Source organism: Setaria viridis, chromosome 2, assembly GCF_005286985.2.
Source record: "Setaria viridis chromosome 2, Setaria_viridis_v4.0, whole genome shotgun sequence".
In the NCBI taxonomy this organism is placed as follows: domain Eukaryota; kingdom Viridiplantae; phylum Streptophyta; class Magnoliopsida; order Poales; family Poaceae; genus Setaria; species Setaria viridis.
In genome coordinates, this window is record NC_048264.2 from 38,901,663 (window position 1) to 38,965,292 (window position 63,630).

The 63,630-nt window shown below is 44.0% G+C and overlaps 5 protein-coding genes across 6 annotated transcripts; 4 read left to right on the plus strand and 1 right to left on the minus strand.

Moving 5' to 3' along the window:
- The first annotated feature begins 6,288 nt into the window (after positions 1-6,288).
- On the plus strand, positions 6,289-12,591 carry LOC117845680 (protein argonaute 18). Its single transcript, XM_072291979.1, has 20 exons — positions 6,289-7,642; positions 7,752-8,101; positions 8,193-8,323; positions 8,736-8,851; positions 8,933-9,039; positions 9,153-9,288; positions 9,376-9,492; positions 9,582-9,689; positions 9,785-9,856; positions 10,181-10,303; positions 10,389-10,545; positions 10,625-10,746; positions 10,831-10,965; positions 11,051-11,154; positions 11,377-11,440; positions 11,520-11,643; positions 11,721-11,794; positions 11,878-11,972; positions 12,050-12,081; positions 12,217-12,591. Exons 1-20 carry the CDS (start codon positions 6,968-6,970, stop codon positions 12,378-12,380), a joined length of 3,006 nt encoding a protein of 1,001 aa, XP_072148080.1. The 5' UTR covers positions 6,289-6,967; the 3' UTR covers positions 12,381-12,591.
- A 3,030-nt stretch (positions 12,592-15,621) lies between these two features.
- On the plus strand, positions 15,622-20,142 carry LOC117844379 (protein argonaute 18-like). The gene is made up of 9 exons (XM_034725096.1): positions 15,622-15,735; positions 18,473-18,576; positions 18,663-18,725; positions 18,823-18,886; positions 18,969-19,104; positions 19,351-19,424; positions 19,509-19,603; positions 19,685-19,716; positions 20,030-20,142. Exons 1-9 carry the CDS (start codon positions 15,622-15,624, stop codon positions 20,140-20,142), a joined length of 795 nt encoding a protein of 264 aa, XP_034580987.1.
- Positions 20,143-24,147: 4,005 nt separating this feature from the next.
- On the plus strand, positions 24,148-29,894 carry LOC117842830 (protein argonaute 18). Its single transcript, XM_034723354.2, has 22 exons — positions 24,148-24,713; positions 24,836-25,032; positions 25,109-25,279; positions 25,372-25,463; positions 25,785-25,894; positions 25,988-26,094; positions 26,228-26,363; positions 26,452-26,568; positions 26,648-26,755; positions 26,848-26,919; positions 27,179-27,301; positions 27,395-27,551; positions 27,629-27,750; positions 27,834-27,968; positions 28,058-28,158; positions 28,241-28,303; positions 28,412-28,475; positions 28,556-28,691; positions 28,787-28,860; positions 28,953-29,047; positions 29,136-29,167; positions 29,461-29,894. The coding sequence occupies exons 1-22, from the start codon at positions 24,237-24,239 to the stop codon at positions 29,634-29,636; spliced, it is 2,865 nt and encodes a 954-aa protein (XP_034579245.1). The 5' UTR covers positions 24,148-24,236; the 3' UTR covers positions 29,637-29,894.
- Positions 29,895-48,715: 18,821 nt separating this feature from the next.
- On the plus strand, positions 48,716-53,987 carry LOC117842111 (uncharacterized). 2 transcript variants are annotated; one of them, XM_034722464.2, is made up of 7 exons: positions 48,856-49,419; positions 50,538-51,309; positions 51,388-51,522; positions 52,122-52,196; positions 52,319-52,384; positions 53,185-53,223; positions 53,587-53,987. In XM_034722464.2, the coding sequence occupies exons 1-7, from the start codon at positions 49,016-49,018 to the stop codon at positions 53,755-53,757; spliced, it is 1,662 nt and encodes a 553-aa protein (XP_034578355.1). In that variant the 5' UTR covers positions 48,856-49,015; the 3' UTR covers positions 53,758-53,987. The 2 variants fall into 2 exon arrangements, with proteins under 2 accessions (XP_034578356.1, XP_034578355.1); XM_034722465.2 differs by lacking the exons at positions 53,185-53,223; positions 53,587-53,987 and adding an exon at positions 52,843-53,178 and having other exon boundaries at positions 48,716-49,419.
- A 3,485-nt stretch (positions 53,988-57,472) lies between these two features.
- On the minus strand, positions 57,473-60,532 carry LOC117845776 (pentatricopeptide repeat-containing protein At1g73710). Its single transcript, XM_034726861.2, has one exon. It carries the CDS (start codon positions 60,515-60,517, stop codon positions 57,782-57,784), a length of 2,736 nt encoding a protein of 911 aa, XP_034582752.1. The 5' UTR covers positions 60,518-60,532; the 3' UTR covers positions 57,473-57,781.
- Positions 60,533-63,630: the final 3,098 nt, after the last annotated feature.

Here is a 63,630-nt window from a genome sequence, read left to right on the forward strand (position 1 = left end):
TCGTGTAAGCCGGCCAATTCATATCGGTGGCTCCTCTTTGGGAACTTCAATATGATCTTCAATGCACAAGACAAAAACAATACCAATATTAATATGCGGGTGATGGGAGCCTTCAAGGCAATGATTGATGATATGGAATTAAAGGAGATTCACCTGAGAGGAAGAAAATTCACATGGACGAACAATGTGACCCATACTAGAATTGACAGGGTCTTTTGCTCTGGGGAATGGGAGTGCATGCTACCGAACTGCATGCTGTAGGAAACTTCATCCTTGGTTTCAGATCACTATCCCCTATTGATGACTGTAGAAAACAATTTCAAGACATACATAGGTTTTTGATTTGAATCATTTTGACCAAACATACAAGGCTTTAAAGAAGAAGTAAGTGAGACATGGAACAAACAGTTGTCATTGCATAACCCATTCCTGAGATTGCACACCAAGATGCAGCGCACGACGAAGTGGCTAAGGGTTTGGGCGAGATCAAGGATAGGGAATAACCGACTTTTATTAACTGCTGCGAAACAGCTTATATGGATCCTAGATGTTGTCCAGGAACGTAGAACCTTAAGCCCACAAGAGTTACTGCTAAAAAGAGACCTAAAGAATAGATACTTAGCAATGTCAGCAATTGAAAAACTGCAAGCGAGACAGCAACCAAGAATCACTTTCATAAAAGTAGGAGATGCAAATTCCAAATACTTCTTTCTCAATGTAAATGGCAGAAGACGAAAAAAATTTATTCAAAGCTTGGATACAACTCAAGGGGTAGTGCATCAACAAGAAGAGAAAGAGGGAGCCATCCTCGAACATTTCACTTCAGTTCTTGGGGGGACGACAGGAAGAAATGAAACATTCAACTGGGAAGCCATCAATCTGCCAAGACAAGACTTGCAATATTTAGAAGCAGACTTCACTGAGGAAGAAATTAAGGAGGTGATAATGGATCTGAAGCCAGAGAAGGCACCAGGGCCAGATGGATTTATTGGGAAATTCTTTAAATCATGCTGGGACATTATCAAAGGAGATCTCATACTAGCAGTTTAGTATTTCTACAACCTCCATGGGTATCATTTTAACCTATTAAACTTGGCTCATATTGTGCTTATATCCAAAACCCCAGAGGCAACAAAGATAACTGACTTCAGACCAAGCAGTATAGCCAAGATAATATCAAAGCTTCTAGCCAACTGCCTCTCAAACTCTCTAAATCTGCTGGTGTCAAGGAATCAGAGTGCCTTCATTAGGAAAAGGAGTATTCATGACAACTTTCTATACACTCAGAACTTGATCAGAGATTTACATAGAGCACATAGGCCGGCATTATTTCTCCAACTAGACATTGCAAAAGCATTTGATACAGTTCGGTGGGATTACTTGATGGAGGTGATGGAGCACATGGGGTTTGGCACAAGGTGGAGAGGGTGGATCACTATACTTCTACACACTGCAACTTCCTCAGTATTGGTAAATGGGTCCCGGACGGCAAAATTCAGACATAGGACGGGGCTGAGATAGGGGGATCTCTTGTCGCCCATGCTGTTTATCCTTGCTCTGGAGCCATTGCAAAGACTACTTACATTGGCTGAGGAAAACTCTTCCTTATCTCCTATAAGCAGCACAACAGTAAAAATGAGAGTCACTCTATATGCTGATGATGCAGCAGTGTTTGTCAACCCTGTCAAGGAAGAAATAGATACAATTAGAGAGATTTTTGACACTTTGGTAGAGTGTTAGGACTCAATATTAACCTTGCCAAAAGTGCTGCATATCCAATTCGATGTGAAGGAGTGGAAGTGGAGGAGGTGCTGCAAAGTATGTCATGTTAGCTAAAATTTTTTCCATGTAAATACCTGGGCCTCCCATTGAGTCTGAGAAGAATAACAAAAATTGAAGTGCAACCTCTCATTGATAGAATTGCAGCAAAGCTACCTGCATGGAAAGGCAAATTACTCGATAAGGCGGGAAGGTTGACACTTGTCAGATCAGTACTTACATCGATGCCCATATATTTTCTCTATGTTCTCCTTGCAAAAATGGACTCTCAAAAAGATAGACAAATTGAGAAGGGCTTTCTTGTGGAAGGGCTCTGATAATGCATATGGGGGACATTGTCTTGTGAAGTGGAGAAAAGCGATGCTGCCCAAAAACATGGGTGGACTTGGGATCCTAGACCTGGAGATTTTCAGCTGGGCATTTAGATTGCAATGGTTATGGTATGAATGGAATAAACCAGACCGGCCCTAGGTTGGAACTACACCGCCATGTGGCAATATAGACTGACAACTTTTCAGAGCAAGCATAGTTGTGACTATTGGAAATGGAGCATGTGCAAAGTTTTGGCATTGCAGTTGGCTCAATGGTAGAGCACCAATGGACATAGCACCTAAACTTTACAAGCTTGCTTGGAGGATGAAACGAACTGTGCAAGAAGATTTAACAATCCACAATTGGACAAGAGGGCTGTGGCGTATGAATTCTGTTGAAGAAATGGCTGAGTTTATTACATTGTGGGTTTTGGTGGAAAATTTCCAGCTAAATGGAAAAGAGGATAGCATCCGTTGGCGCTGGACCTCAAATGGTGCTTACACTTTAAAGTCTGTGAATCTTGCACAATTACAAGTAACGTACTCAACCTTTCAAGGCAGCAACATATGGAGAGCCCATGCCGAAGGAAAGCAAAATTTTTTTGCATGGCTGCTAGTTCAAAGCAAGATTCTCGTAGCCAACAAACTGATGGCGAGGAATTGTCCATGTTCAGAAGTTTGTGCACTATGTGATCAAGCTCCAGAAACAGCATCACATATGTGCCTACAATGCTGCTATGCAAGAGAAGTTTGGTTTCTGGTATGCAATTGGGTAGGTAATGATGCAACATTGCACGGAGGGGATGACGAGGATATTGAAGAATGGTGGAATAGAACTTTGGCACCACTGTCTGGTAAGAAATGAAGATCCATAACAGCAATCTTGATGTACACAACATGGCATATCTAGAAGGAAAGAAACTGAAGGGTGTCCGACTACAAAGCTCTTCGGCCAGATCAAGTTTTCGGGTTAATTCAAGACGACATCAAAACACGCCGACAAGCCTGTGGGACTCCTTTGTTAGGAGATGAGTTCCATGTATCTTAATATTTTATGTTTACCATTCTGTTGTAGTTTGTGAGAGAGGCCAACTTATTTATGTAATAGACAATATCTTGTAATCTGGAACCTCTATCTCTCTTAAATGCAAGGTAGTGCTCCTGCCAATGTTTTAAATAAAAAGAGAGTGATAGTACATGTTACACGACTCTCCAACAAGAAAGGAGTGGAGAGAATCTCTATTTGAATGTCCTATTTGAATTAGAAATGCAACAACAATTATCTTGAGGGTCATGCATACAATAAGAGTTAATTTCATTAGCGGTCCTTAAATTTATCTCGTGTTCTTATTTCGATCTCGGTACTCTCAAAATGCATCGTAACATTTTTAAACTTGTCACACGTTCTCATCCCAACCCATATGCTCTAACATCCATTTATTTATGAAAAAACTTTCATAATTTGTTTCCAACTTTTAGGATTTCAAACCAAGTTTGGATCCATGAAAAATTATAATATGTTATTATTTCCTAGACATGATAACCCAGAGTCAAAGTATTTTTTGTGATTTTATTTCAAAATTTTAGAACAAAGGTTTTCAAATCCCTTTTTAATCTCTAAAATAAAATCAGCTACTAAATAAATATGTTAAAGAAAAAAATCTAAAAATAAAAAATCACAAATTTTGGGCTAGTATTGAGTGCATTCGAACTTGGTTTGGAACCCTAAAGGTTTGAAACAAATAAATAAAGTTTTTCTAAATAAATGAATGCATATGTGTAAGTATAAGGATTGAGAGAAGAAGATGGAATTACTATGCATTTTGGGAGTATGGGACTGAGATGAGATGGAATAGGTTCAAGAACCATCAATATTCACTTTGGGAGTATTGGGACCGCAATGAGAATACGAGATAAGTTTAAGCACTGTTGGTGAAATTTACTCCTAAAATAATTTCCTTAAATCATTGCTGGTATCATAGTCTATCAAGTGGGTAAACCGTACACCAAAATTCAAAACAAGTGTTGGACAACTAAGTATATATCATGATACAACTCCCCCCTTAAAGCATAGGAGCCTAAGGGGCACCACGCTAGAACATAGTAATTAAGCTCCTATATATCCCTACAAACTCTCTTATATAGTTGATCTATAATACTACAGAATTACTAGCAATTTTGACGCTCCATCGCAACATTGAAAATTAACTGCTCATTATGAAAATCACCTATGGTAACATTAAAAACATGCGTAAAAATGACTCTATCATCAAATTCTAGGATAGAAAGTTCTAGCCGCAACATGACATTATGTTTCATACAATATCTAGCAAGTGGAAAAATACAGAAATAAAGTTTGCAATATCACTTTTGCAATATTTGAAATTATAATTGTAATATTTTTAAATTACAATTGCAACAGTCTAAAAGCACATTTAAAATTTAAACAAAATATGAAAAAAGTTTCATAAAACAAAATTTAAAATAGTGTGGGATCACCATCAACTTGTGAGGTCTACCATTAACTAGGTGATATAAGGATTAGCAAGAAACCAATTGAGATCTCGATGAGTAAGGATATATCAAAATACAACTCCGACCCTTGATGCACTGGAGATAGGCTAAGGAGTGCCAACCAAACCACATCTAAGCTACAACATTACATGCCAACCAAGATCTCTTCGAACTTACTAAAATAGCGGCATCGCTTTTATACATCCCACCCTGATAGTTGTACATATCATGTGGCTCCTATAATAAAGCGAAGCAGCTTTCCGACGTCCTACTGCAAATTAGAAATAACAATTATGTCAAGGATCTAAAAAAATAGTTTGTCAAATTACACTAATCTATTAATTATCTAGATCATCCATCAAGTAGTGAGGTGTAGTAAAATCACCCCAAACCGAAAACAGCTAGTGAGGCTTATGATTATTATACAGATTAGCAGGAAATAATTTATATCTCATATTGGCGAGCGAGATATCCCAAGATACAACTTAGTCCCTTAGAGCATCCAGGCAGTCAAGGAGTACGATTCTAGAACATATTAATTAAGCATATCCGCGTATACCAATCGCACACGGCTCTCTCAACGAGATCTGAGCATATCCTTCCTCTCGAAACGCGTATACGGATAGCACACGGTTCTCTCAACGAGATCCGAGCGGATCCTTCCTCTCGAGAACCGCGTATACCAATCGCGCACGGCTCTCAACACGAGATCCGAGCGGATCTTTCCTCTCAAACCGCGTATACCAATCGTGCACGGCTCTCCCAACAAGATCCGAGCGGATCTTTCTTCTCAAACCGCGTATACCAATTGCGCACGGCTCTCTCAACGAGATCCAAGCCTATCTCAAACCAATCCTGACCGTCCGTCCATCGGGAATCCAAAGCACGGTACTGAAACAGGGTGCCGAAACAGCCTGGTGGGCCCACCTGATGACGTCCGGATGGCTCCTTTCGGTGCCTCCTCCCCGCCTATATATATCGGGCCGGGCACTCCTCCCCCAGTCAAAGAGCCGCTAGAGCAGTTCGTAGTGAGTCGAGAACCACGCGACAGGGAGGAAGAAGACGAGCAGACGGCGAGAGCCAGGGAGAGACAACCGCCTGTCTTCCTCTCCTGTCCGCCACCGTGTTTCGCATCTCTCCTCGCCGGCCGCCGTCATCCCTGATACGCAAGGTTAAACACAACAACCCACTCCCACTCGCTATATCTTCCTGAATCGTTCTAGTCTAGCATTTTTTTTGAACTAGCAGGAGAGCTGCTGTATATTAAAATAGAGGAAAGTCCGACGGTCAGAAACAAATAACAGTCCTGTGCATATCGATAGGTTGTTGTTTGCGCATGCTGCCGTGTACTGGTGCTCGGATCTGCGATGCTTAATTTTTTATAAATAGATCTCTTTTGGATTTATTCTTCTCGCCGTCGTCCTCGTTATCAGTCGCTGCTGTTGAGTGTTTTTTTTTTTTTTTTTGCGAAAGCTGCTGTGAGTGTTTGGACGTACAGCAACACGGTTTGGGGATCTGTGTTCAGGGCACTTCTCTTCTCCTGCCTCGATTTGGTGACGGTTAGAAAGGGACTTTGCCGCTTCGTTTTATTGTGTTCAGTTTTTTCTCTCCTTTCTCGGGTCTTTCTCCTTGTCTCTCGCGGTGAATTTTCTAGCTTCTTGAAGCTTGTGTTTCTCTTGTTTGGTTGTGTTCTTGACAAGAAAACACGTAAGGGTGGACTGGACACACACGGTTTATCTGAATCTGTGGGGTTCTTGGATCCTCTGACCAGTGTTGGAAGCTCCTGATCTGGTATTTTAATGGATTTTTTCTACTTTAAAAAGGACTGTCTTGTGCGATGACAGCAAGGTTTTCTGGTCTACCATGGTCTTCGTTGGTTTCTATAACGCTTGTTGTGAAGGTTTTCTACGATGAATAATGCTCTTCGTTTTTGTCGGTTGGATTCATCGACTCTTTCTTTTTTCTTGCCACTGCACGGTTGGATGTTTTATCAGCGGTGTGAATCCATGTACACTATATAGTATATGTTAAAATTGTGCGTGCAACACTTTTGTTTGAATATGTGTAAAGTGTAATGAGTAGTGAGTAAGGAAACGAATGCAAGAGTGGAAAATGACCGTTTTATTGGAATGATATCAAAGTTTGTTCATGTGCAGAGTTTGTTTCATTGGATAATGTCAAAAATGGTAAAATGCGATTTCTTTCCCATTTCCACTTTCCATAACCATAGGAGTTTCCACACTACCAGCTGTTTCCTTTTCCGTTCCCTTCCTTTTTATCTAAGTGTGATGTTGTAGCTGACCACGCGCTTGTGTGCGTGCCGCACTTGTTCTTGTTCTTTCACAGGGTCGTGAGCAGGTTTCATGGCGAGCCATCACCGTGGAGGAGGACGGGCCGGAGGTGGCGGCCGGGATCAGGCGAACCCGAACGTCGCTCAGGGGGGCAGGGCCTACGGCGGAGGTGGCGGCCGAGGCGGGCAGTACTACGGCGATGACAGCGGTGGACGCGGTGGTGGCGGCCGTGGCTTCGACGGCCGTGGCGGCGGCTACCATGGAGGCCGTGATGGGGGACGAGGTGCTGGCGGCTACCAAGGTGGCCGTGATGGGGGCGGTGGCCGAGGCTACGGTGGCTACCAGGAAGGCCATGGCGGAGGCCGAGGTGCTGGCGGCTACCAGGGAGGCCGTGATGGGGGCCGTGGCGGCAGAGGCGTTGGCGGCTACCAGCAGGAAGGCCGTGGCGGGGGGCGTGGTGGCTACCAGGGATACGGCGGCCGCGGTGGTGGCAACGACTACTATGGACGCGGGCATGGCAGACAGCAAAGCCAGCGTCCCGATCTGCGCCAAGCTGGGCCGCCCCTCATGGATCGCTACGCGGCCGAGGCCGCTGCGCTGCGGGAGAAGTTCAAGATGATGGACATCCACCGTGACGCGCCCATGTTCCCGGCGCGCCCCGGGTTCGGCACCGTAGGGCAGCCATGCGTCATCAAGGCCAACCACTTCTTCGCCGGCCTCGTCGACAAGGGTCTTCACCACTATGATGTAAGACCGCTCGCTCCGCATATATTGTCAGTCGTGGCCTCTTGAGCTCGTGTGTGTGGCATCCACCTTGACCACTCCACTGGCATGGTTGTGTTATGCGTTTCTGCAGGTGACGATCTCACCGGAGACGACGCTGAAGGGAGTATACAGGCAGGTCATGTCGAAGTTGGTGTCCGAGAAACGGCAGACTGAGCTCGGTGGTCGCCTCCCGGCCTATGACGGCCGGAAGTCGCTGTTCACCGCTGGCGAGCTGCCGTTCAAGTCCAAGGAGTTCGAGGTCACCTTGCCTGGCAGGACGGAGAGGAGGTACAAGGTGCTGATCAAGCACGCCACGTCAGTCAGCCTGCACCAGCTGATGATGCTCATGGCCGGCTACCACACGGACATTCCAGGGCAGGCGCTCCAGGTCCTCGACATCGTCCTGCATGACATCGTGCTCAACGAACGCAACAACATGGAGTAAGCACTTGCTTCTGGGGTTTTTTTTCATCTTAGCATTAATTATTGATTTGAGATGACGCAAAATACCTATTCTCGTGACAATGCACAGGTACATTGCTGTTGGCCGGTCCTTCTTCTCACCGGCCATAGACACTGTAAATCTTGGCCTGGGTGCCGAGGGATGGAAGGGTTTCTATCAGAGCATCAGGCCGACACAGATGGGCTTGTCTGTGATCGTAGGTCAGATTTCACTTATACCTCTGAACGCTTATTATCTGTCAAGTTATCTACATTGGCTTCATAAAACACAACTGGGATGCTTGGAATATACTCCCTTCGTTCAAATTGTAAGTCGTTTTAGCTTTTTTAGATTCATAGATATTATTATGCATCTAGATATAGTGTATGTCTAGGTGCATAAACATATCTATGAAACTAGAAAAGTCAAAACGACCTACAATTTAGAACGGAGGGAGTAGAAATGATCAGCCCCAGGGAAAAAATGGATATATGGCTGATACACATATAGTGGGATCGATTGGAAGTTCTGAACCTTTGTGATTCAGTTGCATGTAGTATTTGAATATTCCAGTCCACTTTATTGTATGTTTTTAGATGTCTGATCGAGTGCTGCAAATTTTTTCCATTTCAGACTTATCTTCTACAGCTTTCGTTCGACCCCTGCCGCTGATTGATTTTGTTATGGAGATTCTGAACAAAGATAACCCGCGGGCCTTCAGAAGTATTACTAACATGGACTATGTGAAGGTAAGCATCCGCCTGTGCATGGGTGGAAAGTGCATTGTGCAAAGTACACTTGAGTTGGACGTCGTTCTTCTGAATTTGCAGATCAAGAAGGCCCTCAGGGGTGTGAGGGTTGAAGTCACACACCGAGGAGATGCATGCCGAAAGTACCGGATTGCCACCGTGACGCAAAGTCGTCCTTCTGTATTGGAGTAGGACTCCTTTTCCTCCATGTTTTGAACATCCTAGTCTCCCTAGTTCAGAAATGTCTGGATCATATTCTAGCTGTTAGCTTCTTTTTAATATTTTTTCTTGAAATCAACAGCTTCGAATCATCATCTGGAGTGCGGAAGACTGTCACGGATTACTTCAGAGAGGCATACCAGCTGGAAATACAGTATGATTTTCTCCCGTGTCTTCAAGTTGGCAGTGATCAGAGGCCAAACTATCTCCCTATGGAGGTTGCTTACCATAAACTTGAACTTCATTATGTCACTCTTTCACTTCCTTATTTTATGTTCCTGTTTCTGAATCCATTTGGATTTCAGGTTTGCAAGATAGTTCCTGGACAGCAGTATCAGAAGAAGCTGGAAAGCCAACAGGTATCTAAGCTAATGGACTCAATCTGCCTGCACCCATCTGTTCGCGAGGGCAACATTTGTCAGGTTCTTGGTCTTACTGCATTTTCTGTTTTATCAGATTTATATTATGGGGAAAACAAACTTTATGTATTCTCTAAATCCCTTTTGCTTAGGTTGTTAAGCACAACGACTACAATGGAACAGAGCGTGCAAATGAATTTGGCTTAGAGGTTGACTATCAGCCTACTTCGGTTCAGGCTAGAGTTCTGCCAGCTCCAACTGTAATCCTACTTCTATGTGTTATGCATTTTCGTTCTGTGCTTTTTATGTTTAATGCATTTTTTTATAATACCATGTTGTATTTTTATTTCTGTAGCTGAGGTACTATGGTACTGGATCTGATAGTATATGCAACCCCAATGGTGGACATTGGAACATGATAAATAAGGTATGATATGAGCAGCTGAACAACCATTCAATACAGCTAAAGAGATAGGTGTTTGAAGAACCTTATGCAATCCAATGTGCAAGGAACACAGTATATGTTCTTTCGACAAATAACTATTTCCATGATAAATTTATCATGATTGATATTAGAAGGTTGACCTGTTGCTCAAGTTTTGTTCTGTCTATACCAGGTTCTGTCATTACCCCAAAAGCCTTGCTAATTCACTCAAATGGCCGTATTTTTTGCACTGGAACTACGGAATTGATGATAGTAGATATATGTTATTGATCTCCATTGTTTAACATTTTATTTTTGTTATTTCAGAAAGTGGTAGATGGTGCAAGGGTCCGCAACTGGGTCTGCATTAACTTTTGTCATGATTTACACATGAATATTGTTCATAAATTCTGCTCTGATCTGGTTGGATGGTCTTGTACTACTGGACTGGTAATCCACGTTTTGAATATCTGTTTGATTGTCTATCATCCAAAAATATTCTTGCATGACTCCTAGCATTTCACTCTGGTTCCAGAACATGGATAACTTGAGGCTTCCTATATTCACTGCTCGTCCTGATCAAGTTGAAGCTGATCTTCGTATGCGCTATCAGGATGCACGGAACAAGCTTGGAGGGCAAAAGATTGACCTTCTGCTTGCTATATTACCAGAGAAAAATGGTAGCTTATATGGTAATATTTCTTATAGCAAACTTAGTTTCTTCACTGATTATGGCGTATATGTCATGCCTGACGCTACTCTGAATAACAGGAAATTTCAAAAGGATTTGTGAGACAGAGATTGGGATCATGTCGCAGTGTTGTCTGGGGAAATTTGTTACAAGTGCACGTGCTCCGTACTTTGCTAATGTTGCTATTAAGATCAATGCCAAGGTTAACCTAAACTAGGTCTCTTCAAGAGTTATTTCACAAAGTTTTTTGAGCAACATGATACTGATATATTCAGTATTTCTGCAGCTTGGGGGAAGGAACACAGAATTTGCTAACCCCCAACAAAGTTTACCAGTTGTTTCGAGCGAACCAACGATTATATTTGGTGCTGATGTTACTCACCCTGCTGCTCTAGACGATACTGCTCCATCCATTGCTTCTGTAAGATTTTCTTTTCTGTTTACAAAGAGGATGGGTTGTAAGCATCATCTCATTACAATAATACTTTGTGCCTGGTTCCACAAAGGTTGTTGCCTCCCAAGACTGGCCCAATGTGGCCAAGTATAATGGTGTTGTCCGTGCGCAAGGCCACCGTCAAGAGCTCATCGATGGCCTGGAAGACATTGTTAAGTATGATCTTCACAAAGTGCATCTTTGAAATTTGAATGACACAACATTGAGAAGTAAGTTAATTTTACAAAATATTTGCAGGGAGCTGCTACGTGCATTCGAACAAGGGTCTAGGCGGAGACCCAAGCAGCTGATATTCTACAGGTAATCTTTCAGTTGCTCTCTTCTGATCATCATGCCATGCCAATTGACAATTTCTTCAATCCCCCAACTCACCCATAGGGATGGAGTAAGCGAGGGCCAATTCAAACAAGTGTTGGAACAAGAAATCCCAGAGATAGAGAAGGTGAAAAACAATTTGTGCGCCAAGTGGACCCTAAATTACAAATGTTCGTACTTCATGCTTGCTGCTACTCCTTCTCCAGGCATGGAAAGCTCTGTATAATGAGAAGCCACAAATCACCTTCATAGTTGTGCAGAAGAGGCACCACACAAGGCTCTTCCCCAGTGATCGCCGCTCGGCGGACAGGACTGGAAATATTCTACCTGGTCAGCCATATTTGCAACTGTTGTGTTGGTGCCATGTTTTGACAATAATTTTGATACCATGTTTCTGAAATTTGCAGGCACTGTTATCGATAGGAATATATGCCACCCAACAGAATTTGATTTCTTCCTATGCAGCCATGCTGGTATCAAGGTATGTTCCTAGTGTGTCACAACTAATTTGGACATTCTTCTTGCCAATTGCATCTGAAAATTAAGCTGCTTGTGAAAATGCAGGGAACAAGTCGTCCTACACATTACCATGTGCTGCGAGATGACAACAAGTTCACTGCAGATGGTCTGCAGTCTCTCACATATAACTTGTGCTACATGTAAGCATGCTCTTCCCTGCCATATTGTTGCTAACTTCACTAGTTGTCTGACAGTTGATCCTCTATTTGCCTTCCAGGTATTCGAACTGCACTCGCTCGGTGTCAATCGGTATGTCCTCTCTTGTCAGTGAGAACTTTAAAAACTTCATAAAACCGGAGTGCTCTGGTCTATATTCATAGCCTAAATACCTGTATGAATTACCATAACATAAATGTGATGTTCTGGTACTTTTTAAATTGCCAGCTCCTCCTGCATACTACGCCCACAAGCTCGCATTCCGTGCCCGCTTCTACGTCAACCAAGGCTCTGATGTGGCGAGCTCCAGCAATTTATCTGCTCGTGCTGCTGGTCCGAACCCACTTCCGCAGATCAAGGATGAGCTCAAGAGGTCCATGTTCTACTGCTAGTCCTTGACCAGTGAAAACCCCCCCTCCAACAAGGCTTTTCTCTGCTAAGAATGCGCTCTGAAGGAGACCGGGAGAACAATGTCTGCACTGGCTGCTTTTCTGTTTGCTGTTCTTTTTTAAGTATTGCTTTTTTCAGTGACCCTATTAAGACTCTGGGTGTTTCATGGATAAACATCAAAGTTAATAATCATTCCCAACTGTTCAGAATGCCCCTCTCTCTCTCTCTCTCTCTCTCTCTCTCTCTCTCTCTCTGTGTGTGTGTGTGTGTGTGTGTGTGTGTGTGTGTGTGTGTGTGACTTTTTTTTTAGGGTGTGCGAGTGTATTCAGCATGCATGTACCTGTTTAGCTCGCAGTGCTCTAAAATCTCCAGGAAGTAGTTGCGTTAGTTGAACGTCACTCTGTTTGACGGTTGGGCAGGTAGTCCAAATATGTAGGAGAGGGTAATAAACATCATGGGGTTTCGGACTACAACTCATGAATATCTTCGTACTCCCTCGAGACATACAAGTTGATATTTTGGGATTTTGAGGCTTGCTTAATAAGTATTCTAATGTTTGGTTGCATAATACTGTACTTCTTATATGTTGAGTTTGGGCATAAAAAAATGATATTAGATTTGCCTCAAAATGTAGTTTCATAAAAGTATGCTATGCTATGTTTGTAAAAAAAAATTAAGTTATGGAGACCTGTCTAAATGTCCAAGCTAGCATTTGCCAGTTAAAATCTAGTTTTGGAGACTGTGCCAATGACCAAAACATCACTTATGTGTGATTGGACCGAGTAGGTAATGTAAACTACTAAGAATTGTTGATGCATCAACGCTTTGTCATGAGTTCAATTGCAAACCACTGATCCGGATATGTCTTGGTCATGATTTTTCGGTCAGTAGTTGCACCTGATCTAGCAACGAAACTAAGCTGAATAGGAACAACAGAATGTGCTTTGCCTCCATTGGTTTGGGCGTCTTTTCATTTTTGGTTGACCATTGATCTGAATATGTGTTATCCATATGCCATCCCGATCTTTCTTTGAGAAATCGGTGCTGCTGTCTTTTTGATGATGTTGGTGTGTGTTGGACATTTGAGCTTACAGGTACTCCTTTAGATACTGCAATAGATAAAGAAATAATCATAATACTCTGTAACTGCTACTTTATTTTGCCTAGTTTAGAACATCCATGCCACAATGAGTTTTTTTTTTCTGTACCACAACACCCCTAGTCAATAAGTAACGTCATCCATTATGCCTCACTAAAAAGTTACTTTTAATTAAGCATCGGAAAATGGTCAGAAAAAAAAACCTAGCACACAGGTCATGTACTTCTCGTCATTGCACATGTCAGTTTGTCCAAAACCGTATGCTAAAAACAATAAACTAAGATGAACTCCAACGAGCTACAAAGAGTACGGTACACTCGAGATCATGAAGACCCTTATGCTCCTCAATGACATATGCTCTTCCATGGAAGCTTCAACCTTAAACAAAGGAGATCCTCCTCTTAGCGTCACCTAGATCTAATTCCTGGAAGCCCAAGCCCTCAAGACCTCAAGCACGCCGCGGAGATCAGCAGCAGACTGAATTGTCGGTGGCAAGCGAATTACACATGAAGCGCACTGCGCACAGGCATCCGAACACGCAGGCAAGCGGAGACGATGGCGTTGGTATGATCAATTGATCATGGAGTTGCCACAGAGGAAGGGGTTGGCATGAGAAGAAGCGGAACAGGCGGCGCCGGTGGGGCCAGGGCATCCGCATCGCATCGGCTCCATCGATCGAACTCGAACCTCGCCGTATCTCGCCACAGCCGGCGCTGCCGCTAGTGCTTCACGGATGCCGTTGCCGCCGGCTCACTGGATCGGTTAAGGGGAGCACCGAGCACGGGACGCACGGCGGAGCAGCGCAGCATCGCCGGACATCATTGCCGGCGGCGCCGAATGTTTCGCAGAACAGTCCCGAATAGTTTGCTAATACCCCCTAATTTCTAATTTGAATCGCGATTAATAGCCGCGATCCGATTATTTTTAAATTGCTCCCTATATTTTACAAATCGACCCCTAGTCGTGGTGTGTCTTCCTAGCCGTCCACCGCCACCGCCGCCGTGCTCCCCTTTAATATTTTTAAAAATTAGAAATATTAAATTAAGTAAAATTTTAAAAATTTAAAAAAAATTATTTGAATTGTGTGCTCATTTAAAAATTGGAAGCCAAATGCTATTCTCATATGAAACCTCCTTAACATTTAAATCTCAAATTAATTTCAAAATATAGGTGCTAGTTTGCTTTGGATTTTCATGGATTTTATTTAGCTTTCAAATTTGAGTGTATTTAAATTTTGAATCTAATTCAAATTTCAAACTTAGTAAACATAAAACAAAACCTTAAACAAAACCTAACTAACCTAATCAGGTTGGCCCGAAGCCAAACCGGTTTGGCCCGCCTAACCTCACCCTCTCTCCCTTAATGACCCAGCAGGTTGGCCCAACAACCAGCCTAGTCAGCCCACCCGACTGCCTCTGCCTCTCCCTTTCTTCCCCTCTCATTGACGCGTGGGTCCCACGCATCAGCTTTTTTCCCTACCTCGCATCGGCGCTTCCCTCTCTCACCCGTGGTGTGACTGCTGCCTCGCTAGCACCCACGTCGCGCGCCCGTGACCCCTTCTAGGGCCTTCCGCGGAGGGGGAAAACCCTGCCGTGCCCCTATAGACCACCGGCTGCACCCCAAACTCTAGCCTCCGAGCCGTTGGATGGCCGCCACGCCATCCTCGAGCGCGGATGCCGAGGATGGACGGCTGCGCTAGCCCGCGCCGTTGCCCTAGCCCCCGACCGTGGGCTATAAATAGCCTCGGCCAGCAGCCTCCCTCTCCATCCGCAGCCCCGGGGCTTCTCCCCTTGCTAGCCACTGCCACTAGCCCGAGAGGAAGAGAGGTGAGGAGGAGAAGGACGAAGTCATGCCGGAGCAGTCCTCGCCACCCCAGAGTCGCCGTGCCGCACCGAGGAGGAGCAGGAGCCGCTGCTGCCACCGCACATTGCCGTGCCGCGCCGAAGGGAGGGAGCCGGAGCTGAGAAGGACCGCGAGCACGCCACCGTAGTCATCGAGCCGGTCACGTTCTACTTCGCCGCCCCGCCGCCCTCTCTCCCACATCCTTCCCTTGGCACCTCTATCCGGCCTTCACGCGAGCTGCCTTGCTTTGCCTGCCCGGTCGTCAAGCCACTTTGCAGGGCCGCCGCTATCGCTGATTGTCCATGTCGTGCCTGCCGCGGACCCAGGCTGCCGGTGCTCCACGCGCCACCGTGGCCCTGCTGCGGCTGGAGGGTTACCCCGTGACCGTGCACGCACAGCCCGCGCCGTGCCGCACTGTGCCCTGCCGAGCCTCACCGCAACCTACGCCACGCAGGTAGCGCCGCTGTCCCGCACCGCGCCTGCCTTCGCCGCCACGCCACACCGAGACGTCGCACCGTGCCGTGAGCCGCCACGCCACACCGAGACGTCGCACCGTGCCGTGACGTCACGGGCGCGGTCACTGTCACCCGTGCCGCGATGTCGTGCCGCCGCCGCTCCGCGCCTTAGGTAATAACGCGCGGGCCACACACTCGGCTACACGTGCGTGGTGCACAGGATCCGGTCGGCACACCGGATCCCAGGCTAACCCTGTGCGGCCACGTGTAAGCCACGTGGGTGCCACGTGGTAGTGCCACATAGACTAGGATCATCACGTGGAGCCACATGGCGCTATGTGTCAAAGGGTCGGGCCTACTCATGGGGCCCACTAATAGACAATGGGGCCCACCGGCTGACCGAGTCAACGTTGATCGTTGACCGCGTCAACACTGACGTCAGCTGCCACGTGGCACCCTCCCGTGCTGCAATTATAAGCTCACACGTGTCACCCTAATTAATGAATTTCCAAAATTAATTAAATAATTTAATAAATCTTTTAATCTTTAAAAATTCATAACTAATTCATTTGAACTCAAAAAAATATGAAACAAATTGCATTAAATTTGTAAATTCAAGCTCGTGTTGTTTGTAGCTTGTTTGATGTTATTTGGGTCTTCTAAATTTAGCTTTCTTGGAGTTTGTTCTTAGATGTATTGCTGATAAATTTATATTGCGTCGTATCTCGTTCTGTTTAGATTCGAGCTACGAGTCGAAAGACTCTCAAGACCCCAACTACACTGAGAAGGATCCCAACGACTATGGACAAGGTGTCATATCACTCCCAATCATATAGATCCTATGCATGATTAGTTGCTAGCACTTTATTTATGATGCTTGGATGATGATTGATTACATAGCCTATATTTATAGCCATGTCTTGATAATTGTTTTATCCTATTTTCCTTGGTACCTACTTGTGGACTAGCTACAGACCCCTAGCTAGTCCACCTTTCTTATATCCATATACCTGCTTTTGAGTTATGGATGGGCATATGCCATGGCTTTGGTGATGGGATTCCTTGTACACTCTCGCTTGGGTTTTGGGTGAGTGTGATTCCTTGACGTGTTTTGGTGGGAGCGAGCCATGGTTGGTATTGAGGAGTGCCTTGCTAGGGGAGAGCATTCTGGTCTCTCTCCACCCCCTTGTGCCTATGGCGGGTACCTTGTTTGACACTGAGGAGCAGGTGGCGTACTTGTACGTCGCAGGTGCTTCGGCACATACTTGTGGAGTTGAGTGCTCGCTCTCAGCCTCTAAGGACCGAGTCAGTTTACCACAAGTCACAGTATCTATTTCGTACATACCATTTGCCTTGTTATGGGCGGGATTTGGTCCGAGACTAGTGGTGGATAGTGCTTGGCCTGTAGGTGGATTGGAGGATCAGTGTAAGGAGTTTAAGGTGTTGACCTGCTCTGATCAAACTGCACCTCGGTGTGGGTAGGTTTCACAGCTTCGAGATCCTCAACTGGTGACAGTGTGCCCTGCAGTTGAGGACGGTTCCAGACTTGAGGAAACATGAGAGTACTATCCATTTAGGCTCCGGCCGTTAGGTGGGGTTTGGACGGATCACTACCGTTCAGGCTCCATCCGTGCGGGTACAGCTGTACGACCTCTGCAGAGTGTATAAACCTATAGCTATAGTCCATGTCCACTGGTTATGGACAGTGCTGTTGACTACCGCTACTTTTGACTAGACTTATATTTATACTTCTACCTTCCCGTTTTGAGATAGGCTGGCGTTTGCCGTTGAGATGTGAGGGGAGGGGGCTCTCACATCGCCTAGTGTGTTTGGATGCTGGATTCTTGGGTGAAGGATCTGGTGATTTGTGATGACTTCTTGATGTGAGGTGTTGATCTCGGAGATGGTATTGCTTTGATGCATCCTTAATTGCTACTGCTGCTGCATATACCTCTACAACCATATATAGGTTGATCCATGCATATAGTATTATTCCTCCGTTTCCTTAGCTTGCTGCTTTTGGGAGTTGACATGGCCTACCCGCTTTTCGGGTAGATGGTGGCTTTTCAGGGTCGGAGCCCGACTACGACTTCGACAACGATGGATGGGAAGACTAGGGATAGTCCCTCGATCAAGTCACCTCTGGAGATGTTATTCGCCACGCTACATGTTTTCGCTACGTAGATGTTTTACCTTTCATGATTCAGTCCTGATGGACTTGTACCGGCATGAGCCGATGTGTTATACTCGATATTTATGATATACTCTGTTGTTATTCTATATTTCTTTGTTGGTATGGATTTGTACTATCTGAGATAGGGATTCGCATGTGATAACATTCCTAGGACTATCACGGAGGTGCATAGACTTGAATTCTCAGAAATGGGAATTCGGGTTGTTTCACCCCTACTGGATCGGGGATCTCCGTCACCCTATCAAGCCCTAGCATGGTGGTGAGATCAAGCACGCTGCAGAGATCAGCCTGCACCGGCTGTGGACGCTCTTGGCAGGCGATCTCCGCCTGCACCAGCTGTGGACGCTCTTGGCAGGCGGCTCTACGGACATCCCAGACCAGGCGCCGGCGCGCTGCAGGTTGTTCCATTGCTTCTGTAAGATCACCTCTTGTTCAGAAATTGGGGATTACCTTCTCTTGTTTTATCCCATTAGACGAACAGATGGTGGATCGGGTTCCATTTAGGTTGTTGCGTCCCAAGACTGGCGCGAGGTGGTCAAGTATAATAGTGTTGTTCGTGCACAAGGTCACCGTGAAGAGATCGTCAGTGGCCTTGAAGAAATTGTCACGTAAGACTTTTATTCTATATATGCATGTATTTGAAATATTCATGCCACACCATTGGGATGTATCTTAATTTATGAAAAAATTGCAGGGAGCTCCTCGATGCATTTGGAAAAGTGTCTAACATGAAGCCCCAGCAGCTGATCTTCTACAGGTTCTATCGTTTCAGTTGTTTTGGGATACCCTCTTTTGATCATCATGCTAGGAAAATTGGCAGTTTATATATCTTTCTCTTTTTTATTCTATTCTAGGGTTGGCATAAGTGAGGGCCAGTTCAAACAAATTTTGGAGAAGGAAATCCCAGAGATAGAAAAGGTAATATTAATTTATGGGCAAAAAATGCTTTCTAATATATTTTATTTGATAGAATATTAAGTAACAATCATTCCTTCTCCAGGCATGGAAATCTCTATACAATAACGAGAAGCCACAAATCACCTACAATGCATTGCAGAAGAGCCATCAAAGAAGGCTGTTCCCCAACAGTAACAAATGTAAGGCTCTTCTTGGTGACAGGGGAAATGTTGAGCATGGTAAGGACTTGAAGCTTTGAGCTTGTTTTCTGCTCCTTCCGTTCCAAATTGTTGGTCGTTTTAGCTTTTCTAGGTATATAGTTTTGCTATGCACTTAAATATAGTGTATGTCTAGATGCATAATAATATCTATGAATCTAGAAAACCAAAACGACCTACGATTTGGAACGGAGGAAGTGCTATTTTTTATGGTATTATGTTCTCATAATCACCTTGGTTACATTTTTTTTCTGAAAAAAATTGTAGGCACAGTGATTGATAGGGAGATGTGCCAACCAACAGAATTTGATTTCTTCCTGTGCAGTCATCCTGCGACCAAAGTGAGATGCCAACAACATCGCTGGTAATTTGAATTGTCTTCTTGCCAATTGTATCCTAAATGTTGGCCGCGTATGCAAATGCAGGGGCCAAGCCGTCCTGTGCAGTACCTAGTGCTGCGAGATGAAAATAACTTCACAGCAGATGAACTGCAGTCTCTCACGAATAACCTGTGCTACACGTAAGCATGCTCTTACTTCCCCCATTTCGTTGTTTGCACTGTTCTATTGTTCGTCAATTGACCTGTTTTTCCTCTTTCCAGCTATGCAAGCTCCACCCAGTCAGTGTTGATCGGTATGTCATTCTTCTCTCAGTTTGGCTCATTTTTCTTGCTTAAACATGGTTTTAGTGCAAAGGATATCCAAACTCAAGTTGCATATTTTATAAAACAGAATCCGTAAATCGTAATCCAAATTGAGGAATAGATGGAAAGGTGCAAGGATATTATGGCACAGCGGTATGGGAGAACAGAGTTACTTCTGACTACCTGTCAGCCGTGGATGCAATCCATTCTAACCTGATGCTGTGCTACCGTTTGGAATTGCAGCTCCTCCTGCATACTAAGCCCACAAGCTCGCACAACGTGCCCGCTTGTACCTCGCTCAAGGTTCCAACGCAGCGGCGGCGGCGAGCTCCGGCGGTGCAACTGCTCCTGCTGGTGGCGCAAAGCAACTTCCAGAGATAAAGGATGAGTTGAAGAGGTCCATGTTCTACTGCTAGTCCGGCTTCTTCGCCTCCTGAATGGACGATGCTTCACACTTCTGAAAGAATTGATGAGTGTGTTCTGGGTGAGCTCTGGTGAATGATAACACCTGTGGTGGACTGATGGTTGATGCTGTGTTTTGGTCGTTTTAGTAGACCTGCTGAAATGGATGTTACTTTTTTTAGCTGTAAGGTAAGGATTATATGCAAATGGTTTGCTATTTCCACTTATCAGAGTATATGTTAGTGGTTTCGCAAAATTGGGGGAAAAATGTAGGAATGAGTGTTTGTCGGTTGAGTATGGACAAGTGTGAAAATATATGTTGAAGTTTCTGTTACCAGTGGTCTACCATGAATGCTACAATACCTGCATCGTATAAGATACACAAGAGTCCAAGTGATGATCACTGCAATACAAAACCAAAGAGATGATCATCACAGTACAAACCAAAGAGATGATCCTAAGAGCAGTCCCAACCCAAGACACTAGCCATAGTTTCCATAAGCGCCACATCATCAAGACACCACTCTTCCAATGCAAACATCACTATTCCATACTTGAATTTAATACTATTTATCTATGTTATGTCTTGGATGGTGTGTAGAAACTAGATCTCATGGAAGACCTGATTTCCTTCTCTCTTCATTTACTCCATTGCCACATCATCTTTTATCATAGGTGGTAGCTCATTTAATTCTATGGACATCATCTTAGTGACTTAGTCATTGGGTTAGGACCGTCCTAAGGAGATCACACTTAGTGAAAATCGTGATGTTTTAGCTCAACTTTACCAAAGTTTGGTTGAAGGAGCGTCCCCTTTTCACCTTAAGGGCTCCTTTGGTAGCCCACTTCCCCGCACGGAACCTGGCCATTTCCGTGCACCGGCAGCCCACGCGGGATTCTTCCACGCGGAGTCCAACTTGCGCATTTGGCAGCCTGCTGGGCCGCGGCTTTCAGCCCGAATGAGCTCAGCTTCCATGCAGAAATGCTCCGACATCCACATGTCGGGAAGGCGCCCCGTCCCCGTCCATCGGTCTCTCGTGACTTCTCCTCCTCGCGCGAGAGACTGCCACCGCCGCCACCTCATCTCCTCCGCCGTCGCCGCCTGATCTCCTCCGCCGCCACCTGATCTTCTCTGCCGCCACCCTCATCTCCTCCACTTGCGACTCGCGCGAGCGAGAAGTGCTGCCTGCTCCCGCAATAATCCACTGCCACTGCCGACCACCGCCGTTGCTCCTGGCTCCCGCGTGCTCTCTCCAAGATTCTAGGTCCAGGTGTGCCTCCTCCATCCCTTCTCCCTACTCCCCATCTTTGAATCGTCCCGTTCCTCTTCTCACGTTCATTTACTTTCTTGCTAGGGTTCTACTCCGGCAATGGCTCGATTCCTATGGCGGCGGACTCCCCTGCCACCTCCGCTTCCCCATCACCCATCACGTGATTCACTTGGTTATTGCTTGTTACAAATTGGAACACTTTGGCTAGTTGTAACATGAGTAGTGGGATTCGCCCGTAGTAACTGTTCCTTTTCCAGTTACATACCTCAGTAGATGTAGATGTTGCAACCATGAAATTGTCAAGCCAAATCATCATTGGAAACATAGATTTCCCTGCTGTAGTTGCATATTGGAAGCCAATACAGTTTGTTTCCCATTTGTAGTCAGGTGCAGTTGCCAATAGTCCAATAAATCTTTTTTGCTTGTTGTTTGTTGTGTGATATTCTATTAATTTGACCGCTCAGAATTGAAGCATTTAATTTGATTTAATCACTAATAGAAATTGTGGTGCTGAGATTGTACTCATGGATTCATTTCATGTATGCATTTGTGAATCTGGTGCTTGCTGACCTATGTGATTTTTCTTGTTTTGGGGAGTTACTTCTTAGTTTTACATGTCAGGATAGATGCTCATCAGGACCTCATCTTATTACTTTGCTGGGAAGAAAATGGACTTATCTAAACTACCATTAAGTTATATTAATCACCAATGTCATATTATTATGTACATGCTGTTGAGAATTTGGGGATAGAAAGATCCATTGTATTTTTATTGATAGAGTGTAGTGGTCATATTATTGGAGCTTAGAGCAGAAAGAGGGTATGTTAGTCCTTATGCTGAGCTTTCATATTGCCTAATGATGAAAACACACCTTTCCTAAAATTTTGAGAAATGTAGTTCCTTCTACCTTTATGATTTGTAACTGTGTATTTGTTTTGTCTAGAACTACAGCTTACAGGACTTTATATTTAAAGCCTTTTAGCTATCTATTGTTAGCTGCTTTGGAACATTGGTCTACATAAGGACATCAAATAAGCATTTCTGGAGTCAATGTTTTCAATATGAACTTCTGTTAAAAGTTGTCAATTACAGCCTTACAGGGTCACATGCCCTAGGACAATTAAAACCACATTCAATATGTTAGGACTGGTTGATTTGTTTTATAGCTTTTCTGGAGGATAGCACACATCAATCACAGCCTTACAGAGTCACATGCCCTAGGACAATTTTGTCAAGTGCATTCATTGTTTTACTAATTCACTCTAAGTTAAAGTGTTTATACCAATTTAACATAGATCTTCCCAAAAGCTATTGCTAGAATTTTTTTGCTAGTGAGTCTCGGTCTTTTGGTAGTCTTTTATCTAGTTCAATAACGTCAAACATTGATTCCCTTTAGAGCCCACATGGTAGCATAAGACTCTGGTAGACATGGATTCTTGTTTTTTTCCAGAAAAGGATATTCTTGCATCCTAGTTAAATGATGTTGTTTGTAATTAGTCATTTCAGTTTAGTTTTGGTGAAGTCTATGACCTAGCAGCATGGACCACAGTACTACTGGTCTCAGGATAAGGTTGCATGTAGTAAACATCTATGCCTACTTTGTACTGTTGAACATGATAGGAGAAACTGCATTCAGAAAGTTGTTGACTGGCTGCTGTTGTTAACTTATTGTTCTATCTGATGGGTTACTATATTAGTTTGTTAGTCTGATTTCTCTTACTTTAGATATATATGAGCTCTATCATTTTCTCTTACTTGAACCTGATACCTGCTGCGTGCATTTATTGTGCTAATTAAGAATATGATTTATATATACATACATTGGATCTCTCATGGACCATACTCTAACTAACCAAGTTGGTGTCATTGGGATGGAATGAACCATTTGTGCTATTTTTTTATTACCGATGGGAACAAGGATGTGGCTGGAACTAGCTAAACCATATGTGCTCTATTTCAGTACTGTTTTAGCTAGAGTTTTATAGTATCTAAGTAATTGATATATGGTTATGGTGACTGTTGGTGGCGATGTGATGTCATCTGCTGTTGAGCCATGGAGGTGTCATGCATGTGATGAAATTGTTTTTTTGCTAGACATACATGTCATTATTTATGTGGATTAAAGTGAATCATAATTATTTATGTGGATTAAAGTGAACCATAATTTGAATTTATGGATGCAGCTTTTTGTTTTTTTAGAGATGTTTCAATGCGTTTCTGATTTTTCTAAATATTTCTGATTTTTCTTTAATTTTTTTTCTGAATTTTTTGAAGTATTTTTTCTCCAAAAGGGGAATGGGGAATTTAGCCTCTTGGTTCCCAAACCCAGGCGGCGGGGAGATCCTCCCGGACTATTGATTTGCCACCGGAAAATTGATTTGCTTAAAATCCTCCCGGTGGTTTTTCGGGTTTGACTCTGCTAAATTAAGCCTAATTAATTTGGTAAAGCGAAGACATGGAGCAAGAAAAAAATTGAAGTTGCAGGCGGAAGGACAATGTTGGAATGGGATAAAATTCATTAAATGAAGAAGGAAGTTAGTTTGCTGACGTGTCTATTTTCACCCTTTCGCAGGCCAGGGGAAGAGGGGAACTCAAATCAAATTTTCAAAAAAAAAACAGTAACAGCAAAAAATAAACAGAAAATCACATTACATTTCTGGGGAAAAAATCACCGTGGTTTTCTCGACACGAGCTTTATATAAGCCGGTGGTGCACGGCGGTGGTGAGCCACTTGCTTTCCTCCCCTTCCCTCTCTCGTCTTCCTGCGTAACAAACCACGTGCCTGCGTGCGCGCGTGCTTGCTCAGGGGCGCTCGTGGGCAGTTGCGGTTGCGGCCATGGCTGGCGGAGGAGGGCGCCGCGGCGGCCGCGGGCGGCGGCGGGGCAAGTCGAACCCGAGCGGCGCGGAGGAGGGGAACTGCAACGGGCACCACCACGACGACCGCGGCGATGCTGGCCTCCCTGGAGAAGGAGGCGGCGGCGGCGACAACGAAGTGTGCCGTAACGGGGTCGGTAACCACCATGATGGCGGCGGAGTCGGCGCGGACTGCTTCGGCGACGACCGCGGGCGCGCCGGCCCGAGCAAGCCCGCCGATCTGCGCCAAGCCAAGCCGCCCCTCGCCGCGAGCGACGACGAGCCCGAGGACCCCGCCGCGCTGCTACTGGAGGAGTTCGAGGCGCTCAGCATCCACGTCCGCCGCGCCGAGCCCGTGCTCCCGCCGCGCCCCGGGTACGGCGCCGCGGGGACGCCGTGCGTCGTCAGGGCCAACCGCTTCCTCGCCCGCCTCGTCAACGAGGGCCTGCACCACTACGACGTAAGTGCCCGCCGCGCTCTCTCGTGATCTCGTCCACTCTTCGTTGTTGTTGGTTTTGATCTGATCTCGCCGAGCGCCGCTGCCGTGTGTTGCCGTGCTTGCGGTGGTTCGTTTCGTTGCAGGTGACCATCTGGCCGGAGCCGACACCGAAGGGCGGGTACAGGGAGGTCATGTCGAAGCTGGTGTCCGAGAACCAGCGCACCGAGCTCGGCGGCCGCTTCCCCGTGTACGACGGCCGCGACTCGCTCTTCACCGCGGGCGCGCTGCCGTTCGACAGCAAGGAGTTCGAGGTCACCCTCTCTGCTAGCGTCGAGAAAAGGTACGAAAACTCTGCTTCTCTCGTCCCATGTCGGTCGCTGCGGAGATGCGATGCAAATGCTCGACGAATTGTGCAGGCGGACGAGGGGCAGGATGTACAAGGTGGTGATCAAGCATGCCGCAGCGATCAGCCTGGTGCAGCTGAGGATGCTCTTGGCGGGCTACCCCACGGACATCCCCGCGCAGGCACTGCAGGTCCTCGACATCGTGCTGAGCGATGTCGTCTTCAACGAACGCAATGACATGGAGTAATTGACCAAACTTTCACTGTTTCCCGTTATCTCAGCGTGTTCATGATTTGGGAATTGCGATGAATGTTTCTTCGTCTGGAAATGCGCAGATACAGCATGGTTGGCGCACTGGGTGTTGAGGCATGGAAGGGTCTCTATCAGAGCATCAGACCGATGCAGAATAGCTTGTCTGTGCTTGTAGGTCAGATATCACTTCCCTTCTGAATTTAGATTTTCTTTTTCAGTTATGTACATTACGGTCAGAAATGCAGATAGAAAGTTTAAATAGCTGAATTTTCCAGTAGGGGAAATGTAGATATTATGCAGTACTTGTGCTATTTGATTACATGTAGTCGGTGGAAATAGAAATATTTTTTTACTTCAAGTCAAGTGGATGTTGTGAGTTCTAGTAACTGTTTGAAAGTAAAACCTGTGATTGCACTCCTATGTGGTTAGTAAAGTTGCAGTTCAGATCTTGTGTCTTTACTGGATGTTTCACATGCTGCGCATTTTTTCATTGCAGACGTGTCCTCATCAGTATTCATTCAACCCCTGCTACTAATTGACTTTGTTGAGAAGAGACTGAAGATAGATGTATCGAATAGGAAATTGACTAAACCTGAGTATGCCAAGGTATGGAGGTTTTCTCCTTCCAGGATACAAAATGGATTGTGCAATGTTGAACTTCACATGCATATTCTTTGCTGTTGTTTTCTGAATTTGCAGCTCTTGAAGGCTGTCAGGGGTGTGAGGATTGAAGTCACACACCGAGGAGATGAACGCCGTAAGCACAGAATTTCTGGCTTGTCAGTGAAACCTACTAAAGAATTGAGGTAGGGTTGCTCTCCTTTGCCTTTCTGTTCAACAAAATATCCTAGGCTCTCTGTTTTAGAGATATATGGTGCCATAAATTCTTTCATAAGCACTTTTCCTAACGAAATGTCACTTGGGTACTTAACATATCAGTTTTAAATCACCGACTGGAGCTACAAAGACTGTCATTGGTTACTTCAAAGAAAGATACAATCTGGAACTGAAGTTCAATTATCTCCCATGCCTCAATGTTGGCAGTGAGCAGAAGCCAGTCTATCTTCCTATAGAGGTTGGTAATTATGGCCTTCTCAATTTCAACATGATTTCTTTTGCTTCTATACTCTGCTGCTATTTCCGAATGTCAAATTGAGTTTCAGGTTTGTAAGATAGTTCCCAGACAGCGTTACCAGAAGAAGCTGGATGGCAGTCAGGTTTCTATTCTAAGGGAATCAACCTGTCAGTTCCAGCCAGAACCCAAGAAATCCATTCCTCAGGTTCATGATCTCACTGCACTTTGTGAACTATTATCAAAGATACCTTTAGTTATATGGACCTAACTTCCACTTTTCTTAGGTTGTGGAGCGCAAGCAGTACAACAGCACCAAACGTGCTAATGAATTTGCCATAGCTGTTGATGACAATCTTACTATAGTTAATGCTAGAGTTCTGATGCCTCCAAATGTACTCCTACTTCCATAAGTTCTGATGTAGTATTTTTAGGTATAAAGCAGTTTGTGATTGCCTTATGTGCTCTTGTTTTGTTGGTGTTGTAGCTGAAGTACCATGATTCTGGATCTCAGAAAACATGGTTTCCAACGAATGGGATCTGGAACATGAAAGACAAGGTATGTCATGAGCTGCTAAACCAGTCTTAATGTTAGAGGTTCAATGAAGTTCCACTTTAAGAACCTTTTCCAGTACTGTAGTTTACTTTCTATTATGTTCTTTTAGTGCAGTAATACTAATACATCAAGAAAAGTTTTGCTTTAACTTTCCATGGAATTTTGATTAAACATGTATTTATTCTTAATCTGTAACCGTTGTTTAAATATTTCTTTTTTTCGAAAGACCGTTGTTTAAATATTTCATTTGGTTTGTTTGCAGAAAGTAGTAAATGGTGCCAAGATCAGCAACTGGGCATGTGTAAACTTCTGTGAAGATTTATCCAAGAATGTTGTTGAGCAGTTTTGCTTTAAGCTGGCTGAAATGTCTCGTATTATTGGAGTGGTAATATATTATTTTCGTCATCCCCTTTGACTCTATCTCAGTACAAGCTGTCCAAACAGTATTCCCAGATTACCACGTTCACTTTGATTTCAGGACTTAGCCGATTTGAAGCTCCCAATATTCACTGCGCGTCCAGATCAAGTTGAAGATGATATCCGTACATGCTATCAGAAGGTGCAGAACAAGCTGAGGGATCAGAAGATTGACCTGCTGCTTGCTATACTGCCAGATGAAAATGGCAGCTTATATGGTAATGTTATGATAGGAGACATAATTTCTTCACTTCTGTTACATATATGTCATGCCTGATGTTACTTCTAACCACAGGAAATGTTAAAAGGATCTGTGAGACAGATATTGGTCTCTTGTCACAGTGTTGTCGAAGGTCAAACGTCTTCACGAAAAGTAACCAGATATTGGCAAACATTGCTATTAAGATCAATGCCAAGGTAAACCTCAGCTTCGCTTCTTCATGTATTGTTTCAAAATGCTGTCTGATCAACATGATATGATGCATCCATTGTCTTGACAGGCCGGAGGAAGGAACTCAGTATTCAATGATGCACAGAAGAGTTTGCCAGTTGTTTCAAACAAGCCAACGATTATATTTGGTGCTCATGTTACTCATCCTTCCACTGTAGATGATTCTGCTCCTTCCATTGCTTCTGTAAGATTTTCTTTTGTTTGGAAAACAGATAAATACCTTCTCCAGTTTGATCTCATTAAATTAACAGATACTTCCTGAGGTTCTTTTAGGTCGTTGCGTCCCAAGACTGGCATGAGGTGGCCAAGTATAATGGTGTTGTTCGCTCACAAGGTCGTGAAGATATCATCAGTGGCCTTGAAGACATTGTCAAGTAAGGCCTTCACTCTATGTTACTATTTGAAACATGCATGCCACCACATAGGGTTGCATTTTAATTTATTAAACTTTTGAAGGGAGCTCCTTCGTGCATTTGGAAAGGAGTCCAACAAGAAGCCCCAGCAGCTGATATTCTACAGGTTCAGATCTTTCAGCTGTTCTGTGATGTGCTCTTTTGACAATCCTCCCATGAAAATTGACAGTTGGTTACTTTTCTCTCTATGTTTTGTTTTGTATTTGATTGCTAGGGATGGCATATGTGAGAGCCAGTCCAAACAGGTTTTGGAAAAAGAAATCCCAGAGATAGAAAAGGTAGGCATGATTTGAGAGCAGATAATTCTTGCCAATATCATGTTTGATAGAACATTTAGTAACAACCATTGCTTCTTCAGGCTTGGAAAGCGCTGTATGATAATGAGAAGCCACAAGTCACCTTCATTGTAGTGCAGAAGAGGCATAGCCTAAGGCTGTTCCCCAACGACAACAAATATAAGCACCATGTTGCTAAGAAGAAAAGTGTTGAGCCTGGTTAGAACTTAGAACCACGAGCTTATTTGCAGTAGTTACTTTGGTATCCTGTTTCATCAGTCATCTTGATCGCATCTTTCTGAAATAATTTGCAGGTACAGTGGTTGATAGTGAGATCTGTCACCCAGCAGAGTTTGATTTCTTCCTTTGCAGCCATCTTGAGACCAAAGTAAGATGTCTACAACATCACAGTTAACTTGAACTGTCTTCTTGTCGATTGTATTCTAAAGTTTTATTGGGTGATTATGGGTGGCAATGCAGGGGCCAAGCCGTCCTGTGCAGTACCTTGTGCTGCGAGATGACAACAACTTCACAGCAGATGAACTGCAGGCTCTGACGAATAACCTGTGCTACACGTAAGCATGCTGTTGCTAGCCAGTCTCCATTTTGCGGTTTGCGCTGTTTAGGTGAATGACAGTTTGTCCTGTTTTTTTTTCTTGTCAGTTATGCAAGCTGCACTCAGTCAGTGTCGATCGGTATGTCATTCTTCTCTGCATTTTCTGATAGTTTGGTTTAAACGAACTTGCCAAATATTTTTCCTGCTTAAGCATGGTATCTAGTGAAGAATAACATTCAACTCGAGTTGCATAGTTCATAAAACTGGAAAAATTCTGGGTGAATCCACAACGTACATCCATGCATAGATGGAGAAGCACAAGGATATATCTGCATCAGTCAGAAATTTCAATAAAATGTCACTACCACAATTTTGCCCTGTGCATGGAAGGGGATTGTAACGTGATGCTGCACTGATTGTTTGGAATTGCAGCTCCTCCTGCTTACTACGCCCACAAGCTCGCGCAACGCGCCCACTTGTACCTCGCTCAAGGTTCCGGCGCGGCGACGGCGGCGAGCTCCTCCAGTAGCGCAGCTGCTACAGCCGGTGGTCCAAAGCAACTTCCAGAGATAAAAGATGAGCTGAAGAGGTCCATGTTCTACTGCTAGTCCTCCGCCTCCTGAATGGACGACGCTTTGCTGAAAGCACTGAGTGTAGTCCGAGTGAGATCTGGAGACTGACTAACATCTGCAATAGCTCTGCTCTGTTGCTCTTTTTCAGTAGACTCGAAATGGATGGAAGTTTTTGTTTGAGAGTTTATTACGCGAACAGTCTGGTGTTTCCAGTGACCAGGATGTATGTTTGTGGAAGTCTTTTGTTGGATTAGCGTTTCCAGTAAAATTCAGAACGAATGAGGTTTTCATTCATCTGTCGTGGTCTGGTGGGGTGGCAGTTTCTTCTTCCTCTACGGACGGTCGGTCCGGCCTCTAGTGCTGGTGGGAATGATGCTGCCCCATGAAGTTACCAAATCAGAATTGTTATCGCTACCACAGGGCAAAGCTACCACAGAAGTAGGACTGCTGAAGACATGCAGTGCTGAAACTCTGAAGGCCACAATGAGCAAGAAATGAGTTAGGCGTTGTGTGGGCCGTTGGGCCAGTATGTCGTGGGCTTGCCAGTTTGAGGTGTGAACGGGCCAGTATCGTTGGTTAACTGAATCTCTGAATGAGACGTCATCTTCTTCCCCTGTTCTTCGTCTTCCCCCTACTGCTCTCCGAGACTCCGATCCCTCTGGTTTCGTCCAGTTCTTACCAAAATTTACCGTACCACTGGCGCTGGATCCATTCGGGATCGTAGCACATGTATAGCAATTCTCTTTCTTCTTTTCTTTTGCGGTTTTGCGATCATGGTGAATGCAACTTTGAAATTTTGAATCGATCTAGATCATCTAGGGTTCTTGGATGGCTGTGCCCCTGTCAATTCCTTGTCATCACACAGAGACCAAGCGAGCAGAGACGGCACGCGGTCAACACGGGCCGAGTGTGCAGTGGAGGCCGGTCTTGCTCGCGTTGTCGGTTGCGGAGACAAAAGTGGCTCCATCAACGTCTTTTCCTACATATTTCTTGTTTGTTTGTTTTTCCTTCTTCACAAACAAGCAAGAAAGGGGGGAAAGGAGAGCACGAGACGGCAAAAAACGAGTGTCGTGTTCATCCTTTTTTCATGCTTTGGAGTCAATTATTCTTTCAAGTGCCTCTATCTTCTGCTCTTCTTTTGTCTGATCTCCGATTTGTCCCTGCTTGCTTGAGAAAGGAACGCTAGGGCCTATCTTTGCAAGTTTGTGCTACTGCTCATTTCGGGCTACCAGCAACTTTTGCATTGAATCCCATCTTAAACACTGTCTCAGCTGCATATAGAAATCAAGCAAAAAAAATCTTTGTGTCTGAGCACTAAGGAGGTATGCATGAGACAAAAACCTCAAGTATGTTACATGGTATATATGTTACCTCAAGTATTATGTTTAGATCCATAGTAAAAGATATGAACCTAGAAAAGTCAAAATATCTAATAATTTCGGACGGAAGGGAGTAAACCATAATGAAAATATTTGTACAATACACAGTCAAAATTTGTTACTTGTTAGAGTCATGCATTTGAGTTTAGCAGTTACACATCATATAAACATATCATCTGCAAATGATTGGGGGCATATTTGCTTTGAAGAGCATTGAAAAATGAGGCGGGTCAGTTTGGGGTTTAATTCATTAGTTTTTCCTTTAAAATATTGGATTCGTGCCAGATGAGGTAGGGTAAAGGGTTCTTGCATTGTCAGTGCCAGGTCTTGCTCCTGTGCGATTGGATTTGGAGGGAAAAGCTATGATTCATCCCAAAAAGTATTTAACTACCATAGAAAAAGGTCGCAATTATGACCTAATTGTTTTGAGTCGTTTTGGAGATTAGAAGCTTGCACTAAAGGAAATTTTTCTTTTTGCAATGCCAAAGCATGCTTGTGTGCGCGTCACCTGCACCAGATCAAAGCTTTTTTGTCCATGAATCTTACAAAAAGCATATACTCTTCCTCCATCCAATGGCCCTGAATTTTTTAATCAAGAAAGAAGAACACTTATACATTGTTCCTTAAAATATGTCTTCTTCGTAAAGATGTTCAAAACAAAACGTATGGATGACTCGTATCAATTGGTTGTAGCAAAGATAAAGCTCGCCCTTGTGTAATTCACCAACGACACAAAAGGAACAAAAAAGGAAGAAAAGTTCCTATCTTCATCTCAAAGTTAACAATCTTAACCCTCCTGTTCTTATATGAACATTATATTGCAAGAGTACTAGAACAAAGAGAACCCAAAGTTGTGCTGAAAAAGCTGATGCTCCACTTCTACTTTGAATGAGGAATGAGTAAGTAACTAATAGTATGTTGATATGGAAGACTCGTAGACAGATCTGTAGTGCCACTGGATTTATTTTCTGACAGGTATTATGACCTTGTTGGACCATAATTTTTCTTTTTGTAGTTATGTATGCCCTGGTTATTTTTCATAAAATATCTAACTTTTGGGTGGAACAATGTTAAATAACTTTCATATTTCTTTTAACTTTCACATTTCTTTTTATCTCAATGCAATAGAATATAAAAGTAAAACTAAATATTGATACTGCCATCATTGTATTGCATCGACCATAGCGACCAAAATTAGGCCCCATCAAGAAGTTTTAAGAGAGGTAGCCTCACTCAACAGAGGTGAGGATGATGGGGCCAACGAGTGGTAATACTGGCAAAGATGGCATTTAGTGAGATTGGAGGTTGATATTGCTTCTGCTTGATGAGTGAATACAGTGGCTCTGGAAGGGAGAAGGGGAGGGTACCGAGATCATTTTTTTTTCTTTACTTTCTAGTGATTTCCTAGAGTTGGGAAGTCAGGTGTGTATAATACTTTATATACTTCAGAAAAGAATACACTGGTGGAGATTTGAGATGTAGTCCCAGTTGGTAAGGCGCTATATCTCGAATATGCAACCGGAACTAATCATTCGAGGCTAAAGGTCCCCCTCTTCAGTCCCGGATATTTCACCTGGGACTAAAAAGATTCAAAAAAATATAAAAAAAGTGGGCCGCCCCATCCTGCCTGCTCGAGCCGCCGCCCCTGCAACTCCACCTCGACCACCGTACCACCTCCTTGAGCTCCAACTCCACCACAAAGACAATCAAATCAAGAGAAAGAAACAATTGACGCTTCACAAATTGAAGCAAGAAACATGCTCATCTCACATGAGCGTCATACAAGTAAGAACACACAACCAATCAATTGGCACAAGATCTGATTCACAACACATGAGTTTGATTTGATCACAACACACGGAGGATTCACCAGCACAATCACAAATGAATCATTCACAAACAAATCATGCAGTGCTGGATCACCCACAAATGAAACATTCACCGGCTTCTCCTATCCACAAGCTCCCCCGCTCGCCATCTCGCCCGCACACGCGCTGACCGGCAAGGGCTCGTGCACCCGCGTGGCCGGTGGCCCACGCGCCGGTGGCGGCCAGTGCCCTGTGGCCCGGTCGGGGAGGGCCCGTGCGCTGCAGCCGGCCGGTGGCTAGGGAGGCCCTGCGAGGGCCGGCTGGGGACGCGAGGAGTGGAAGGAGAGAGGAGGAGAGGGAGGAGAGGAAGCGGTGGAGGGAGAGAGGCTGGAGGTGGGTTAGGAAAGGATAAGGTGGGGAGAGAGAGGTCGGTGGGATGGTAAAGATAAGATTGGTGCAAAGAGAGAGGATGTAGTCCCGGTTCCCGGTTATTGGTTTCAACCGGGACTAAAAGGGTTCCTTTAGTCCCGGTTGGAGCCACCAATTGGGACTAATTCATTTAGTCACGGCTGGTAGTTCTAACCGGGATTAAAAGCACCACTTTTATCTCGGTTGGAACCACCAACGGGGACTAAAAGGGCTCTGAGAGACTACGAAATTTAGATCTGGGACTAATGCCTCTTTAGTCCCGGATTCAATTTGTTCCGAGATTTTTTTACAAGGATTGAAAGTCGTTTCTCTAGTGATAGGTATATAGGCATTAAACTAAACATGCCAATAAAGAGAAGCATTCTTGTATTTTTCTTTAATTTTCTTTTTCTATGAGGTGATTGATGTGAAAGAATGATTTGTAGGAATTGGAAAATAGAATATAATTCTTCCCAAGAAGTGACTGATGCAATGCATAGCCGAAGTTCCTTTAAGAAAAGAGACACAATTGTAAAGAGAACTGATTCCAATTCCATTGATTGGTCTAATCATATTATACGAGACGATGCATAGCCAACGTACGATTGTCTAGGCAGGCTAACTTCCTAGTACATAAGTGTTTGTGCAAAATCGTAGATACAATTAACTCTCGTGACTCATCTAGTAAAAAAACAAATCTTATGCATCTTTTTTGTGAAAAAATTTCTTATGCACAACCTAATTAATAAAGCCACTTGGACACAAATTGTCAGCAATAAATTAAATAATACGCTCTTACTCTCTCTCCGTTCCAAATTATAGGTCGTTTTAGCTTTTTTAAATTCACAGATTTTGTTATGCACTTAGATATACCCTGTGTCTAGATGCATAATAATATCTGTGAATCTAGAAAACCCAAAACGACTTATAATTTGAGACGGGGGAGTACTTTTTATCTGATTGAGAGATTAACATGATAAGGCCAACCCCCCTAGTGCTCAAATCCAGCAAACCCTAACTGTTGGCTAGTGCAGACCCTCTGTTCCTTTTAGCCTAACTATACATATGCTTGGTATAACAACCCCTCGTTTATTTCTGCCTCAGTTTTATCTGTTTTTCATAGTTTATCAAACAGCTAGGTAGTGCACTCTAACTCATATATGTTTTTAATCTTATCATCACAGAACATATATAATTATTGAACAGACCCAACTAGCTGGATAGAGATAACACTGTATTGCTTAGTGGGGGTTGACTTGGTTAGAAACTTAGGTATCTAACCTGTGCACGATATGCGGATAAACTCGATAATCGTTGACAAAAGTCAACTGCAGCCAGTAGATTGTGCTTATATATGATGGTTTCTACCTGTCGATACCATAGCGTTAGCGAGGCTATTATGTTTGACACATTGAATTCACCCCTCAATTAGTGATAGATGTTTAAAAAAATGGTTGCCTTTAGTCACAATGGCGTGCCGTACATAGTTGGAAATCAGCTAGGAATGTGATGCCATGCACGCTACATTATCGATTAGCGAAAGCGCGCGGCATGCTAATGGAGGGCCTTGTGGTGCCTCGGCACAATATTATACTCATGTTCTTTGTTTCACATGCCACAAAAGTAGGATTGTGTTGGGCGTGGGGGCTTCTTATATAAGGAGGAAATTAAAATGAGGAGTAAAGGATGTGTCATAAAGGGCCTCAACATTTGTTTAACTAAAAGGAAACTGTAGAGTGAGATTGCTCTCCTTCTTACAACTCTCCTTTCGGTTATGGAATGTCTTTCGTATACCTAATTAAAGTTGATTGTACATTAATGTTCTTTGGCAACAGAGTTTTCTAGGTTAATTTCCATTACTAGTGGCAAGGTTAATTAGTTACTGGTTTTTACTTTTAAACAGCATGCCATGTGGAGAAACATATGTATCTCTCTTTCTTTGAGGAAAAAAAAAAGGCTAACAGGTGAGCTCATTAAGTTTTATTTACAAACCGTTTCACTCAAAAACTTAGAAATTGAGGAAAAAAATTGGTAATATATACTTATTACAATAGATATGTCGATTGATCCTGTTTTTATTTAAATGATTATCCATCTGTACATAGATACATGCATACATTGCTAGAGTCAGCCCCACTCTAGGTAGCACTCAAGTAAAACTTTAAGACACCTTTCATACGACAAATTAATATTGAAATGTGAGATGAGGAAGCAGAACGAAACATGATCCTAAAAACAGGCATGCATATGTAACAAAGTGCATCCTCATAGCGACAGGTGAGTATTGTTGTGGGTTAGGACTCATAATAATTGAAGGAAAGAATTAATTGCCGTGAGACGGTGGTTAACGATGGGCGGAAAGCAATCAACGTAGAGAGGAGAAGAGAGGAGGGCAGAGGGAAGAAAAATAAAAGGAGAGACTTGCAAAGTGATGAACGCTGAAAAAGCATGCTCAAGTGGGAAGAGATGTCACACGATTGTCTAAGGGGCTAAGGCTCAGGACCAGGGGTGGTGTGTGGGGAGCCACCACTCCCCATCACAACCACCAACCACATCCGGTCTAGCTCAAGCAACACCAAGCTTTTAGCAATGGTGAAGGAGGAAAGCTTTAGAGGTGACAATATAATTCAAAGGGAGAGGGAATGTAGCGACTAGAATAATTCAACTGAACTCATGGAAGTCTATCTTCCAACCCTTTACGAGGAGCAATTCTTATTGAATTCAAGTGTTGACAAAACTGCGATGATTAGTGCTGCCAGATTACTGCTAGTGTTATAATTAAGCTTCGCTATCGCTTTGTTGCAAGCCTAACCGCTATGATTGGAGCAAAAGGAATGTTCTTGGATGTGGGGGGAGGGGAATGAAGAAGGTACAAACTAATTGGCGCTATGCGTTGGAGATGGAAACAAAAAAGTCATCTCGTGCATCAATCCCCCAGCATGGTCTATGCGAGTCCAGATCTCACACCGAACTCATGATCACTAAAGGTATAACAGCAGCGACAAAGCATGTTAACTAGTCAACTCACACTCTCGAGTGGATGCGTAGAACGATTTAGTTTGTAGATTCACTAGCTACAGTTAGTAGTAATAAGCTATATATAGCTCAAGCATGTCCCGTATATCCGTTGCCTTGGTAGGCAAATTAATCTGACATGTATTTGTGTGAGCAGCGTGCAAAAATTGATGTGGATAGTTTTGAGCAAAATCTGAAAAGTTTATGGCAAGCTTGCTACTATTTAATTTCTTCTGCAGGTCTTTTTTTTTGGGGGGCACTATTTAATCGAGTTATCTAGCTCAGTTGACAAACACTAGTTGGAAACATGGTACCTACTATAGCTTAAATTTTATTTGCTCCACATGCAGAAAAGAAGTTGAAGTGAAAGGCACTCTATCCCTTTAGAAAGCAGTTTGTCTCGGTGAATCCCTGGTTTAGGGCCTAAACCCGCCTCTTGGCGCATCCGATTTTCGCCCCCCGGAATCCTTTTTCGTTTCTTCGGTCGGGTGCAAAGGAAGGATAAGACAAGGAATGAAGGATGCGATGTCAGTCTAACAACTACTTAACTTAAATTTCTACATGATGCATGCATATTTACGTAACTTTGCTAGGTAAGCAGTTCCGTACTTCAAGCCCATCTGCATATGCTTTGGCTGATTATATTTATTAATTTTCTGCAATAATATACATAATAGAATTAATTAATGTGAACCTGATCATGGAGCGAGATCGACCAGAGCAGTTGGCAGACGACACCCTTTCGTCGTCGTCGTCGCCCGGGCAGCAGGCCGGCCGGTAAAATCGCCGTGAAAGGACGGCGGTGTCGCGCGTGCCCCCGCCACCGGGCAGACAGCATGTCCAGTCGAGCTGTTGGCACGGTCGGCCGCGGCAGCTCTCGCTCTCGCCGGCCTGACGCTTAGAGCTTTCAAACGCCACATGAAACCTTCAATCCTTTTCGCACACATGCATACAGGTAGCTTAGCTTGGAGATCAGAGGTGCTAGCTGCATGCATGCATGTTCTATTCAAAGTGCAATCATCATATACATATGCCAGGCCAAAGCTTCGTCCCCTACAGGGCTACAGCATCCCATTCCGGCCCATAGATCTTTGGATATTGTAGTATTGTGTAAGTGTCTCGATTTAGAGCTTGGGCACTTTAGTTAGTGATTGCTGGTGCTCTTAGTATGATCGGTATCGTCTTAGGGTATGTTTGTTTGCTCTCTAGATTATATAAACTGTTGTGAGCAACAAAGAACTCATCATATTATTGTTCACATTATATAATCTCTACACCTCTAGATTATCGTAATCTCATAAGCTGCCCAAGAGGAGTTTATTTCAGTTTATTCCTACACCAACCATTAACGTTACACCACCAATAATCTAGACAAACAAACAACTCTATAGAGATTGTATAATCTAGAACAATTAATCTAGATTATATAATAAAGTTAATAGGTGTTCAAAGCCAGAAATTTCAGTTCGAACCTTGAAATCCAAAGCAGTAGGTGACCAAATGAAAATGTGTTCAATCTTTTTGGGTCAATATAATGCACCCCGCACCTACCCATCAGTACCCAAAAGAATTATATTTTCAAACCTGAGGGCCGAGGCACCCTTTAGGTTCACATATTTTTTCACGGTTACACATTTTTTTTATACTTGCCGTTCATGGGATGCAAACACTAAATGTTGATAGCACTGAGATATTTTTTTCATTGACCATTGTTGTCTAAAATTTGGTCTACTATATATTTGGCCATCTAAGTGATTTTTAATCAAAAGAAAAACTGAACTAGAAATTATAGATCTGGTTGAAACCTACCATTTATATATGAAGTTTGTCTCTATCCAAGTCTAAATGAATAAGTTGTGAAATTTCAAAATAAGCTAAAATTAAATTACAAACGTGAGAAACGATATTCGTGTCGAACCTAGGTAAGCACTAGCATGCACGGATAGTGACTATACATGGCGGTGTGTATACCAGTGTCATGGGAGATCAAACTAAAATTCAAATTACAAACGTGAGAAACTATTCAAATTATTTATGTGTTTTAGTCCTAATAATTTTCATAGCACGGAGTAGTGCATACTAGTGGCCATCAGTAATCCCAGCCACAAACAGAATTTAAACAAAACTTGGAATCCTAGCCTAGCTAAGTAATGGCAGAGCACGTCATCATTGGATATAACCGTCTGTTATAGCTAAAAGATCGAGGTTTTCTATTTACGGTTTGGAATATCTCCTTGGTATTGATGTTTTTTTTTCTTCAATTCCTCCACGCGTATCCGCGCTCGCCGCCCCTCGACACTCGATAGGGAGGTTGACAAACCCTAGGTGAGATCCGCCACCAGCCGACCCTCACGTGTGGTCTCAGCGAAGGCTGCTACGCCTTACGCCAACAGCGAGGGACTGTGACAAGATTCCATGCGATTTGCTGCTGCGGTTGGTGATTTTGACACTAGCTGGCTGGCTGGTTGGCTGCTAGGGCAGGAAGGCAGCAGGCCGATGTGTGGGTGCTGTGGTCCTCCGATCCGCTGAATTCCATGGCGCGCGCGCGTGTGGGCGTGTGGCTGATGGCGATGTAATGAGGCACTCCACCACAAGGGAACAAATTTGACAAGCAGAGCACATGCTCATCAGCTGGAGGTGGCACTGGTGACGGCAGGAACACTGCTCTCCGATCAGTACTGGTACGTGGTGCGAGTGCAGAGTTTAGTGGGGGCCCAAATGCATGTTGGCGTTAGGGTTTCAGCAAGAATGCATGTAGTGCGGCTTCTCATCACAAATACGTACCTGTTTCGAAAGATAATAAGATGTAATTTTATCTGTGTTGCTCTGGGTTTAAATATACAAGTAAGTAGCTACTAGTACTTAAGTAGAAACAGTATATGATATGACCCTAATAATGTTAAGATTGTATTTGTTGAGATATTTATGGCACAGTATACTATTGTGAAATAAAGTCAAACTAAATTAGTGGGTATCTGAATGTGTGCTTTTTTAACAGGTGAATTTGTGCACTGATATGCAAAAAAGAGGTGATGCCTAATCAGCTGGTTCTTGTATTGCTTTCTAAGATTCTCTTTTAGCACCAATAAAGGTGGTTTGTTGTCGATTTACAGTACGGTAATGCTGTCAAACAATGAGTGATTGATACACCACTCACTAGTCTGACCCATGCTTCTGCGTGGCTCACGATCCAATAAATATTTTTCTTTCACTTTGTTTACCTCTCTCTCACACACACGCTTATTAAATACTCTAGCATAATACTTAAATAGATACGCACATATTTTTATCCGGTTGTAATAAATTTAGTTAGCAATTACTCTATGGAACTTTTTTCATCCATATTCATAGTTTCTTTCACTTTTGCATCACATCTCCATATGTTGTTGACATGCTTTTAATAATTCAACCCTTAGTTTGATTTATATGTTTAACAAGGAAATTTTTATCGTCATCTCCGTGCATGTAAGGGGTGATCTCTCATAGTTCCTAAAGGGTGGAGAGAATAGGGTCGGTCCATAGTCTACAAGGTGACACATATCATGCATATAAACCTAAAGTTAATATCTTTTGTATTAAAAATGGTAGCAATAGTAAATTTAGAATCATGTATGACGTATTTTGTGATATTTTTTATAATTGTATATGTGGGTAATCCAAACACAGATTTAGGGATTACTTTAGATTATTTTTAATAACAACATATGTGGGTAATTTATATAAATATTTAGGGGGTTTCTTTATAATGGTATAGGTGGGTTATTAGATAAATATGAGGGGTTACTTTATATTATTTTCCATAATAGTAGAGGTGAGTAATTTAGATATAGGTTTAAGGGATTACTTTAGACTATTTTCATAATGGTAAAAGTGTGTAATTTTTTTAGAAAACATAATAGATCCAATAGCTATGATGGCTAGAATCTACCCGATTGATGGCTAGATGTTTCTGATTTTTGTGAGAATTTTTAGAATTTATCCTTTTTTCTTGCACGTTGGATTAATATAGAGGATCCAAAAGAACCTCCAATTAGTAGTAAGATGGTAATAACATATACTTTGAACTCCATAACAGTGATATAACAAAATATTTACTTGGTGACACCAATGCTAAGGCAAAATCGTACAAAAAAAGTTAGTTGATTTACGCTAGGAACCACTAAATGGGAAAATTAGCATGGCATAAAAAAATTGACCAACATTGGGGAATTGTGCGACATTGTGAATAAGAAGGAACATGCACCCAAGACGTACACTAGAGTTCACAAGAACTCGAACCTAGGTACTGGGTGTGTGCATCCAAACACCTCCCACAAATTGGCTAGCCAGCTCCTAATAACATTAACATGACAAATAAAGACTGTTTTGGTACTAAATTTCTAGATAGTAATTTGAATACCACCTATTAAATTGATATAACACAATTAATAGTAACTTGGTGCCCGGATGACACCACGGGAAAAGTTTGGGCCCCTAGTATATAACTCATTTGTTGTTATTTTAAATTATAAGAAATTGTTGTTGTTGACTAATTATTTTTCAAAGAAAATCTCAAAATTCAAGTTGACTTTGAGAAGTAAACCTCTTGTACAGTCAAACTTTTTTGACATGCTCTGTATTGGATATTTTGGGTGCCTCTCATGCTGTTGGTGTTGGCATCATGCAGAGTGCGATCGACTTGAGTGTGCGTAAAGACTAATCTTGGATGGTAGTAGTGAATAAGGTCACATCTAAAGTATTTCTCCCTTGCCGCAGAATTCAAGCCCACACACTGACTGACTGCAGCAGCAGCTGTGGTCGCTTTCAGAGCACATTGTTTGCCCCTTTGACATTCTTCTGTGGTCTTGCATGCGCATCCCCTTCAATTCAGTCCAAATCACATCCATATCAACCCAGACTTTTATGCTGCCAAGATACACCAACACCATATCTTGCACACACATATGTGCCATTTCATCCCATCATTGAATATATCTAGACACATTGTGTACGATATTTTTGGAATGATTGGTCAAAACTTGATAATAAGTCAACCACCAACTTAGTGCAAACATGCAAACCGCACCAGGTTGACTATTGAATCTACATGAAAGAAATAGGACTAGTAGTCATATAAATTAATTATCGAAGTATATAATCAAGAAATTATTTCTAGCTAGGATTCATTACATGGAAAGGAAACACGCCACTTTTTTTAAATGATATAGCCATGATAATTCCATAAAAGGAAATGGCATAAATTATGTTCTTTTCTAAAAACAAAAGGGGAGTGAGCTTACTATATACTACATGTCATTTGCTTACTTGTCAGGTAGCAATAATATCAGGTGCTTTGTGTTTTCCTCACCAAAAAAATACCTTTACTTGCGAAAAAATTAATTATGTTATAATATAACATTTGACAACCATGGATCTGAGTTGACACTTGATGCAGATATTAGCAGGCGACACAAAACAATGGGAGAGCGAAGGAGGAAGGCGGCTTTACAAGACTTACTCGAAAACGCGTCTGAAATTATTGGGGAACATGATGGCAATAGATGTCAAGGTTGAAAACCCTTGTTAAGGTTGAAGTCTCCACTTGAGCCACCACCACCACAAGCACGCTTCAACTCGCTTGCCTTTCTTTTTCCCACTGTACCTTTCAGGCTCCACTAAGAGTTGAGCCTCATAGGTGGAGGTCAAAATTTAGGTAAAGATTCAAATTTTGAATAATAACTGGGTTTTCCGTAACCCGAATAAATCCAAACGCGAATGACTATCATGCCTGGTGATGCGGACCACCACCGATTGTTTTGACAAGGTAAAGGGAAACTAAAAAGATAGATATGCTGACTAGCTGCTGAAGGAGATGTAACTCGCACAGGCGGCCATGATTGGATTCAGGAACAACTTGTGCACTCTACTCCTCTAGTGTACACAGTTATGGAGGACTTTGTATTTTTGCCTAAAACACAGCATGACTCCAAACTTGGCATGTAGTGTAACATTACTGTTTGTGTTCTCCGTTATTGTAGTGGTAGTCCCTTTTGTTGTGAAATCCAGGTGCATGCATGAAGCATAATATTGGCATGGTTGGTTAAAAAGATTGTCTTAGGTTGGCAGGCATGGCTTCCTGCAATAGTAATATGGGCATGATGATGAGAAAGAATGTGCAACAGCCAACAGCTAGCACAGCACCAGAAAGGGCAGAATCAGCAGTGGTTTCTGTGCGAGATAGGGTAAACTAGCTAGCCCACTACTCTTTCTCTCTGTCTCCCTCTTTCTACATGAGCATCACTTTCAGGGTAGAAAAGCTTGGTATACGAGAGCTTTTTGTTGGTACCCACCAATTATTATAGACCATGCATGGATCTTAGTTATTTTTTTTATCCAACCGATCGATAAACTTGTTAGTTACAAATTAGTTGTCGGGTCCTAGTCTCTTAGTGGTAAATATCGATTCTAAGCAAAACAAAATGCATGTATGTTTTTTTTGGGGCATGTTGACTATCATACTCGAAACACTAGTCCATTTTGGCGTAGTAATTATTAGATAATGTCAATCTAATTAAAGGTTTGATTCCAACTTAGAGTCGGTGTAATATAATTTGGATGGTGATTGGTGAAATAATAAATTAGGACGAAGAACTGTGACAAAGAGGAAAAAAATAAGTACAGAGAAGAAACGGCTACTGCTGGGAAAGTACCTTCAGTACCAGGTCCAAACCCCCCTTTAATACTGGTTGTGCAACCGGTATTGCTAAGTTGGTACTAAAGGGGGTCCTTTAGTACCAGTTCAAATAACCGGTACTAAAGGGATCCTTTAGTACGGGTTAGGGAGACCAACCGGTACTAAATTCATTTTTCTTTCTGTTTCTTTTCTCATTTTCTTTTCTATTTCTTTATTCTATATTAGTATTTCATATTTGTTTCCTTTACGTATACTAGTTGCAATATATATAAAGTTGTATTTGATCTATAATATTACACTTGAGATAATATTATACATAGACATATTATGCATACACATATATGAAATATTACATTGCATCAACTCTCCAAGTTCAACATTTTGGATCAACCCGAGTCCTGACGGTGATGCAGATTTGATCCATCATTATGGAACTCTCCCGCTGGATTTACTACCTCGTCCAGAAGAAATCCACTGAGTTGTTCTTGAATTGCCCTGATTTTTCCGTCTCGAAGAGTTCTTCCTTTATGTGCATAATCTATGTCATTAGCAAAGGTTATTATATTATATCAATGGATCTGCATAATTAGAACTAATTTATTGTTAAGAAATTTGTATACGTACTCTGAATTCGTGGTCAGTTATACGCTTGGGACGTACAAAGCCATGGATGAACTCACATACGTAGTATCCGTATAAATTATTCCCCAGATTCTATCTCAAACACTATATATACAGCAAAAGAATTTATGAAATATTTGTTGTGTTCAAGGAAGTGACACGAGATGTGCAAATTCAATACATATCGGGAATTCAGAGTGGATATGAAGTTGCTCCTTAAATTCACCTGAGTGATGTTGATGGAAGCGAGCCCATGCTATGTTAAGCATGTCTATGAGGTCGGTGTATTGATTTCAGAGAGTCCATGATATAGACCATGCTTCGAGCAACCACGATAACAAGGAGTATTCAGTGAAAGTTGTACATATATGCATAGTGAAAAGCTATTTAGTCTTATTTTTAACTGCTAGTTCGAAAAATAAAAGAGATGGGAAACACGCTCACTTGAAGTTGTATGGTAGAAGTATGTACTTCTTGTAATGTTGCTTGTCCAAAAAATTATATATATTCTTCAAGGTCCGATTTAGTTTATCTCTTACATTTGCCTCGTTTATAACATCCGGGTCCATGAAGCCAACATCATACAATCCTATCCTCTAGCAAGATTGAATCTCCATCCTACATGATACAAAATAGAATAGGAGATAAGACATCGCACAATGACTAGAGTGGGGATTTTGAAGTTAGAACAAATTAAACACTTATAGAACCTAGGATCCCAGGATCTGATGATGAGTGATTTGTCAAGTGCGTCTTGGTTGTAAAGGAAATAAAGTTCCTTGAGTAGTACATTTATAATGGCATCATCATGAAAATAACGTTGATCTCCAATCTGAACTTCTAGCATGAGTAAACCGATGGCTGAAGCCTCCACGTACCATTGGTGCAATTTGTACATCTTCATTGGAAGAAGGTCCACCAACTGCAGCCACACAAGCTCTTTCCCTAACTCAAATTTCCATTTACTAGCCCAAGGGTGCTTTGGGATATGATTCTCCCCTCGAAGTTGAGCAGCGGTGAGATTTTTATCTTTGGCGAATAGAAGTAGGTTCTTATCAAACTCCGAAAGCACCTGGAGCAGGGCAATCAATTGGTTGGATTGGGTTTCGAGCTGTGGAATACTTGACCCACTTTTCTTCTTTTTCTTAAAAGCCTTTGTTACTGTGTAGTCGTAGTTATATAGCGGTGGTTTCTCTGGCTTTTTCTTTTTCTCCAACTCCATGCCTTTAATGAAAACCCAAAATTTAACCTTATGAAGTGGTGGATCTTTCTTCACGGGAGGCTTTGGTGCGAAGTGAGCTTTAACCTGAGCATCCACTACTGCGTCGAGTTCTGCATCAATCATATCATAAGGTTTCTTGGGCTCTGGTTGCTTCTCCTTCAGTTTCTTCTGCTTCTTCTTTGTAGGCACAGTAGACGGAACTAAAGGCGTCTTTCGCCGTGTAGCCTTGCTCATAATAGGAGGAGGTGGACTCATTCTAGGATCCCTATCAACTGGTGGAGAGCATGGACTCATGCTAGGATCCTTGTCAGCTAGTGGAGAGGGTGCCCAGGCAGATGGCGTAGGTGATCTTGCCCTTGAGCCCTGACGAGATGATCCCAAGGTTGGGGGATTCGGTTGCGGAATATTTATGTAGTGCTTGGGCCATAGAATCCAACCGTGGATGGCTTCTCCTAGATTCCTCCAGGTACCTTCAGTTCGAGGTCATCCCAACCGTCGACCACTCGGTCCACCCCAAATTTGGCGTAACCATGAGTTGGAATCTCCACACCATAAATTGTTTGGCCTTGTGTCGGTTGTTCAGCCACACCATAAGCCACCACGATGAGCTTGTTTTTCACGGGAGTACCAAGCTCAGAAGAGGCCCTCCCAGTGATGTCGTCCACAGGGTGGCGTTGGTTGTCCTCAACCATGTTATAAGATCCTCCAGTTGGGGCTTCCGTGGAAATGATGCTGCTTTGACACTGAGAAAGGTTTACGTCAACATTAGCCCTTGATGATGCAGCTGCTTGTTCACTGGCTTGTTTGCTAAGAGCTAGAGCCACATGCCGGTCGATTGCTTCCTCCATTCTTGCCTCTGCCAAAGCTACGTGTTCTTGTAACTCTCACAGCTGTCATGCATGTTCGACCTTACTTCTTTGCCGACTTCTGTAGGAACCAATGTGCTCACTAAAGGCAAACTTCCATGGAATTACTCCTTTGCCTCGGCAACGTCCAGGGTGTTCTGGATTACCTAGTGCCATAGTCAGCTCGTTCTTCTCTCGTTCAGGCATGAAAGATCCTTCGGCCATAGCCTTTGTTAACTCAACAAGCCTCATAGCCACTTTTCTTAATTCTTGGTCGAACACAAATGATCCATCTTCGGGATTGAGTGTGCTACCATGAGTATAATACCAATGCTTTGCTCGCTCCGACCATTCGAGAGTCGCCGATACTATTCCCTTAGCAATTATGTCATCTTCCATCCTCTGCCATTTGATGATCCCTTTCTTGTAACCTCCTGATCTAAGACGATGATTGTATTTCTTCTGACGAGCATTGTCAGTGTTGGTTTTAGTTGTCTTATCGCTCTTTTGCGACTACTTGAACTGCACAAATGAATCCATTGATCTCTTAACTTTAAGTGCTTCATGAAATCTGGTGTAAGGCCCTTCTTTATGTAGTCTTTTTTTAGATTCTTCATGTATGTCTGAAAAGCAATTGCACCTTCCGAAAGCCCCAATCTTTCACTTTTTCGTCATCTACACCTTCGAATGTGAAGTTTTCTTTTATCTGCTCCCATATCATTTCCTTCTCTTGCTCGGGGACCGTGCTTATGGGGATCGTGCTTGTGGGGACCATGCTCTCATCGATTTCAGGACTTTTCCAATTATGAAAGCTTATTGGGATGTTATCCCTAACAAGAAACCCAATTTGATTCACCAATTGGGTCTTATCATTGTCTGAAGCAATTGGTTCACTCTCTTCATTAAGTTCCATGATGATGATACGGCCCTCTAACTTCTTCTTTGAGCCTCGTTTTCATTTAGGCCTGCTCGATCCAGATGGTTGAAAAACGAAAGAACTATTAATTCCCAATAATCTTGATAAGTAGAGAATTTAGATAGAAATATACAAATTTAAATTTCAGACCCAAACAACAAGATACACTACAACAAACCATTCATTGAGTACTATCTAGGAAAACTTTAAGCATCCTTGGGCGGCGAAGACGAAGGTTTCGCTGATCCAGCCTCATCCTATGGTTTATTTGTGCCTCCTGCGACGATAGTACTCAGTGGACCTGAAACACCCGGAATTGACGGTGGAGCATAACGACCACCAAAAAGAGGTTCCTGATCCGCCGCTACAATATCTTCATGACATCTTTCCAAATAACGAAGCATTGCTCTCTCCCACGTGCTTATTTTCTTCGGCTTATCATGAGAACCAACTATGGCTTTCCCCTTACCAGCAGCAGTAGCCATCTCTATGTACCACAATTTATTTAGCTCATATTTGCAAATGACCAAACTATGAACAAATTATATTTTTCCCCATAATTTATTTAGCTCAAACATAACATATAAATGAAAAGTTTCTCTATTGTAGTTTATTCTAAAAATGACTAATTATGTACCTCTATTTTATATTATTATCTCTATGTACCATAATTTATCTCGCTCATATTTGCAAATGACTAAAATATGAACAAATTATATTTTTCCTCATAATTTATTTAGCTCATATTTGTAAAGGAACAAACTATGAAATTATTCCTCTAACCTCATATCAATTTGTTTGACTAATTCGAAACATAGCATCCAAAAAATTATAGCTTATTCTAAAAATCACAAATATGAGCTCTAAATAACATATGCATATAAATGAAATTTTTCTCCATTGTACCTTATTCTAAAAATCACAAATTACTCTAGCTCTAAAGCATAAAACTTAGTATACTGACCATGTATCAAGGGAGGATGAAGTTTCTAACCTTTAAAACACTTGAATGAGTGAAATCCCCATGAAATGGTCAAAAATCCGGCAGCACCTCCCCTATTTTGCCATGAATAGATGAAGCCCGACCTGGAGGAAATGGCTTCTCCAGCTCGGGCAGGAGGAAGAAGACGCTTGATTTATAGGAAGGAAGTTAGTACCGGTTGGGGGTCATGGGGGGCTCATGAGGAACTAGCTGTTAGACCCGGTACTAATGCTTATATTAGTACCGAGTCAAAAACCAACCGGTACTAAGCCTCGGGACGAATGCCGAGTTTTTCGGGCAATGAATCCCGTACTTATTTTGCAAGGAAATTAACTAAACTTTGGCATAAGCAGAAGCCATACACTTTGGCTCAACTAGGACGACAAAAAATATTTCCTGACGAATTTTTTCCTATATCTGATCCATATGAGAATTAACCTGATTCATACAGTTTTTAGGCATAAGCAGAAGCCATACAGTTTTTGGCACGCAAGGTAATTTCCGTTTCTAGTAGTGGCTATCTGATCCGTATAGTATGAGAAATTAACCTGATCCGTGCTAAATTTCGTCGAATTATTGCGATCGAAACAGCATCATCATTTAATTTAATAAGCTCTAATAACCAATCATCAGAACCTATTTATATTGTTTCGTTCATGCAAACACCGCCGTGCTGCAAATCTGCAATGCAATGATGCCACAAATCTGCAGGATCCTGCAGGGTGTGAGAAATTCTCCTGAGTTCATGGTGGGTAGGGCGGGCCAGATGAGATAAGAGAATCCAGTGATAACGATCGAGGACATGCGTGCTAGTTCCAAATCATAATCTGAAACTGAAGGCATCCTATGCATGCTCAGTTTCACCTTTGACTTCACAGGGAGGGGTTTCAGCTGAGTTTCTGCTTGTCCACTTAGATTGCAATAATGGTGGCGTGGATAGAGGGAGTCGGTTGTTTCAGACTTTCAGTGCACAAATATATGTAAGTAGTACCCGTGCACTGAATATTACTACTAAAGTAAACCCTACCTATAACTGAAGATGTTTTGCATGTGTGGAAGTGGAAGCCGACCAAGCATAGATCTCAAGATAAGATCCAACGGTGTTAGAGATCCCGTTAAGAAAATTAAATAGGAGCTGTGGAGGCAAGAACCCAACAAGGTTAGCAACAAGCTTAACCACGCACTTAGTGACGAAGCAGGGAGTGACACACTACGCTTACTGCTGATCGAGTTAGCCAATGCAATGCAAAGCCCCTGGTCGAAAAGGATAGAGATGTCCAAAGCAACAAGACAGGGACTATTCCACACTAGGCCCCTGCTAGCCAGGACATCTGACGTCACAGCAACGTAGCCATCCATTCCTCCTTTAAAAAGCTACGAGTCTCAGCCCACAAACTCTGCTCTCCTCCTATCACCTCCACTCCACACACACAGCCAAATTCATTCTCCTTCTTCCTCCTCTCTCTCCTCGATCTCTTCTTCCCCACCACACACCAGCTATAGCCTGCACCACCAGCTAGCTCTAGCTTCCCCTGCGCGCGCGTGCATGCAGTGCATGGCGCAGGAGGGCTCCGAGGCCTCCGTCGCCAGCTCGCCGCCGGCGGCGGCCTCCTCCTCGTCAACGTCCTCCGCCGCCGCCGCGGCCTCCTGGTGGCGCGACAATATGCACCCGGTCGCATACGGCGCCGCCTGGCCGCCACCGCCCGCAGCCGCGGCGCCACGGTGGCCCCCGATGGCCGCGCAGCACCAGCACCACGGCCGGACGACGACGTCCTCTGGCGGCGGCGCCGACGACGACCTCTCCGCCTCCAACGCCACCATGACGTCCTTCACCAACACCTCCACCACCAACCACTCTGGCCTCAGCATGGACTCCTCCGTCCCCGGCGCCGAGGCCGCCGCCGCCGCCGCCGTCGCCGCCGAGAGCCACCTCTGGAACCAAGTCCTCATGTGAGTACGACACGCGCACACACATCCGCATACATGCATGTATGTACTATATGTCTCCATGAACACATGTCGAGTACTACAAAGATTTGCATATTCGATTCGGAGACGGAGAGGGTGATGAAAAGATGGCATGCGTCCACTACCCTTTGTCCCAAACGCCTCCAAAGCGACCTCACTTTGCCTAGATTCTAGCATCTAATTTCCCGAATAATCTTTGCGACATGTCTAGCAAGCTAGTGACACCGATTTCCGATTGATCTTCGCTTAATTCCTAGCTAGCAAGCTACTACGCTTAATGAATTTAAAACAAAGCAGAACAGAATATGTGCCGCAAAGTTAGTATATTTGTGCAGTAGTAGCTTCTAGTTCTAGTGGCAGGCCAGCGGAAAAGAAATTGCATAAAGCACAAGGATCAGGAACGAAAGCAGAGGGGAGAAAGGGGCTTTCCGATTTCTAAACGGCCCGGCATAGCGGGGAAAGGGGTTACATGTGTACCACATAATAAGTATTGTGATTCTTTGGCGACAAGGTTCTTCGCTTGTAGCCTATATCTAGCTACCTCTAGCAAGGTTCTTGCTGCAAAGTGCAAAGTGTTAACAAGACTTGCATATATGCAAGTCCACTGGGATTGGAATTAACATATATAGTACATATATAATTAACAAGTGAGATTACTTGGAATAGAATTTCTTCTTCGGAGGGCATGGATGTTAAAGTTGTTGCCACCTAGGGTTGGGTAGAAGTAGAACCTAGCTAGATAACAATGCCAAACTAGCTAGATAGCCACTAATTATACTTGTGAAGAAGCAAACTAAGATCTGTTTGGTACGGATCACCAAAAAAAGTGGAACCATATCAAGCATCCATGCCCCCTTGTTAGTACTTTAATCCGATTCCCAAAGTTGATCCCTCTTTGAGTACTACATTCTCCACAAGTCCACATGTACGTACTTCATTTGTTACAAAGTTTTGCCTACTTTAATCGATTGCACAATGATATAGATCACTGCTAAAATTAGTGCTCATCATAAGTAAGGGTTCAAAACAAAATCTTTCCGGCATTTCGGTGCAATCTTTGCAACTTCTGTGTTTCACCTTTTGCTCCCTCGTCTCCTCAGGGGCGCCGGCGGCGAGGTCGGGAGGAGCATGCAGGCCGTGCACGACGCCCATGACGACAGCGAGAACTTCCTCGAGCTGCTCAACTCGAGGACGCTCGCGCCGGAGCTCTTCGCCGAGCCGCCGGCCTGCGACTACCTCAAGAAGATGGAGTACGGCAGCAGCCACGGCGGCGGCGGCGGCGGAGGAGGATGGCCGGACCACCAGTTCACGGCCGCCGCGCTGGAGAAGCACCTGAGCTACGGCGCCGCGCTCGCGCACCACCAGCACCACCACCACGCGGCGGCCGGCGCGCCGGAGCGGCTCACGGCGAACCTGTCCGACCTCGTGAGCAACTGGTCCATCGCGCCGCCCGACCCGTGCCTCGGCGACGCGCATCACCGCGCCGGCGCCGCCGCGGCATGCGATAACGCCGCGGTGGCGTCCTTGGGCCACGGCGCCAAGCCCGGCTTGTTCCTGGACTCCGGCGGCCTCTGCAAGCACGAGATGAGCGGCCACGGCGGGATGCTGCAGGAAGCAGCTGGCGGCGGCGGCCAAGAATTCCTCCGGCCGACGGGGTACAGCTCCATGCTCGGGCTCAGCAGCAGCAACAGGATGTACGGTGCCGGCCCCGCCATGGACGTGCCGTGGGGCAACAATGCCGGCGCGGCGAGGAGCCTGTCGGACCTGATATCCTTCGGCGGAGCGCCGCTGGGAAAGCCGGAGCAGCCGGCGGCCACGGCGACGAAGGCGCAGGCGGAGTACAAGAAGCAAGGGCAGGAGATCTCGTCGCCGGTAAGGTCGACGAGGGTTATAATAATAACGCGAGTGCGGCCCGAGGAATCCGCTGATGCGATCTGAGTGTTTCTTCAGGCGAAGACGAGTAGCGGCGGCGGCAGCAAGGGGAGCTCGGAGGGGAAGAAGAAGAGATCGGAGGAGCAGCAGGGGTCGGATGGGAACACAAAGAAGTCCAAGAATGAGGCCTCCTCGCCCACGTCGTCTCTCAAGGTACACAACTACACACACGTAGCAAGCCACTGCACAAGCATGCAAACATGCATCCAGGTCTTGGTCCATTTAATTTACACGTAACATTCCTGCTATGTGTATTTTGGACCGAGCGAAATTCACCAGCGGTACTTATTGTCCCGCGTTCTCATCAATCTCCCACCCGCCCCCTTGACCCTTAAAAAATGCATTCTGCAAATGTATATGCCAATTTCCATAAACTTGCTAATTGATGCTAAAGGTCCAAATCACCCTTTTGCCGAATTTGACTCTCTGGTGCGTAGATTGATGCTCCTTGTGAATGTCTTTGACAACAAACTAAATTTTCTAAGGAAGTTAGGCATACCTTGGTCCTCAACTTCTGCATTCTGACTACTATTATCCTCGAATAATGCAAACAACTTCAATTAGAGTCCGAACAAAATCTAGTTACTAAAATTAGTATGATTCACTAAGTAACCGAATAATAGACTAGGGCACTAGGATGCAACACATTATTAAATTAGCTCAAATGCTAGAGTTCACATTATACAATGTTTTAGCTAGATACACACAATCTATCACATTGGCCGAGATGTTGATGTTGCTTAGTTTAACAGGCATCGCAGGTGCCAAAAGTGAAGTTAGGAGACAAGATCACTGCGCTGCAACAGATCGTTTCACCATTTGGAAAGGTACGTTTGGTACTGCATGCATGTATACAGTATGCTATCAATTGGATTGTATTAGCTAGGTTTTCAAGATGCACTCTGTATGTACTGACGCTGTTACATCCTCTTATGTGCGTATGTCGTAGACCGATACAGCATCAGTTCTGTATGAGGCGATAAATTACATCAAGTGGTTGCATGAACAAGTGCAGGTAATAACTTTGACTCTACTTCTTCATATTTGGTTCTCTTACTTTTTTGTCCAGATATAGAAGGATTTCTAATGTTCTAATAATCAGTTAATCACTGAGAGTTATAGAAAGATAAAATCGTTAGTATTTATTTTTAGAAGTTAATTTTATCTTCTGCTAACAATATTATTTACTTTTTAGAAAAATATTGTGAAACCGATGGTAATACTAGGGAACCAACTTGATTGACCTTATGCAGTACCAGTAGACTAAGTCATTTGGTACTATCCCTTTTAAGTGTATGTATATGCTTCTTAAAGACTTCAATCAATGAGAAATAGTGTCAAAGCTTTCTGTCATTGGAAAAATTTTGTAATGGAGAGCCTTTTGCAATCTTTTTATGACCTACGTAATATGACCAGTGCAATTATTGATTTGTCAAAAAAGGATGTTTTTTAAAAAGGCCCAAATTTTGCTAGGGAAAAGCCACTCCTTAAGATCAGGGGGGCCTGGAATGATATGATGCAACGCAACCAACTACCGGGAGACACGTGTCCTACCTCCAAAGCCTATGTCGACTCATACCCTTCCTAGTGGGCCCCAGCAAGTTCCCCTTTGCTCGTATTTTGCACAACATGGATGTTAGTAGTGCTGCTACTTTTGTGTAATGGAATGCATGGTCATGGCCCCCTTAGACCCCCTTTGGCAGTTTGGCTCTATCACTTCATGATATAAAACGAGGAATACTTTCTCTCAATTCCATTGTGCCTTTTGGGAGTTTTATTTGAACTGACTCCGATCCTCTTTCTGGTTTGTTGCAGTTGCTGAGTGATCCATACATGAAGACAAGTAGTAGCAAGGTACAATACTAAAGATGCCTACCTCTTTTCCACTATTACATTATATAGAAACAAATTCGGCGACAACTCACTGTAAGATGGGACATTACACAAATGTGAAAAAAAAAGCTGTTATATTGGCATGGTATATAATAGAAAGTTACTATATAACATATGTTGCAAGTTTTTCTTAATAAAGAAATATTTTTTAGGGAACAGGAGGGGCAAGGCCCCTACTGATTAAATTATAATGTATAACAAAGAAAGTTAATAGCTACAAAAGGAGGAAACAAAAAAAGGGGCGGGGAAGATTATCTTAATAAAGAAATTTGCGAGTGGTCATTGTTAAATTATGATCTAAAAATCAGCATACTATTTTATCAGGACTACAATGCATGGGGAGGATTGGATAGGAAGGAGAAGTCGGAGGCAGAGATGGACCTGCGAAGTAGAGGCCTGTGCTTGGTACCCGTCTCATGCACGCCTCAAGTGTACAGGGATAACAATGGCCCGGACTACTGGACGCCCCCATATAGAAGCTGCTTATACAGATGAATTTATTAGTAACTATTTTTATTCGATTGGTTACCTTAATAATTTGTGGTGAATATATATCTGTTAAAGAAGACAAATCACGATTAGCTGCATGAGTTAATTTAAATCAAAACCCTGATGTATCTGGTTCTTAATTAGAGGCTTCGTGCCATTAATCTCATCAGCATTGATATTGATGTATTAATTCTTTTTTACTCCAAGTGAGAGATATCTTATCAGCCTTGGTATGACTCGGTTTTGTCTAGTTTCTTATATGTGTGCTTTGCTTTCTGCAAAGAGAAGTGGTTATTAGTTAGATCCCTACCTTTCCCATTTTCCTCATTGTGAGCCTGCGCCAATGGGAATGGAAGGTATCAAAAAATAGAATAGGAACAACCGAACAAGCGGTCACATCTTGATTTTCCTTCTAAGTTCTAACAGGGAGTTATATGTGCAGCATAACTTTAAGGTTTTCTATTTGCAATCACGAATTACATTGAAAGCATGACTATGGTTGTCTTATAGACATCTTTCAGTAATATAATAACTTGATGAAAAAATGTAACATCAATACAAAATATTCAACTATATGGAAGCAACCCATGCAAATCATAGAACATTAAGACGCAACTCTAAGGTCCATTGCAAAAAAAAAAAGAGTGATTCAAAACGTGTAATTCATTTCTTAGAAACAACAGCATCTAACTAATAAAAGGCAACATCATCGAACATGAAAGTTGAAACATATGGGTATTTGCAAGGACAACTCTGATATGAGCCCTTTGTCTTTGCCTTTCTATGCCCTCCTCCACGAGAAACTATTAATATTGTGATTTGTATTTATCCGTCTGGGCCTTCCTCTTTATAATACAACGGGCAGCTCTCCTGCCGGGTACATTTCAAAAAAAAAAAACTCTGATATGAGCGAGGAGGCAGAACCTGCAATAATATTTGATGAGGGAGTGAGGCGGAAGAGATCCAGTGGAGGCACTAGATAGGAGGTGAGCTGCCATTGCTAGCAGAAAAAGAGCGAGGATCGGAGGCAAGATTAAGCAGTGGATAAGGAAGAAGATGATCTCAAATGAAGTTTGTAGGTACTTCCTTCTACCCCTTACTAGCAAATATGACGTGTGTTGCTATGGCCAAGGGTCATATGTATATTACTATATTATCATACTGCAATGCTAAACATGATTGTGTGAAAGTGATATATATTATATGCTATTTATGTTTTTTTAGATAACTATAAAAGAGTAACAATTGTTGTCTCGCCACTAATATCGTGTGTGCACAAAAATCTGTAAAAAAAAGATAGAGCTAAAAATGTGAGTCATGAAAGCTTTTAAAGGTCATAGGGGCTTAAACATAAATAAGAACTAAGTGTTAGCTAGGGGGTTAATAGGAAAGATTCCTATAAAGAAGATTGTGGGTTGATTCATGCGAAGGTCAAAGGTTTTTCTGCAAAAACTCGGTGCAACGTGTAGACCAGCCCAACTTTTCTTAGGGGGTGTTTGGATACGATGGGCTAAACTTTAGCAGGGTCATATCGGATGTTCGAATGCTAATTAGGATCACTAAACATGAGCTAATTACAAAACTAATTGCACAAATGGAATCTAATTCGCGAGACGAATCTATTAAGGCTAATTAATCCATCATTAGCAAATGGTTACTGTAGCACTACATTGTCAAATCATGGACTAATTAGGTTTAATAGATTCGTCTCGCGAATTAGACTCCATCTGTGCAATTAGTTTTGTAATTAGCTCATGTTTAATACTTCTAATTAGTATCAAACATCCGATGTGACATGTGCTAAAGTTTAGCGGGGTGTATCCCGGTTTGCCTCTGGCTTCACGGTTAGAGTAAGTGTCGGGGGCTAACAGGTGATGCGAAGACTTTATTACCCATAAAATATTATTGCTATTAAAGTGATCGCTTTGTTTACCATGTTGATTATATGCATTTATATCGAGGTAAAATAGGAAATAGAGGTAAATGGTATCCAAGATTGTTGATGGACTTTAGTCTAAAGGATGAGGGGAAGTAATATATGTATTAGTTTGGAGGTCATTCAGAAAAAGAAATTGACACAGGAGCGATCAGGATAACCCCTCTCCCGTTTTCATTTTCACATTTTGTCTTGAGATGGAAATCGCAAATGGGAAGTAACTGTTCATAAATCCAAAGTAAGCCGAACATATACAAATGCACATTCACATAGGCACAATTTAGTAGTTTATGGTCTCAAGCTTACTCTCGCATAAAATGAATTAAGAAAGCTTAAAAGACAGAAAAAGCGGGTACCCCGGCAAAAGATCAGAAAATACGAAATGAATTAGAAAAATAGTAGAATCGCTTCCGTGCTTTTTTTGAAAATATGAAAATGAGTAGGTTAAATTTAAAATACAAACAAAATGTGATTTGTCCCGTCCGTTTTCACCCCCACCGCTATATGATCAGCTACTTCTATAGTTGCAATGTGACTTGAAATAATGCAAGTGAACGAGGGGAGTTCTTCAACATTTTTCTGCCTTAGCCATAGGCCCCAAAGCCATCAAGGTAATAGAAAGCAAGTTTTTTCTGATAAAAAAATAGAAGGGCAATTTTTTCAAACTCGGTACTAATAAGAACATAGTATTGTCTTCGATCAGCAAAGTATATGATCAAGTCGTGATTAGGATTACAGAAACTTGCTCTTGAAAAACTCAAGAAGCTGTCTGAACCATGGCCCTTGACCCAAGAGCCAGAAACCACAAAATTACCCACTCAGTCACTCAGTCCTAATGTACAGTGATCCTACAAACGACAGGGATTTCCAGTTTCAGTGTCTAGTTCCTCGTTGTTATGCAGATTGAGGTCATATCGATGTGTACGAGCTGTTACTCTATGAACACAAGGCAACATAGCCATGTCCACACAGACCAACAGTTCTACAAGTAATTTACAGCGATTCAGCACAGCCCACAGCACCAATTAGAGAACAGAGGCAGCAGGAACAAGCGGAACAGACAGAACCCTGACGAAGAGACAATGTAGTGCCGACACACGTTGCACAGAAACCCTCCTGTGCAAATATCATTGACTGATTTAAAAGAACCTGCATCCCAGGAGCGGATCTTTGAATGACTTCTCTTAAGACAAGTTCTGTAGGTCATCTCCAAAGCGAACCGGCCAGGGCTTAAACCTCGGTCCCCATGCCACATTCCTCGGGGTGGCAGGAGGCTAATCTACCCTCTGGCCTCCATCTCCAAAGCGAGAAGAGCAGATCTTCCAGTCTTGATGCAGTAAGAAATAAGTGCAAGCACAACTGCAACTCAAAAGACCAGAAATTAAAAACATTACTATTGCCGCCAACTGCCAGTTTAGCAATGTGGACAGCTGACAATGACTTGACCCCTGATTTATCCAAAACTCAGTCAATGTACTGAGGAAGAGACGTGTAACTCCTGCAGTCCTGTGTCATGGAATTTCAACATTAATAATGTAATGACAATTAATAATGGCCCTCACAATTAATAACGTTTGGATTCAACATTACAGCATATTGTCAATAGAATTCCATTATGACTGTAATTCCAAAAAACAAATCAGACAAACAGGTGATCATGGTATTATCCACTATGGGTCCAGTTACTACAAGAAATTGACCATAAAGGCAGAAAGTAATATCAGATACCAAGCAGGAACTGTATTGCTATCACTCATGTAGTTATATAAACCAAGCTGCGGCTCAGACTCCACTATGAAGCTTGTTGTCTATAAAACATTTTTCCAGTCTATTGATAATCTCTGTCTTTAACAAGCAAAAAAGCTATAACACATACATCAAAATGTTAACCATACAAAAATACAGCAAACGGTAACACTATTGAGATTTTCAAGCACTATATTGGTTAGTAAGTAGAGATACACACAAATCTTCTATCTGGCTTTTTATATCTTGAAGCAAGCCTGACTCACTTCCGATAACCAGTTTCAGAACCTACAATTATATCAACATTTCCTTGTGAAGTATAAGCTGATCCTAAATATTTGGTACATATCATTTCTTGACTAACTGAACTGCAACATTATTTTTTCCAGTTTCTATATACGCAACCAATGCATTATGCGAAGGAATAAGCTCATCAGTTCTGTATTTAAGAAGAGCATTTGTTCTTAGGCCTTCCGATACTCCAGGTTTCCCATAGCAAGTTGCCAGACGGATACAAGTAACTGTATCCGGTTTGAGCCCTAAATCATTCATCCGCATAAACAAGCTGAAAGCCTTTTCCACCTTCCCGCAAGAAGCATAGACCTTGAAGCAAACATTATATGCACATGCATCAATTGTCCAATCAGGCCTTAATAACTGCTCACAAATCTCTAGTGCAGCAGCATGCATGCCAGCTATGGAGAACAAGAATGCAATAATAGCTTGCTTGGCAGAACTCTTGCCGTCACTATATGCTGACTCTAACTTAAAAACTTCTTCTGAGGATACATGGCCATTCTGCAGTAGAGAAAAAATCATTCCAAATGTTGAGGCATCTGGTGGGATGTTAGCCACAACCATTTCTTGCACTAACTCTGCACAATCTCTAAGGTTACCCTTGGCCACATAACAAGCCATAACAGCATTGTATGAAGCACAGTCAGATAGTAAGCCTGACTTCTGCAATTCACATGCAATTTTAATGGATTCACTAAGCAAGCCCATGCCCTTGTAGAGGTATACCATGGTAGTGTATGAAACACCATCTGCATTACTATTTCTCCTCAGGCTATCAAAGATTTCTTTTGCTTCAGTGACCATCCCAAGATTTGCATAAAGGTTTAGCATGGCATTAGAGGCAATGATGTCAGGGCCATCATCCATGTTCTTCATCCTTGAATACAAATCTTGTGCTTCCTTCCAGAAATTGTATTTGCTATAGGCTTTAATAAGGGAAGTTAGAACAACCTGGTTTGGAGAGATTCCAGATTCTTCCAACAGGTTACTATAGTACAGTGCTTCCTTAACATTTCCTGTCTCTGCAAACATATCAATCAACAGTCCATAAACGACGATATTCGGCTCAACACCAGAGGACTTCATTTCATTGAACAGGCCTATGGCCTCTGGTACCAAACAATGCCGGGAATAACTTCTAATGACAGCAGAGTATGTCTCACACTTTGGTTCAAATCCTGCATCTTTCATTTTAACTAATAGTTTCTTAGCTCTCTGTGGAAATCCACCAACAGAAAACATTTGAATCAAGGAATTATATGTGCACTCATCTGGTGAAACACCAGACTCCTCCATGCTCTCAAGCAGATAAGAGACTTGATCATACTGCTTTGCCCGACCATAAGCCTTCACCATCACATTATACTCCATTATGTCCTTGTTGTTCCCATCTCCTCTTATAGAGAAGAAAATATGCTCAGCTTCTTCCCACAGACCCTTCACTGCAAAAGCATCGATTATGGCAGCAAAATTCTTGGATGAAACCCCTTTACCTCTGCAGTGCCTCTCAAAGAATGTGTTTGCCTCATCAAGCAATCCTAGATCAACATACATCTTCATGACAACAGGCAGGGACTGCTCATGGACAGAACCGCCCGAATTCAGAATCCCTTCAATCACGTCTTCTGCTTCATGCACCATCTTCCTCTCGCATAGCGCCCGCAGCATGATCCTTGAGCTCACAGCATCCACATGTAGCCCTGCCTTCCCAATTTGCCTGTAGTACTTCAGAATTCCATCTAAATCCCCAATCGATGCAAACACAGTCATCATCACATTGAATGTCTTAGTGTCGGGATTGATGCCCCTAACTACCATGTTGGCAAACAGAGCCTCTGCCTGTGCCATGTTACCAGATAACCCAAATACGTTGATCAATGTGTTGAACGTACACGTGTCTGGCATAACCCCATGAGTCGGCATATCCAGAAACATGTCCAGCACGTCCTTCAACCTCCCAGCCTTCCCATAGAGATCAATCAGCGTGTTATATGTTGCCACAAGCTTCGGCTTCCTAGGACCTTCACCAATGGCTAGTGCAGCAGCAGAAGCAAATTTGCTGTCACAGCTATCAGCAAGCAAGAACTGCATCGGGCCGTCAGAATCAATCGCGATGCCGTCAAGATCAAGGAAGTCAACCTCGAAGCTGCCGTCGCACCAATTGCGGAAGAAGGCAACCGCGTCAGCGTAGCGACCCTGGTCCTTGAGGACGCGGACGAAGGTGTTCATCGACACCTCGTCCGGCGCGACGCCCCGGGCGCGCATGTGTCGGAGCAGCAGGAGGGCTCCCCGCGCCAACCCGGCCTTGGCGAGCGCGTCGGCGAGGGCCGCGTAGGCCGGGTTGGAGGGCGGGAGGGCCATCCCGAGCCAGGCGCGGCGGAGCTCGTCCCAGCGGCGCGCGCGGGCGAGGTGGCGGAGGAGGACGGCGTCGTGGACGGGGTTGGGGGCGTACCCGGGGATCGCGCGCAGGCGGTCGAAGAGGTCCCGAGCGCGGCGCCAGCAGCGCTGCCGCGAGAGGAGGGAGGTGTGCTCCCGCGGGGACATGGCGGACAGGGCCTCGTCGGAGGGGCGGAGGGCGGAGGCGGCGGGGCTAGGGACGGGGCTGGCGGGGGTGCTGGAGGAAGAGAGGGAAGGTGGCGGCCGGGGTAGGCGGGGGAGGTGGATGCGGGAGGCGGCGGGGGGAGGTGGAGGAGGGAAGGGGCCGGAGCGGACGCCGCCGGGCGGTGGCGCGCCGGCTCCGGTGACGGCGCCGCCGCCGGGCGGCGGGCAGTGGGTAACGGGAGTCATCGCTTTCTGGGGAAGGAGACAGGTGACGAGGGTTCTAAGGCACGTGGGGACCACTTCTCAGACAGAGAAGCCAGAAGCCGTCCTCACTCGTCACTCCTCACTGCTGAGTGCGAGATGCGTAGACCTGGTCGTCGGCGAACGCTTGATCTATCTGGGCTGAATGGACCACGTTTAGTCCCAGGCCTTGACCACTGACTGATGTCCAGAGCAGCCCATTTTTCTGGTCCAGAACTGCAAGGCCCTCACTCTAAGATCGGCCCAAGAGGAAAGTGTGTGCTCACTGGCAAGGCCCTCACTGCAATGTCTGAAGTCTGAACTCTGTTTGAAAATATACATAGCTGTTGCTAACGACAATTATCCACCTAGCTGGTAGTCCCTTGCATACACAGTATGACGAGAAACATGAAGCAGCTGTTGCATAATAGATGGACTCAGAGAAGAGAATGACTGCAGCACATAAACAGGGTCGCCGATTTTGATGATCCCCTTTGCCATTTCCTGACAGGGATTCCATGCAGACTAAAATTTGCCCAGAGTACACCTACAGCAATCCGTAAAAAGATGGTCAGTCTTCGACTAATTAGGACACCACCCACGAAATGACTGAGCAACAGAAACGCAAAGGTAAGCGGAGAACCACTCGGCTGCTGGCCTCCGGCGGCATGTCGATCTCGACGAGCGGGAGGCTGGGCTCCACCCTCTGCGTCACTGCTCGGCCTTTGGCGTCCACCACCATCCACTGCCGATCCCACCTGAACCCTGAGCGCCAGGATCAGCGTGTACACGTGACCGGAGCTCGTGGCAATGGAGATGAGATCGGCCAGGCCAGCATAGACGGGGACAAAGGCTGCGGCGACCTGAATGAGCGGGAGGAGGCAGTCTGCGAACTCGAAGCAATGCGCCGGCGACCCTCACCCGTCGCCGGGCAGCAACAGGGGCTCTGCGGGGATGTCCGATGGGGAACCGGGTAGGCGAGAACCGGAGACCACTCGGGGCGACGAGGCGGCGGCCGCCGTCGCCGGATCAGAAGGGGGAGAACGCGCGGAGGGGTTCCGGCCGAAAAGTGGGACCGTTTTGCAAAAGACCAGGATCCGGTTGTAAAAATGTTCGAACACAACTTTAAATTTACACCCCTAAATTAAATTAGATCGTGACTATTAATTACGATCCAAATTAGGGGTTCTATACCTAAATCGGATCGTGATTAATCGCAATCCAAATCAGGGAGTTTATTGTAAATATTAGGGGCTGACACTACGAACACAAGATTTCTCCAAAAATGCGAGCTTCAACTCGCCGTCGCCGAGCGTCGCGTCACCATGGCGGCGCGATCTCGCCGGCGCCCTTGCATCCCGAGACCCGCCGCACACAATTGATGACTCGGCAGTGTGGAGAAGAAGAGACGCAGCGTTGTTAGCGCCAACGGCTGGGGAGGAGATGGAGCTCCTGCGTGTTAGAGTATATTAGGTAACTCCGGATATGGTTAGTTTGGGATCGATGGCAATCCCGGGATAAACTTCCTTATCTCTAGAAGAGCCTATTTACCCTTTAAGCCATGTACTTCTATATAATCAGCCCAAAGGGCTCAAATATTATATCATACACATTCCACGCAATGTCTATTGCTTTCATGGTATCACGAGTCTAGGTTACAAACCGTAGGCCTCCGGCTTCCGCTGCCCTCATGCCGCCCCCGGGGAGATCAATCTCCGTTGGGGGTAGTGCCCTCTAGGATGCGCAATCGATCCCTCTAATCCGTCGTGCTGATCGTGGTCAAGCAGTAAGCAGATCGCCCCTCCACTCCTCCAGGCCGTGACGGCCCCCGGTGGCGGCAAGCGCCCCTCCAAGCCGCGCCCCCGCGGCGGCCCCCGGTGGTAGCAACAGGCGGCCCTCCACTCCTCCAGGCCGCAGCGGCACCCGGTGGCGGCGGGCGCCCCTCCAGGCGCATCTTGGTGCTGCCCCCGACCGCTCCGACCGGCGCATCTGGCTGCCCCCGACCGCTCCGACCGGCACCTCCGACCGCTCAGGCGGCAGTGGGCGCCCCTCCAGGCGCATCTTGGCGCCGCCCTCGACCGCTTCGACCGGCGCAACCAGCCATCCCGACCAGCACGGAGATGCCGCTGCTGTTGCTGTTTTTCTTTTTCCCAATCAGAGATCAGGTTGCGTCGCCCTGCCGTCCCATCGTCGCTTCATCGTCGACACTCCCGTAGACGAGGTTGTCGTTGCACCCTTCAGGCTGCTGCGGCAATGCTCGTGATCAAGCCATCCTCGTCGGCGACGCCACCTTTTTAGGCGGTGGCACTACCCATGCTGCTGGTCCTCGTACCGCTAGCTCTTGGTCCGAGTACACCCTATTGCCGCAGGCTTGCGGACACTGCCGCCAATGCTGCTGAAGGAAGATGCAATTACGCTCTTTAGTTGCACCATCTACCATCGCGCTTGGCTCATCGTCCTGCTGAACATATCGACAAGAAGTTGTTGCTTTTGTGTATTCGGGTGCCTTCGCTGACGCTTCGGACCCACGCCCTCCTTCACGGCTTCGATCACGTCCACCTCGACCTCGGCTACTTCGGCACTAAGGAGCTACCATCTGGTTGACAAGCCTCTTTGGCTCCCATTCCAGCCACAACATCTGCGATGCATCAACAGTTGCGACTGCGGGGCATGTCATCTCTTCAGTTTATTCTCCAGTCTCATCGTCTGCGCGCTTCCGTTGTGACTGCGGGGGATGTTAGAGTATATTAGGCAACTCCGGATATGATTGTAATCTCGGAATAACCTTCCTTATCTCTAGGAGAGACTACTTGCCCTCCAAGCCATATACTTCTATATAATCAGCCCAAAGAGCTCAACCAATATATCCTAAGCATTCCACGCAATCTTTTCAATGCGGCGATGGAAGGCGGAGCTGAGCGGAAGGTGCCGGGCGGGCTGTGCCATCGAGTTCAACGGCAAGAATACGGAAATTGATTCGTGGGGAATCGACGGGAAATCTCAAGATCTCCCAGCACGCTCTGAGCCTGCGATAGTGACTCGGCCTAGATACGAGACGGTGACACTGATATTGCAATCAAAACACCTAGCTGCAGTGTGAAGTTCTATTTTGATCTTCT

Excerpts from the sequence above, each read along its gene's own strand:
- LOC117844379 (XM_034725096.1), top strand. The coding sequence starts at position 15,622 with ATGTCGTGCCTGCCGCGGACCCAGGCTGCCGGTGCTCCACGCGCCACC. Across the intron at positions 19,425-19,508 it reads GCAGTCATCCTGCGACCAAA|GGGCCAAGCCGTCCTGTGCA; the intron begins GTGAGATGCCAA and ends ATGCAAATGCAG. Across the intron at positions 19,717-20,029 it reads CACCCAGTCAGTGTTGATCG|GTTCCAACGCAGCGGCGGCG; the intron begins GTATGTCATTCT and ends ACCTCGCTCAAG.
- LOC117842830 (XM_034723354.2), top strand. The coding sequence starts at position 24,237 with ATGGCTGGCGGAGGAGGGCGCCGCGGCGGCCGCGGGCGGCGGCGGGGC. Across the intron at positions 26,756-26,847 it reads GAGTTCTGATGCCTCCAAAT|CTGAAGTACCATGATTCTGG; the intron begins GTACTCCTACTT and ends TTGGTGTTGTAG. Across the intron at positions 26,920-27,178 it reads TCTGGAACATGAAAGACAAG|AAAGTAGTAAATGGTGCCAA; the intron begins GTATGTCATGAG and ends GTTTGTTTGCAG.
- LOC117845776 (XM_034726861.2), bottom strand. The coding sequence starts at position 60,517 with ATGACTCCCGTTACCCACTGCCCGCCGCCCGGCGGCGGCGCCGTCACC.
- LOC117842111 (XM_034722464.2), top strand. The coding sequence starts at position 49,016 with ATGCAGTGCATGGCGCAGGAGGGCTCCGAGGCCTCCGTCGCCAGCTCG. Across the intron at positions 49,420-50,537 it reads CTCTGGAACCAAGTCCTCAT|GGGCGCCGGCGGCGAGGTCG; the intron begins GTGAGTACGACA and ends TCGTCTCCTCAG. Across the intron at positions 52,385-53,184 it reads GGTTGCATGAACAAGTGCAG|TTGCTGAGTGATCCATACAT; the intron begins GTAATAACTTTG and ends GGTTTGTTGCAG.
- LOC117845680 (XM_072291979.1), top strand. The coding sequence starts at position 6,968 with ATGGCGAGCCATCACCGTGGAGGAGGACGGGCCGGAGGTGGCGGCCGG. Across the intron at positions 11,441-11,519 it reads AAATCCCAGAGATAGAGAAG|GCATGGAAAGCTCTGTATAA; the intron begins GTGAAAAACAAT and ends CTCCTTCTCCAG. Across the intron at positions 12,082-12,216 it reads CACTCGCTCGGTGTCAATCG|CTCCTCCTGCATACTACGCC; the intron begins GTATGTCCTCTC and ends TTAAATTGCCAG.